Source organism: Siphateles boraxobius, unplaced genomic scaffold (assembly GCF_051911475.1).
Source record: "Siphateles boraxobius isolate OS27281-9 unplaced genomic scaffold, OSU_SipBor_1 7, whole genome shotgun sequence".
In the NCBI taxonomy this organism is placed as follows: domain Eukaryota; kingdom Metazoa; phylum Chordata; class Actinopteri; order Cypriniformes; family Leuciscidae; genus Siphateles; species Siphateles boraxobius.
Window position 1 is genome coordinate 15576492 of NW_027509197.1, and position 66009 is coordinate 15642500.

Here is a 66009-nt window from a genome sequence, read left to right on the forward strand (position 1 = left end):
AAGAGTTTTGTTTGCCTTAAAACAACATACACAAACTGTAATGTTACAAAAAGAGCTTTAACAATATAATTTCTATATTTTTTTGCACAATTTATGCGTTCTGGGAGATTATGCAATTATTTTAAAAATAGCCCAATTTGACAGAAATTATAAAACTAACCACTTTTTTTTTTTACATGAAATAAAAAAATCTAGTTAGTTTTAAATATAGCATCAAAGAAAAACACTTTCTGTTGAGACATCATTAGAAAAAGGCTTTTTTTTATTTGAAACCCATTTTCATATTTCGTCTTGCAACCTAAAAATACACTGATCATGCATTTTACAGAAAATCATTCAATAAAGACACCATACAAAAATTAATGATAACAACACATTTTGATATTCAATTTATTCAAATAGTACTTCCTTCATAATCATGATTCATACGTCATACTTAATTTAAAACGGTACAAAATTTAGCACATTAATCACTGAACCGCAACAGTAAGGGCTGACTAAAACAAACCAGAATTAATAGTAGCAGAATCTACAATTACCTATTTACAATGCTTCACTTTGAGATGAGCTCTCAGGCTACGAGATTCCTTTGGTCATGCATGAAAATCAGCTTCACCAAATAAAATACAAACTGACCCACTAGAGTTTTTAGTGTACCTAAGGTGAACCCACCAGAACACTGATGTACCATATTGACAGGAACAGAAGAAAAGTACTGTTATTAACAGGGTAACTGAAATCTCAACAGGCCAATCTGGATGTAGAGCTTTCACAAAGCAATCTTTCTGACATCACATCTGTTCACACAAGAGGACAAGTTGCTTGTAGTCAAAGCTCAAGAATCTGTAGTGAAGTTTGTTTAATAGCCATAAAAGTGCTTGCGACTGAAAAAAAGAGAGACTCGAGATAAAAGCAAAATGCCGCTCCGTCTGGTGACTGTGCAGACATGGTGATGAAATGAAACTACACAACTCTATAGATGGCAAAATATGAGGCTTTCAAATGATTGGAGGGGACATGAGAAATTAAAATCAGAATTGTTTCTGCTATTTCCAGGCACTGGTATGTGTTTCACATTGGTACAAAATATCAATTTCATGTTTTTTTATGCACGTTTGTCAAATTCAGTCTCTTTATCCACACCACACACACCCATACCTTGTCCAAATTCAGTCTCTTTATCCACACCACACACACACCCATACCTTGTCCAAGAACAGCTTCGGTCAAGCAAGAGGTTCCTTCAATGACATGGTACAAGTCTGTGGCACGTTCAGGAGGTTTCACAGCAGGTTGTGTTTATACAGCATTATTGATCAACGGTCTCTCACTGTCACAGAGAAAATGTAGCAAGTCAGGAATGGCAGAGACGCACTCGATCTTGAGTTCACGTCAAGAGTCGGGTTCATCGGGTTGAGTGTCTGCCCGGTGAAAAGGAGGCTGGTTCAGTCGAACTCCTCATTGCTGGGTTTATCTGACCACCATCACAGGCCTGAGGACTGAGCCGAGTAATAGGGGCTGTTAACCTGGATGAGCAGAGAGGATATTCCTGAGCACAGTCGAATAAAGATAAACAGTAGTAAAGGTTACGTTTGGTCACGGACTGGCTGAGAGGCACTGATGCGCTCCAAAAAGCCAGAAGGCAAATTGGAAAGAGGTTTCTTATTACCACCGCATAAGCTCAAAACACACCTACATCCTAGAGAGCCTATTGACACAAATATGAAGGTTGATTTAAATCTAGCTGCACTGTACATCAAACCCAAGAGGTTGTATTTACCATAGAAATACAAATATCCAGTAGGCAAATATTTATGCAAGTATCTGGTAAGGGTTGTGGATATACTGGAGAAGAATGCATGTAAGGATTCCAATAGCCAAATGAGCACTTGGGGAAAGATGTGCTGGGAATTCATAAGTGTCTGTTGCTACTGTATGACTCACAGCACAGCAGATGATTCACCAACTGAAGCTGTGAGGTCAATCTATCAGAAGTGCTTTAGGCCTTCAGGTCAAATGAATGCAAAAGGAGATTTTGCAAAGAGCATAGGAAATTCATAAAAAAAATGGTGTGATTTTAGCTCAAATGAGGAGGTAGTTGGAGCGTTTGTGTTTTCTCCAGCTCCAGAATCGCTCAGCGCAGGGTATCTCTCACTTTTGAAATCTGATTTTGTACTTTTGACAATTCACACAAATAAAATTATGCAACTTAGTCCTTCACATTATACTTTTTTTAGGAAATTAAATCAGATTTTTTTATTTATTCAAATTCACACACAAGAAAAATCTTCCCATATTTTAATTTGACAAAATGAACATATTCTAAGACAAAGAGCCTCAGAGAAATAAAATTTCATCAGAGTTTCATGAGAACATGCAAAAATTATATTCAAGTGCTTTATGTACCAATTTAAGTTCTTTCATTAAACGTTATTCGTTTTTTGTGGATTTAAGACTATTTTGGAATGTAAGTGCTTTGAGTGCATTACAGATTTTCAAGAAGTTATTTCTGTATGTGGTCAAATGAGGAATGAGACAGGTCTATGCACGTAGCTTTACAACAAAGCAGGGATCATGTCTGTCCGTTCCCACTCTTGCTTTCTTCAGAAATCATGTGCAGGCCTACCGAACATATTTTAGCCTCTGTGCCAACCAGCACATTAACTATCAGCAAAAACTATTGGTAACACTTTACAATATAAAAGTCATTAACTAACATTGACAAATGTATTGCTCATTAAAGCATTTATACATCTTTTTTAATGTTAGTTAATAAAAATGCAACGGTTCATCAAGAAAAACGGTTCATCATGATTCAAAGAAAATAGAGCTCCGCGCACTGAAATTGCTGCTCCAAAGAGTTTATTTGCCAAACAGCGCAACATTCTGACCAGTCAGATCTTCATTTTCACATGCCTGAAGAAGATCTGACTGGTCGAAACGTTGCGCCTTTTAATCTCTTCAGAGCTGCAATTTCAGTGTGTGGGCCTCTATTTTCTTTCTTCATCTATTAAATAATATTAACAGACAAAATTTTTGATTTTCACAATATATTAGTAAATGATGAAATTAAACATTAGAAACATTTTTTCTTGTTAATATTGTTCAAGAATTTATTTATCTTAGTTCATGTTCAACTAGTTAACAAATGGAAACTTACTGTAAAGTGTTACCAAACTATTTTATTGCTGTTGTCTGATTATAATCAATATACAATCATGCTACCCATAAAAATAACTAATACAATTATTTCATGCAATTACAAGACTTTTTGCAATTTGATTTTGTAATCCAGATTACACAGCCCATTACTAGCCAACACCGTAAAGAGGTGAGAGTCCAAAATAAAAACCCTTCAGGGGCTTTTCAATGCTTTATGGAAAGTTGACTGGGTTATTTGAGGTGAATGTGATTGTGGACTTTCCATGGCACTGCATCTATTCATATGGGCCGAGAGAGAAAGCGGAGTGAAATTGGCATTAAAAGCTATTTCCCCTCCTACCCATTAACTTCCTAGGTAATCAAAGAATGACAGGAAACACTTGAGCAAGGTAGTCCAGGAGTGAATCCAAGGCTAAGGCATGGAGACCAAAAACACACGCTATACTGGCATAAAATAAGACGCATTAAGAGAAATTGAGTTTATCCATTATAATGACCCGCATAGTCATTCATAAAATGGCCATGAATATTCCCTAAAAAAAAACACTAGAAAGTCTCCAAAGTCACAGTTTCCAGAAATAAGAAAAACCCCACAGTCTGCAAGTAAAACTGTATTTCAGAGGAAAGCTTTAAAGCCTTTGTTTTCTTTCAACGGAAACATTATGTAGAATATTCCCTATTGGGTTACATATCCAAGGGATCTTGTGTTTAACGATACAGATGATTTCTGTGGAATCATCAGAAGATAATTAAAGCTTGCATTTTCCGCCCTAACAGTCATCGAGTTTGTATTAACATACTAAAGCACAAGTACAAAATGTCTTTCTGACATGCATATCAAGTAGGCCTACACAGCCTGCAGGAATTTTTTTTTTCCCTAATCAAGTCTGTGTCTGCACTCTTGCTGCAGCGAACAGATAAATACAGGGCAACATGCACCTGGCACGAGAAAGGCCATCCATTTAACGCATTAGTGGCATGATCGATTCTTCACAGCTGGCTCACCTTTGTGTCATCCTTCTCGCTTTCATTTACTTTTAATCCACTGCCCTTTAAACCCAGGAACAAAACAAACGGACAAAAACAACATATAAGATTTTTCCATTCTAGATTTTAGATGACCATACAGTGATACATAATTTAGTTTTTCAGATGCCATTTCTACTCTCAGGGTCACAGAGTTTTAAATTAGATATTTGTGTGCCAAAATCAAGTATAAAATAAGATATTAGTGTGGTAAAATCAAATATAAAATAAGATATTAGTGTGGTAAAATCAAATATAAAAGTAGTTTAAACTGCAAAACTAAGAGCTAAGGAATGACTTGATGAAAAATCAACTAAATAATCCAGTCCAGTCCAGATGGATCCAATCAATGCATGGATAATGTCTGCCATTTGCTGTGACAAATATTTGTATTACATTAGTGTGAGCAATTTGCTTGGATTCAACAGTGAGGTAACAAAGGTAAGGCAAAATTTCAAACTGACCACAATGGTCTCCACGTCGAGGGAAAAACATGCTAAGTGACACGTAATAATAGTAATGAGATTCTGCAATGCCAGATGACTACAGACATAATTTGTCTTCTCAATATTCCAGAGTTAACGAACAGATTTTTTGTTTAAACGTTTTCTTAAATATGCCACCCGATCCCACATAAGACGTTGAAGAGTAATCTTAAGAAAAAATGTGATGTGTTCCTTTGAGTCGGAGCGAGCGGCAGCAAAGCAAGCAGACGGCGGAGTTTCTCATGGCTGAGGCCTCTTTCAGTTTGAAGGGAAAGACTTTCCTCCACCCATACTTAGGGACTTATTTTAGCATGTCCTTTCCACAAGCCAAACGCAATCCATTTCAAAACAAAAAGGACCTCATTAAGGCCTTAAAAAAAAAAAAGTAAATATTTTTATATAGCAGCTTGAGCAAAAATAAAACTGTGCTAAAAGCTGCATTTAAAGAACAGGTCACACAGGGAAACTTGTTTAAATCCATCTAAAATGGGTCACAAGTTGTGCATTTCAATTACCTTAAGCACTGAGAAAATCTTTTACATGTTTAAGCTGAATAATTTTCCTAAAGATGTCCACTTCCACTTTTTTGACTTTGAACTGACTTTTATAAGCTTCTGTATTTAGTAGTATTGGATATTGTATTTGATTTGTTTATAGTCTGTGGAAAAGCATCCAAGCTAAAATTTAAATGCAAAAACAGACGGTGCAAACACAGGAACGAAGAAGCCTTCATGAGGTTATACTTGCATTTTCTCAAATAGAAACACATGATCCCTGGATGATTATTGATGGGAGATTGTGGGGAGAATTTGTATTACAGAGAAGAGCCGGTTCTCTGCAAAAGTTGCCAGAGACTTCAATAATTACAAACGGCATTTTATGAAAAGTTGAACCATCTTAAAGGAATAGGTGACCCTAAATAATTTATCCACGATTACACTAGTCCCTCTTCAACAAGCAATGAGTACTGTAAATTTCACTCCAATTCATGAATACATAAATCAGACAGGTTTCATGAACCAGATTAAACGATACTTTAAAAGATATGGTTGGTTGGTAAGTGTTTTAGCACCATGAAAGCTTCCTTGGCTATTTTTCCAGACTCTGGGATGAGGAACGTAGCGGTTATGTGCGATTCTAGAATGTCCTATTTGGCTCAGTGTATGCATGTTGAAAATAAAGACAAACTTTTTTTATGCAAAGTAGAGTTAATTTCATATAGTTTGTTGTTATACACTGATCTCATTACTTTTATAATTGGTTGATTATGTAAGATGTTATGGTATTTATTTTTTTATTTATTTTTTATCTGAGGGAGCCCCCCTCTATCTTTAGGGGATATGGAACATCATTTAATAGGCCAACCTGTGGAATGTGCTTCTTTAGCAGCAGTGTCCACCGGCAGCTTCCAGCTACGACATGCTCAAAATCCTGCCGCGCCACTCACACTCTTTCCATTAAATTACATGATATTTGTCCAACTCGTTATTGTACTTGTGCATCAAAACCACTTTATATTTCACTGATTTTGCCATCTTGAATTGAAGCATGAAAGTACAGAATAACTTTCGCCCAGTGTTCGGTATCCTAGCTGCAACACGGCTCGGCGCCTAGTAATGTGTGCTAACCGGATCTACAGAACTGGACATAAAAAAGCTATTCTTTTAGAAGACGGGGGGGAAAACACCCAAGCCTGCCGCTGATCTGTCAGTTTAGTTTGCGCCAACCCTGGGTTTTACAGTGGTGGAAATAATTATTTGATCCCCTGCTGATTTTGTAAGTTCGCCCACTTACAAAGAAATGAAGAGTCTATAATTTTTATGGTAGGTTTATTTTAATGGATAGAGGCAGAATATCAACCAAAAAATCCAGAAAAAGACATTATATAAAAGGTTATACAATGATTAGCATTTGATCGAGTGAAATTAGTATCTGATCCCCTACCAACCAGCAAGAATTCTGCCTCCCACAGATTGGTCAATAGCCCACGTGGAACACAGATTAGTCATGTCACTTTAAGAATGTACTCCTTATGTCAATTCATTATGGTTATAAAAGAAACCTGTCCACAGAATCTGTATCCTCCATTCCCTCCTCTCCCCCACCATGGGCAAGACCAAGGAGCTGTCAAATGACATCAGGGACAAGATTGTAGAGCTGAACAAGGCTGGAATGGGCTACAAGACCATCAGCAAGCAGCTTGGTGAAGAGGAGACAACTATTGGTGCCATTATTTGGTAATGGAATAAATACAAAATAACCAACAATCGCCCTCAGTCTGGAGCTCCATGCAAGATCTCGCCTCATGGGGTAAGGATGATCATGAGAAAGGTGAGGGATCAGCCTAGAACTACACGGGAGGAGCTTGTTAATGATCTCAAGGCAGTTGGGACCACAATCACCAAGTAAACAATTGGTAATACACTACGTCGCAATGGATTGAAATCCTGCAGTGCCCGCAAGGTCCCCCCGCTCAAGGCGGCACATTTACAGGCCCGTCTGAAGTTTGCCAATAAACATCTAATGATTCAGAGAAGGCTTGGGAGAAAGTGCTTTGGTCAGATGAGATCAAAATTGAGCTCTTTGGCATCAACTCAACTAGTCGTGTTTGGAGGAACAAAAATGCTGACTAGGACCCCAAGAACACCATCCCTACAGTCAAGCACAGAGATGGAAACATTACGCTCTGGGGTTGTTTCTCTGCCAAGGGTACAGGACAACTTCAACGTATTGAGGGGCTTATGGGCGGGGCCATGCACCGTAAAATCTTGGATGTGAGAACCTCCTTTCCTCAGCCAGAACACTGAAGATGGGTCGTGGATGGGACTTCCAGCATGACAATGACCCAAAACATACCGCCCAGGCAACAAAGTAGTGGCTCAAGAAGAAGCACATTAAGGTCCTGGGAGTGGCCTAGCCAGTCACCAAACCTAAACCCTATAGAAAATCTGTGGAGGGAGCTGAAACTTCGAGGTTCAAAGTGACACCCAAGAAACCTTAAGGATTTAGAGAGGATCTGTAAAGAAGAATGGTACAAAATCCCTCCTGAGATGTGTGCAAACCTGGTGACCAACTACAAGAAACGTCTTGCCTCTATGCTTGCCAACAAGGGTTTCTCCACCAAATACTAAATGATGTTTTGCTCGGGGATCAAATACTTATTTCACTCACTGAAATGCAAATCAATTTATAACCTATTTATAATGTGTTTTTTCTGAATTTTTGGGTTGATATTCTGTCTCTATCCATTAAAATAAACCTACCGTAAAAATTATAGACCTTTCATTTCTTAGTAAGTGGGCGAACTTACAAAATCAGCAAGGGATCAAATAATTATTTCCCCCACTGTAGGTACCATGAAAGTGGCTCTGCTTCTAGCGGTGTTCATCACCATAGTAACTCACAGTCCAGGGCTAACTTGCTCCGGGCCAGGTTATGTTCTGGGTAGGAGATCTCAAACTGAAAATGGACCAATCAGCTGTGAGCAAAGTTGCACATCTCTGATGACTTTTTGAGAAGCTGTTTCATATCTATACATGATAACTGCTCTCTCTGAATCAGTGGCAGCGTCAACACAGATTTGAATCATACACAGATTTCGCTGTGATCATATTGCCATTTAGGATTAAGATCGCGTCTGTGTTTGAATCGAGATCCCAATCTTTTAACGATTAATCATGCAGATCTAGTGCTGAGTAATCATTTGTTAGAGATTCAAAAACAGTAAGACGTGATTTAGAATCTGTTATTATTAGACTTGATTGACTTTTAGCCAAAGCCTTCTGGGGATACCGATAAAAATAACTGATTTAATTTTATTATATTACAAAAACCCATATACAACTGTTCCCCTTGTATGGGATGCTAAAGGGTTAATCACTCTTGCCCAAGGAGTAGATCTTAGCACTACGGATGGAAGGAGCATGCCACTGTTCCTTTCATAAGCTACCAACATGCAGATGGGTCTCAAACATAATTAAATTTCAGTCGGTTCCTCACACAAAGCTACTATATAGCTTCAGAAGACTTGGAACATAAATACAGTCGTACAGACCACTTTTACGGTGCTTAATATTCATTGTAGTTACATGGAAGAGTGTAACCAAATTAAAATGTCCCTTAGGTGTTCCAGAGAAGAAAGTAATGAATGTTTTGAATAACATTGTTGTGAATAAATGTTGACAGAATTTAATACAGATTAAATAGAGAAAGAATTAGTAAAGGTCAGATTATGTACACAATTCTTTTTCTAAGTGTAACTGTTCATCCTCAATGGACAATTGTAGTGTGGTTTTGAGGATAAGACTGAATACTCACCCGTGTGTCATACTCCATGACAAAAGGAGGGATGTCGATCTGCTCAGGATGGATGCAGGTGAAGAGCTGCTGCAGGTTCTCTATGTGATGGACTTTCTCTTTAAGACCTGATACACTAAAAGTTGTGAAGAACCACGTAGAGACCTGATGGGAATCACAAATAAAAGTCTTAGATGGACAGAGATGGAACTCTCCATGAAAAGGGTACAAACTTTTTTCCCCTTATTCTTTTGTAACAAATAGGCAATTAAAAGCATTGCTTAACCTGCAGAAAAGGTTAATTGTCAGTCTAAGGAGGTCAAATTATATGAGCATTTATATATATATATATATACACACACACAAACTAAATTGTAAACCCCAATGCACTATATATAGTTTTGCTCACCAAGGCTAAGTAAAATAGTAAAATAAATAAATAAATAAAGCTACAATTTTAAATTCTTTAATTTCTGTATTCCTTGATTCATTGATGAATAGAACGTTCAAAAGAACAGCATTTATTTGAAATGCAAATCTTTTGTAACAAATATAATTAATAATAATTTTTTCACCTCATACATTTTTCCTAAAATGTAACTACAGGAAAATGACAGACAATACACCATTTTAAAATGGACAACTACAAAATTGGTAAAGTTGTGCAAAAAATGACATATTTAATTGCTAAGTGCAAACTCTGCAGCTCCTAAAGCTGTTGCTATAGTCTGTGTTTTCAGCATTTACTCCAATGACTCATCCATAAGGCTTGAACACATTTCACACCTGGGATTGTTATAAGGCTTGAGCATTCTCTGAATGAAATGGATGCATTTTAAATTAAACAATTATTTGACACTTAATTGCCGAGGTTCCTCTACATTTGGAGTGCACAAAGCATAATTGTTGAATAATTTCACAAATGAAAGCAAAGCCTGGCAGAGGCAACGTGCTCTCATAAGCACTTCAATTACCTGAATAGGTTCTGTGAGAACACTATGGAACACTTAGTGCGGACACATCATGAATCTCAATGTGGTCTCAAAAAACGCTTTTCAACATATTCAGTTACACGCAGGCGCATACACAGTCTTTCTTAGTCAATGCGAAACACGCGGAGTTGACCGCCGTGAATCAGACCATAGGCCTGTACAAGCTTGGAAAGAAAAGCTCAGAATGAGATGAACATCTAGTGCCTTTAATGGACTTACATCCAAGTTGATGAATAGATTACATTTACCTTGGAGCGGAACGTCGGGTGAATGAAGTAGAAAGCCCTTAGGTTTTTCTTAAACCTGAAAACAAAGAAAAACCTGGTTTTAAAAACATCAACACATCCAACCAATTACTTATTACACAAACAGTGAATTCCTCGGGTGCACTCGGCTTAGAAAGAGAGCTAAAGTGAATTTTTTAGGAACAAGCAAAAGTTGGTGAATCAAGTCCAGCGGGGCAGCCACACCCAAGCCGCACGCTGTTGTCCAAAACACACAGATGAAGAGATATGGACGGCCAAGAGCTGAGGTTTGTTTTCGAAAAGAGCGAGGGACGTGTCGACGCGGCCCATCCGGTCCGAAACCCATGAGCAGGGGGTCACAGGGAGTGATAGCATCACAGACTAGCTCAGCTATAAATATGGCCGTGATTGCTTACAGAACCATTACAAAACCTCACGACTCTTGCGCATGAATTATGACTGTAAAACACTTTTGTAGACCAATATCTTGTAAAGATAAATAATACAACGATGATCTGCTCTGCTTTGCTGATACCTAATAATAAATGATACGAGTCAAACTGGCCTGGCTCTCCGAGTTATGAGTCACACTGATCTCCACCATGTATGGAAAGTGTGAGGGACTGGAGCTGGAGAGCATTTCTGCTTTTTATTTCAAGACTGTGGTTTGGTTTCTGCCTGCATGCTGTGAGAGTCCCCCCGAATGAATGACGAAAGCCTGACCTACCAATCACCTCCCACGGTTTTGACTTTCAACAAAGACTCGAACTCCTCTGCTACGCCAGGAAAACCGCAATCATGAGGTCTGTTCGACTAAGAGAACAAATCGCAATTCCATGGTGCTACATCCATGCAAGTGTGGGCCTCTGGTGGTAGTTTGCTGATTTTCTCATTCGATGGGTGATAGGAGAACATTGAGACCTCAGATTTACAAGGTGTCAAAGTCATTGCAATCGCTCTCAGTGTTCTAACCTTGACAACCAGAATCCCTATCAAAATTTCCAAAAGTGCTCTGAGCAAAAGGAATATTATTTCACTTTCCTTAGTGAAACCAATCAACTCAGACACATCTGAGCAACAAATTAAAGAGTTATTCAGAGAAACAGCAGGTAAAACAGAGGAAACATGTGGATTCACTTCAAACTTCTTTCCAAGCTGGTAATAACCTACAAAAAAAGGGTTGAGCGACTTTGTATAAATCATGACATTCATCGAACAGGAAGCCTAAGATATAGACATTCCCTCATGATTACCACAACATATGTGGTGTTTTGGGGTTTGAGGAGACAGTAGTGTTTGGCACAAAAAGCTCATAAAAAACCAAGTCACCAAGGCAGAATTTCTATGAAACTGTGATTAGCCTTTCCATGGGAGTCTGTGAGTTATGGTTTGAAAGAATACCCCAGCCAAAAACTGGGTCAAGTCATCTCGAAAACATTGTAAGTTCGTAGAGAGCAGGAAACGTGTGTGGTTTGTAGTATATCTAATGGAACAGAAATAACTCTTACTTATCATCCACAATGTCATAGAGCTTCTTGAGAAAGTCCGTGTCCAGGTGGTTGTGTTCACCGGTGAGTGTGTGGAAATACACCATCACATACTCCTTTACTGTGATATGGTCCATCACGTGGATAAAATACAGCAAAGCCTAACACACAAACACACACGTTAACTTAGCTATGTAAAATTGCTTAGACTTGCATTGTTTTTACATAGTTATAAACACTAGGCAGTAACCTAACCCTAATCTACACTCTTATCTTAATCACAACAGAAATCTTTCTGCATTTTTCTTTTTCAAATTAATCTATTTTTAACACTTTTTTTTCTCGTTTTTACAAATGAGTAAATCCTCAGGAGGTGGTTTTCTTAGATTTAGCTCATTGCTGGCTTTTTGTCAGATTTAGCTCACTTTTGTCTGCAAAATATGGTTATGCATGTAGTGTCCATGGTATAAACAGAGCATATCAACGCAGAGAAAGTGCCACAATATAATTTGGAATGCCAAATGTAAAAAATTTTTTTACAATAATTATGTCAGATTTAACAACATAAATTTAATTTTCACAAAATTTACTTTAAGTAATAGTTCACTCGAAAATGCAATCAACATTTACTAACTACATGCAATTTAAATTTCTCCTTTTGTTTTTCACAGAAAAAGAAAAAAAAAAGAATCATACAGGTCTGATATAAGTGTGAGTAAAAAAATTACAGGATTTAAAAATATATTTTTGAACAAATACGTTAAATAAACATTTTAAAATGTGCAGTCTAATTTTTCACATTTGCATTTATAGTGTAGTAAATATTTAATTAGACATCATTTAATTAGAATGGCATCTTTAAACCGGGAAAAAATAAGTCTTAAATTAAAATCAAAGTTTTCAGTCTAAATGCAGATCTCAAATAGAAATCTTATAAATCGAAATAAATATCTAGACCCAAACATTCTTTTAAACCCTTATGTAGGTTGACCTTTCACCTGGTTAGGCAGCATTTGTTGTTAAATCTGACAATTAAATATGGTGTACTGTAAGATATCCTCAATACAAGGCAATTGGTCAACTGGATTTTCTCCTGCCATACACAGAACATAACAAATGGGAGTATGAGAATTTTCTCTTTTACCTTCTCCATATCAATAAGTGTAACTGGAATATTCCTGCCGACAATAACCATGACCGTTCTACCACACATATCAACACCTGAAAATGAGAAAAATGCATCATGATTCATGACAGAGCTATATTATAAAAGGATTTTTCCTCACAGCCATTGTAAAAGGTGTCTTAGTCCCTAATGAGCCTCAAAGGCTGGGCAGATGGTCAGGAGGAACACAGCTCTCTAATTTGTTCCCTCTGCTGACAGCATTCTCATATGCACCATAACTGAAGAAATGCGTTAGACATTTCAGCCTCACCCTGTTTAACGAGCTCATCCTGCAGAACTGAAAGAGTTTGTATATATTTTGAAATCAATGTTTAGCATTTTATTATGAGAAACATCTGGATGCGCATAGCCAGATGTTTTGATATAGTCCATCCTCACATGGCAGTGATGCATGTTTAGGTGTACAGCTAGAGAAAGTCTGCCCCCCTTTGGGCAAGTAAGTCAGTGTGATTATATAAGAAGTATTGCTCTGCGGTTTAAAAGAAGAAACTAAAGATTTAATTTAGCAAGACAAACCGAATGCGTACAGTCTGTGGTAAATTCACATGAGGTTTTGAACTCAGAAAGTCAGCTTTGACACTATCTGTCTGAGGTAAGCAAACAAATATATATATAGAAGACGATGAATATTTATCAACACAGAAACCGTTACTTTGGTGGTTATTTTTTATCGTGAAATTGTGAAACGAGAGAAATGGATTACAGAGCCCCTGATGTTGAGCTCAATGAGGCAGAACAAAGGTTTCCTGCCCAGAGTGCAAACACACAGATGGAGAGAACACAAAGTCCACATGTGCATAAAGATATACAGAGATACAGCAACACAAAGATAACATGTGATCAAACAAAGACCATATCATACTACCACAATAACACCGACATACATGAACTAGGCCTGTGAAACTATTAAATATTTTAAATAAATTAACTGATGCCATTTATCTAAATTTTTAATTTTAAGAAACTCAAAAATGCACTTTAAAACCTTGCGTGAATTACAAAATAATAATAATAAAAAACATGCTTTGCTTTTGAGAAAATCCCTTATTTTGAAATGTACGTATGGGTCAGAGGGCATGATTAAATTAGTTAATTTATCAATGCTATTTATTTAATTGACTGTACTAAAGTTAATGTGTTAAATTGACAGCTTTACAACTAAAACACACATTATTAAAATACAAGACAGATACTCAAAGAGAGAAAGACTGACCGGTCTGATATAGTGCCTTTAATGCTGCTATGTCTGAGAGGTCCTCTGCACGAGCTCTGCAAAGCCAGCGGTTATAGCTGTAAAGACACCAAAAACTAAGACGTCACACCTTGGTAATTTGCAGTGGTGTACAAATAACAAACATAAGAGTACATAGTTCTCTAAAATAAATATGTCTGTAATGAAACAAATGATTCCTTAGTTTGTATATATATAGCTAAACATGGCTGGCAGTTTTTAGGATGCTGTTGGTTCTACTAAGATTCCAGTGTCTCAAACATTTGCCATGATAACCAAAGTTTCACCGTTGGTAGTACAGCAAAACTGTGGTGACTCATTAAAAAATCAATTAAACATGATGACAGTAAGACTTTTAAAAGCATCTTACTAGGGGTGGGTAGTATGACCAATCACATTTTGAATAATTTTATATCAGGGTTATCAGGGTTTTTTTCATTCAAAAAAATGTATCTTAAATGTTTAACACGCCATACCGCACAGCCCTTTTTCTGTACAGTACTGTTAATAACTACAGTATTTTTATTGAACCTAATAGTACATATTTGTAAGGGGTTTCGTTAAATATGGTAGTTGTAAAAGGCAACATTATAAAGCAACAACAAGACATCTTACTTCCTTTGGTGCTGTTTCTGCTGAGCTGCTTCCGAAATTTGGCCCTGAAGGATGAGTTTACGCTGCTTATCCACATCCCCTTCCATACGAGCAAATGCATGACTTCCTACAAGCCCCAGGTCGGATTCTAGTGAATCATCCCCGGGGCCATCTGCAGAAATTAGATTAAAATCAGTATTATGAACTTAATACCATGTATTCGTGCACAACACAAAGTTCTGGATATTAAAAGGAAAGCAAAACCAATGCGCCATAAAAGTGTACAGAAGCACAAATGCATTTGCTGTGATAAAAAAAAAATCTCACACACTTGGAATGAACATTACCAGGTTCAATGAGCACATTCCATCAGTCGTGGCCTCCCACCCTCAATTAGAACTGTGTGTGTGATGCACAGCCAGGCAAAACATAAAAATAATCCTCATCTGTTATTCTTGTTTACATGTGTATGCCAAATCTCCAACACGGGCCAATCTTAGACATATCTGAACAGACTTGAAAAGAAAGTCCAGTCTGAACAACAAACTAAACTTTTCTTATTTGCTCAGCTCAACCACACGGTCATATGTCAGTCTTTATTTCTTTAGCCAGAAATGAAAGAAATATATTTGACAGAATGGTAGAGACAATAACAGGTAAATAAGAGGATCACAGCCAAACAGTCAGCTGCTAGCAAACCTACAGTGATACATCATCAGGACTTTTTTTTGACACAGCTGTCTGCTGAAGATTATCTTTGGCCAGAATCATTACAGTAAGTTGAAGGAAAGAATAAGATTCTGTTTTTGTAATGCAACATATGGTCATTTTATCATCTGCCTCACTGAACCAGAGAGCACCAATGCTGGCTTCGAGCTGAAATTTATTTGGATTTCAGGAGCACGTCACCGCAATGTGACATAAAACTTTGTGACAGACAATCATCTAATCAAAAAAGGAAATTGCAAACAATTAAAAAGAAATATATCCATAGCACAGCAAAAGAAGGAAAGGAAGATGAAAGTTGAAAGAAAATTGGACTATATATGAAGAAAACAATGAATATCATGGCATTCCCATCTGAAACCATCACTGCTCCATGGTATACAGCACAGCTTTTTGCGAGGGTAATGAGAACATGAATAACAGAGAGCATAAAGACAGAAAAAATTAAATGGGCATTAAGGGAACTGGGCAGAAAAAGAAAAACTGGAGAAGGCAGATTAGGGAAGTGTGTGGTGGTTTTAGGCATGCTTTGAGACCTCTACATGGCTTCATAGACTTATCCATAAGAGCTGGGCTGCATTAGTGAAGGCCAAGTCACCTGCTGTCTTTAATATTACTCTAAGAATGACAAGCAGACCTGCATCACAATGATGAAAGGGCAAGTATGGGGACAAGAGTTTGAAGAGATCAGCCAGATCAGTGACAGGGTGCGGCAAAGCCGGGTTATGAACATTAAAAATGTGTCCTTTAATGTCTTTCAGAAAGACTGTATAAGAACAAACACTTCTTATCCTCAAAAAATACCTCCTAGTGGCCTAACCCAAGATAGCAATAAGTAACAGGACATTTATAAAATAAATCATGATAAAACAGATGTGACAAAGTTTAGTAGCATACTAAACTTTCTGTACTGCACATAATCTGCTTTAGAAAGGGCCCAACATCGAACCTTGTGGTATTCCATTCCCAAGTCTGTTGAGTAAGGGGCTTAATGTTTGGGTCAGGTTCCTAATCACCATGTGGGATTTATTTTGCTCTAATGACCAGCTAACTAAGCATTATACCCTTTTTATAGGTATAATAAGGCTACTTACCTAAAATATAAATACATTTTTAAAATTGTTGTGCGCAAATAAGAGAATAAGGAGGGATGCAAGAGACATTAAACTAACAGCTTTGTAGTCATCATTCAAAAATTTGAATACAGAAGATAAATTAATCAGGATTTTGTAAACACTGTGGACCTTTAAAAACATTGTTCTGTTTCAGTTTGTTTGAGCAACCCAAAAAGCCAGAAACAGTGGCTCAACCAATGGTGCGAGTTTAGCGTTGGACTTAAGCCCAATTTATACTTCTATGTCGAACTCACGCCGTAGCTATGTCGTAGGCTGTGTGTAGCACGCATACCCTTCGACGAACACTGATGTGCACCTCTCCAAAAATGTAACAACGCGCCAATTCTAGGGGGACCACAAGCACTGTGATTGGTCTGTTAGAACCCCTCCCTCGGGTTTCACATGCTCCCTCTGTATATGTAATTGCGCGTCAACGCAGACAACGATGCAGAAGTATAAATGAAAACCAACGCATGGCCTACAGTGTACAGGCTCTGAAGTAGGTCCGACACGGAAGTATAAATCAGCCTTTAATTTCTAGCTGAACAATAGCACTTTGAAACTTTTCATCAAGTTGGCACTTGTGATGGCACAGAAGTTACACAATTCACCCTAAACTTCATATTAACAAGGAAGTCTGGAAGCTGTTGTGCCACTTCTGTATGCAGAGGTAAGTTAGATTAAGCGATCATGTTTGTTCAGATTAGAACTTCTTGTCATTCTGAGTAGCTCAAGCAAACATATAGAAGCGAGACTGATAAAGCAGAATATTAAATGAAATTAACTTAGAAAAAGCTAACAGACCTTTGGCTGCCTTTCCATGTCCTGGTTTAAAGCATTCTAAGACAGGCAGGAAAATGCAGTGTTTGTTGACATGGGACCTGGCTTATGGGGCCTGTTTGAGTTGGATCAACAGCTCTAGTGAGACTTGCTCACCTTAACACAACTGGCTCACATTCCCCATGATATAGCCTTGAAATAATGGCAAGCCAACAAATATTCAAGTTTAATCTCCCACTAAATATACACTTGTGTTCGGAGTGATATGGCAACCAAGTAAGCCAAACATACACTCATTCTCATATAGGCATGTTAACATTGGTGCCTATACATGCACACACTTGACTGTAGCTGTATCCACACTGGGCCTGTCAGAAAGCTGAAGATTCTGCTGTAGTCAGAGCACCTGTTGTGGGACAAAGAAGCTGTTCCAGCTGATCTGAACTCATGAAACACCCACAATAGAACAAGATGAATAGCCAGGAAGAAAAAAAATTTGTCATTCAACAGCTCTAGATATGCTGCATGCTGCTCATAATCATTAATCTATCACACTATTGGGAAACAATTGTTTTTCCATGCTGTAAATTAAATATATCATTGCAGAATATATTCTTTGCAACAGCCAAAATAAAAATCTCGTACATGATCTCGTAAAAAAAATACATGTCGTCAGGATGAATGTTCTCCAAACTTTGTGGCAAACATGTATTCCTACTGGTTGATTGGTAATCTGAAGAAATATACACAACCATTTAAAAGTTTGGGTCAGTAAGATATATATTTAAATAAAAAATACTTTTTATTAAGGATGCAATATAATACTGGAAGTGACAGTATTATAGAGACATTTACATTACAGACATTTAAAGAAATTTATAATATTACAAAATATTTCTATTTCAAACAAATGCTGTTCTTTTAAACTTTCCATTCAAAGAATCCTGAAAAAATGTAACACTGTTTCCACAAAAATATTACATGTTAATGTTAAGTTGATAATAAGAAATGTTTCTTGAGCCCCAAATCATCATATTAGAATTATGTCTGAAAGATCATGTGACACTAAAGACTCGAGTAAAGCCACGATCACATAAATTCAACATAACAAATAATAATAAATCAAAAAAATGCAAAAATATACATTCTACTGTACTTTACTGCAAAAATGTGTGTTTTTTAATTCAGCCGAGATGAGCCTTGGCTTAATCGATATTTTATTGGTCACGTGATCTGAATTCGAAGGTCAAAGTTCACCAAACTTTGTAATTGGCATGCGTATGAATGGAAGTCAAAGGAATGGAAAGTGTAGTGTGACCACCCCTTAATGGTTGCTGAAAATTTAGATTTTCCATTAGAGGAATAAATTACATTTTAAAATATGTTAAACCTGAAAAGCTATTTTAAATAGTAAAATCACAATATTACTTTAACTTTACTTTAGATCAGATAAATACAGCCTTGGTGAGCAGAAGAGACTTCTTTCATAAAATTAAAAAGATTTTATCTGAAAGATATAAAAATATGTTACATCGAACAATTATTTGAGCTCACCCTCTAGATTTCCTGGCTTTTCAGCAATGCGGATCTGTCTCTCTGGGACCACGGGCTCCCCCTCAGAATTGCCGATGTCGGCAGGGAGGAGAGGCAGACCGATTCTCTCCTCTTTCTTTGAGCGTGGGTAATACAACGGCATTAACTTCCTGTACACTGGCTGGAAAACAGAATCAATTCCAGAGTCAATCAATCATACAAACACATACTAAACAAGCAGGAACTTGATACAACTCAAAGTTTTCATTTAGCAGCTGTTGAAAAGGGACATGAATCTCTACTGCATTATGCTGTAGTTCACACTCAGCTTACAGCAGTTTCACCCACAAAAAACAAAAGTTGGTCTTGAAATAAAAATTTCATAATAATATGAGAGAGCACAGTTGAGAATTAAAGAATGGAGTCTGTTGCGTAACAGTGAAAATGAAACGGCACACACCTCCTCAACATCTGAAACAGCAAACACTACTGTCTCAATGTTTTCACCATGGTTCTCTAGAAATCTACGAACAGTCCCTGGAAACATAAATTGTGGGGAAAACACATTTCTTCTGAATTTCTTTAGAAAGGACTCACATGTGATACTTTATAAAATACAAGACAAGTAAAAGTAAATTACTTAAAGCTATATGTGTGGCGTCCTCCAGTGGATATGCCCTTTTGACTGTGCTGACCACACACAAACCCACAGACACCATGGCATGTTCCCTGCGACAGAAACACAATCAACATACACAAAAATATGTTCTATTGACTAAAATTTTTAGTTGGTAAAAAAAGGTTTTTGCATATAGCAGCAGACAGCAGTGTCTTTGATTACATGTTGTTTGCATAATCAAGCATTACATCAACACCTTCTGTTAAACATGACACACACTTTCATTCCCAAACAATAGATGAGTGGCGTTTATCTTTAGCTAAGGCCTAAGGGTGAGGTCAAAATCCCAAAATTTTAGGTACTCAGAGCTGGAATCTAAATCTTAGATCATTTCCTTTCCTCCCACAGGAGGTTTATTCTTTTAATCATCAGGTATTGATTATAAAAGTAATTTTAATAAAGACCTTGTTGCCATGGGAACTGTTACACTACTCAAGATGAGTTTATCCTAAAATTACTGTATTTTAACCGTTTTAGTGTCTGATCTTAGAGAGTGACTGACAGAAAACTAAGCATATTTACTTATTATAATTAAGTCAGAATATCCATATCCAAATATAACATTTGACTCAAAAAAGTTTGTGTTGCAATGATCCAGCTTACTTTGCAAACTGCATGACGTTTCTGTAACAGCTGTATAGAGAACTCTCTGCAGCTGTCCGGTATTTGGCTTTATATTTGGGTCCAACTGTGTGAACGATAAAGCGTGCAGCCAAGTTGAAACCCTCTGTCATTTTTGCCTCACCAGTCCGACATCCTGGAAAAAAAAACATTTGCACAGCCATATTATTTACACTCCAACAAAATGATGAGATAAGATCTGTGCCAAAACTGTATAACAAACAGCACTTAATAATAGTATAAGTTTAAGATCATAGTTAGATACATGACATGTAACAGTTCTTCATCTGCTAGCCAATGAGTGCCCTCTACCTTTCAGTTTGAGTAATTCATCCCGCAGTTCAGGCCCGGCATATCTGTGGACACTGTCTGACACGGGGTTCTTGTCCGTTAGGGTCTCATTGCTGGTATTGACGATTGCAGTGCAGTTTAAAAATGCCACATCTCCATTACTGTAAAATGAGGGGATGATATAACCCAATATATAAGAACATTCAGAAAGTCATATAAGGTAAGAAAAATATATGAGTACAAATATAGCATATAAACAGTATTGTTGTGTGTTGTAAACTAAAACCATTAAAAATCATTTTTGGTTACTGAAATAAAGCTGAAATTTAATGAGAAACTTAGAGACTTAAACTTAGAAAAAAAATGAAATTAAAGGCCCGGTTACAAAAACAGATCTTAGATTAAGCTAGGATTAGTCCTTAGTTTAATTAATTAGGACATTTAAGTAGCTTTTATAAACGTGCCTTAGAAAAACATTACTGGTCTGCATCTGCATCAAGATTTTCAGTGCAAGTTGCTTTCAGTTAGAAATGAATTCTTTAAGTAGAAATGTTACCTTGGAAACTAACTGAAATAAGTTCATGTTTAAGTACTAAAGTTATTAAAACTGAACTACTAAAAATGGCAAATGATCAAAAAAAATTACTAATACTTTCAAATTAAAATTAAAACTGAAATTATAAAAGCTCATAATATTAATATTAAAAGGGTATATAAATAATACTAACAACAGTGATAAATAAAGTTTTTATAATGCTATTAAGTACTAATATTATTGTGCCATGTCATCAAAAGAAAAATTATTACAAACAACAAAAATGTTTTGCAGCTGCATGCGAATCTGATGAATAAATGGATAAAGTCACTATGAACAAATCCTGTAAGCACAAAACAATGTGCACTGCTGAATTATTTTCCTGTGAACTTCAAGAAGGACTGGTTTTCTGAAGTGGACTTCATAGAATAGTTGCATGCAAAAAAATGTCCCCTTTTAAAAAAAGAGAAACTATGAATTTGATCCTGACCTAACACAGCTACATCGGTCAGAAAGTACAGCAAGAAGGACTTCTCAGATGGTTGCATGTGACTGAGCTATAAGGGGGATTTGTGCACACGCGGCAGTAAAGATCTGGTGCAAACAACAAATACAAAGAGCACAGTGGGAATAAAAGGAATAAAAAAATTTTTAGGTCTAAATTGTTCAATTATTAAACGATTAAATATCAAAAGTAAAGAGATTGATGCTTAGGCTTTTTGGGCTAAGGCTGAAATTACAGTTTAAAAACTATTTAGCAATTTGAGCTTAAATAAATGCAGAGGTTTGTGGAGAATCGAGGAAAAACAGAGGGTTCGGGGAATATCAGTAGCAGCATAACCAACACTCACAATAGTACAATCTTGCTGTTGATGTCTTGTCTGAAGGGGAAAGGGGAAGTTAAGGAGTTGACATGATTTGTCAGCTTGTCTTCCTCCTCCCTTAAGTGGTTTTCTCCATCCACCTCATCTTGGACTCCCTGAGGCTGGTCCCATGTGTAGAGGCTCTGGACCTCCACAAACTGGGAACGAGCTCCCAAGGGATCCATGATGTTGCTTCACTGACAAATTTGGAACTGAAAGACACAGAGAAGCATTTACACACAAATAGACTGTAGCGTGAGCTGGGCCATTTTAGCAATAATACATACAGATGTCAGCATCAGTTTAAACATGTAAGTGGGTGGTTACAATGACTGACTTAAATTTAAGGCACAGCAAAGCTGTGAAATCACTTGTGAACTAAAATTTACTTTAGGTTAAGTTAAAGGCTCATTAAAGGTTATGTAGAATTTGTAAGCATTTCGTTCTAGTTTGGCCATTTTAAAACAACCCATTTAAATCATATCAGAAGTTTGCTGAGGCCCCCTAGTGGGCCCTGGCCTCCTGAGAACCACTACAGTGAAAGTGTTGTGTTTTTCAAAACTAGATAAACATACCAGTTTTTTAACACTCAATAACTCAGCATTATAAAGAACTTAAGATATTGCAATTAGATTTGATTAGTGTGTTTTTTCCCCCTTCCAAATTACAGAGTCACGGTGTTTGAAAGAAATGCCCTTTCAATCTTCCGAAATGTGACAAAAGTTGGAAAAGTAGTCAGCACTTATTTCTGTGGCTGGTGTAGCAGCTGCAGTGAGATAAGTGTAGTGTTTATCAATGTTTCAAGCACAACAGAGAGGCTCTATCACCGAAGACAGACAGGACTCCAGGAACAGATAAGATATTCAACAGAAATGAGCTGCATGTGTAAAGGTAGAGTCCCCAAATAAGATTCCATCGACAACAACAAAGCTAGGATTTTGTTTACATATGTAAAACTCTCAACTCGATTGCAATAAGCACATACAAACCACGCAGCACAATATTGCTTTAAGGAGGATAGAAAGGGGGAACAAACACCTCAAACTAATTCTAACCATATCGACTTGATGAAAAATCAACAAACTACAACCACCATCAATCACAATGACCAGCTACCTACCAGATGTCCACTGGTGAAGCTATTCAGTCCGTGCCTACTGCAAAAAAAAAAAAAAAAATACGTTAGCTCAAATTAATCCGTTAAAGACTGTGATGGTGATCACTGTCATCCTCACGTGCTTCCGCTTTTAAAAAGACCATTGTTAAAATGTGATTTTAGCTGCTTGTGGTTAACACATCATGTTTGCAACATTCAGCGAGTTTCCTGATCAGCTGATTCACGAGGAGAAAATGCATCACTTCCGCGATTGCAGCAGGGGCAGTCGTCATGTTATCGATCCGTATAGAAAACGCACAGACCTGTCCAATACTGTATCATAGATTTTAATCGACGTTCTTCGTCATCGCGAAATTAAAATAAGCATAATAAAGTATAATGAATAAACACATTTAATAAATGTTTTAATTATTAGCACATTGGAACGCCTCATGGACAGCAACATGACTTCACAGACCGACGTAATCGATAGTGTGCAGATAATTCATTAGAAGAACAGATAAATAAAACACATAAGGAGTGGAAATAGTGATGAAGAATCAAATCATATATTTTAGTATGACATAAATGTCAATAAAAACATAAATTCCGGAAACATTTTGTGAAGTGACGTCGTAGTTCTGCTCGGTAATCTACTACTTTTGTCTTTACTGGATGTCACACTTGCGACTGGAAGCATGTTGTTCATATCCACAGAAGTCATATTTTCATAAAGGACATCTAATTGATAAAGCAAGTAAGTACATTTTATATACACAGTGGCTTATTTTGTAACTTTATAATATCTGCATATATATATATTAATATCTGCATATATTGAACTAACTGCATGTGGTTCACTTTGTCGATGTTCGTCGTCGCATGGACCTGAAAACGTGGTGTTGCAGTAATAGTTGCTCACTTTTTAGGTTAAGCTTTCTTCAGTTTATAGATTGTTCGTTTAATTAATTTACTTAATAACTGGCTATCCCAGATTTTTGAAGTTGCGGATGGGCCTCATTTGGTGCAGCCGAATAACGTTAACCCAAATATCATTGAATGAACAATGTCACAACCACAGCTCTGTTGATATGAGGTCAAATGCTGCCATCGAGATGAAAACTATGATTTAAAGTAGTGAAGTGGCACATACACGTGTCCCATGTTATGTGTAAGCCTTTTCATTGAACATTTAAATTTCATATTTATAACTGTTAATTATTTGTATAGCGCTTTTTACAATACACATGATTTCAAATCCGCTTTACAGAAAATGCATGTTTCTACATTACAATTTAGTGTGATCTGTTATCAGAGGTGACCGTATCCGAGTAATTTCCATATTTCAGAAATTTACTGTTCAAAGAAAATATAAATCATGCAGTTAGCTAACATGAGTTAATTTTAGACATAAACAATGAGCTCACTCAGCAATTATTACAAGTTGATCATAATGATTACAATATATGGAAATCTTAAACATTTATTTCGGCCAAGTTCAATATAAAAATATAATTTTTCAACAAGCTTAATATAGTAGTATTTGGTATTTGGAGGAGAAGCATCAGATACACATACTACCATTTTGGGGGGGAAATTCATGGCTATTATTGAGACAAATAATGTAAATGTTTATATGTTACAGATTTATTACATTTATACATTACTGATTCATACATTAGCAAACAATAATGAAATGTATTTGCTTTGATATAAAACAAATTTATCGTGCCATGTAGAAATTTGAATTTGATATGCAGTATGATGGACCTTTTCTAAATATGTGTTCCATGACAAATTGTGCACAGTTTGCTAGATTAAGGTAGTGACATATCACACATCTCACCCGAATCCCCTACTGTTATTTTGTGTCTACAGCCTCTGGTTTGCCATGGGTTTAACCAAGCAGTACTTGCGCTATGTGGCGAGTGCTGTATTCGGGGTGATTGGCAGTCAGAAAGCCAACATCACGTTTGTGACCCTCAAGGGGGGTGAGAAAGGTCGATATGTCGCTGTGGGAGCCTGTGAACATGTCTTCATATGGGATGTCCGCAAAGCTGAGAAGGTATGTTTTAAAATATCACTTAGTACATTGAGTTTTCAGTTTATATAAACTTCTGAATGTTGTACTCACCTTCTCTCCCCTTTAATTTCTCAGGTTCTTATACTTGAAGGTAAAAAGCATGAGGTGACGTACTTGTGTCCCTCTCCTGATGGTGTCCACATAGCGGTGGGTTATGAGGATGGAGGTGTGCGTATCTTTAGTCTGCTGAACGGTGAAAGCAACATCTCCTTCAGTGGACACAAATCAGCTGTCTCAGTCATTAGATATGATGCACTGGGTGCTCGTCTTGTCACCGGCTCAAGAGTAAGACTACAATTTTTGGTTGTTGACCATATAAATTCTTGCATGAACTTAAGTCATTTTCTATATTGTTGTGTTGCAGGACACAGATGTGATTGTGTGGGATATCATCAATGAGTGCGGTCTGTACAGACTCAAAGGACACAAAGATGCAGTCACACAAGTTTTGTTCTTGGAGAACAAAAACCTGCTGATTACAAGGTAAATCAGCCTTTACATTTCATTTGAATGAATTCAACACTTGAAAATACTTGCAACTTTAAATTATTGTGTGATGAACATGAATGTTATATATATTATCATATCAATTAACCTTGACCTGCAAAACAGAGGTATAGCACATTTACCAATTCACACACACCTGTAGTTTCAGATTTGCTTTAAGTAGGCCTAAATGTAATGCTTTGCATCTATAATAAAAGTTGTTTGTAATGAATATAAATCTATATGTCGCTAAATACAAAATTTCTGAATAAATACTGTTAGATTTAAAAGATTTGTTGTAGAGTGAGGGGAACTAAACCATTTATAGTGTTAATAATATTTGTAAATGTTTTGTTTTATTTACCAATATTTTACATTATTCTTAAATGTAATAATAAAATATGGCTTATAAAACGGTTAGTTCCAGTCCTTGATTCTGATTGGTCAATAGCTATGTTTTATTCACGATAAAACGCGGCTATGACCGCTTCACCCAACGTTTCTATGTATCACGACACAACACCCCTAGCAACCACTCTTAGCAACGTAAACATATGTTCTCATTGATATTGTTCATTGAAGCTTATAGAGTAGAGTATTGTGAGAGATCGAGTAAACAAGTGTACCTGTATTTACAGTAGATATAACATTTTATCTACTCTACCTTATCTAATGGTTCCTTATTGCTTACTTTTATGTTGATGCAACTTGCCTTTTCCCCCCCCCCTCTCAACAATTTTGACCCGGTGCAACTATTTTCTGGAAAATAAACATTTTAATAGCCTACTGCTTTTTTTCTGAGACAACTTCATGCTGAATGAATAATTGTAACTAAAGTGTCTGGATCGGTCTCAGGGCAGAGACGCAGTAATGAGCTGGTGTAGCTCCTGATCTGATTCTGTGTGGGTCATGTTTCCTCAGCTCCAAGGACAGTTTTGTAAAGTGGTGGGACTTGGACACACAGCATTGTTTCAAGACCATGGTGGGACATCGCAGTGAGGTAATTAAGATCACTGTACAGTACACTGTTGAGACTTTCTCGATCTTTCTGAAATAATTAACAGAACACACTAAATGACCTCTTTAGCTGCTTTGGAATCCTAGAAGGGACATAAAGCCGGTGTAATTGCTCATAAGGTGTTTTTTCTTACTTCACTTTAGGAGAATAAATCTCCAACACTGTCTGTTAGTGTTTTAATACAGTGCAACCTTGTCCAATCTCTGTAGGTTTGGGGAATGGTCCTGTTGAATCAGGAGAGTAGGTTGCTTACAGGGTCTGCTGACAGTGAGCTCAGAGCCTGGGACATTCAGTACATCGAGGAGGTAAAGAGATATCACTCATGCTGAATTACATTCCAGCACAGTCTTGAATGTGATCTTTGGTCTTGTGGAGAGAATTGACACTGATCTCATTTTAATGTGTTCCAAATAACATCAAAAGTGTCTTCACAGTGTAAAGAAGTGGGGGAACCACAGGAAAAGAAAGTCAGAACTCTTCTTATGGATGAGGAGCAAGATGAGGAAGGACTTGATGAAGAGCCAGAAGAAGTAATATTACTTCTATCCAGTTCACCCTATTCAGTTCATGTATTCAGTGGATGCCAGTGACTTGACATGACATAGTTTAAAAGGGTTTCCTTCATGTTTACCAAAGATCTGCTTTTTGTCTACAGCGGATAGTCAGCTGTAAGAAAGTCGGTTCTGTTCTGAGGGAAGCCAGAGACAGGGTTGTATCCTTGGTCACAGATGCCAAGGCTAATGTACTAGCATGCCATGTAAGTATATTTCATAGTAAATTTTACAGCTGCGCAATAATTAGGCAAAAATGTATTCAAACTTATTCAAACTCAATAATTCAAACTCTCACATGAATCAGTTCATTTGAAACGGAAGACATTCACAGATTCATATGTAGTGATGGGATGTCTTGATTATTTTAGTGAATATGATTGTTCGGATTGTCTAATATATATATATTTATAGTGTAAATTAACCTATTTAAGTTGTTGCTATCACCCTAATTGGAGTTCCTTGTTATTTATGTGCCAGATAATAACAGCTATTCGTAAAATTAAATTAACATCTTGTAGTGTTATATTTATAGAAGATATTATCAAGATAGATAGATATGAAGATATAGTTTGCTGTTTTGTTAGCAGCTTGCAATGTAGCTTTACTTCTTCGGAGTATGAGTACTTTATAGGCAGGAAAGCTTTACAGATATCTAGCGATGAGGAATTGAGGCTACGTTTACATTAATCCGGATACATTTGAAAACGGCGTTTTCCTTCCAAAATACTCTTTCCAATCTAGCGTTTTCAAGCGATTTCCAAAAGTTTCTCATCCACACTGAAACGTCGGAAAACGTTTGTTTTACCTTTCAGCGCATGCGGAAACCCTCATAAAAGCTCACTGAGATGATACAGACATAAACACACTATTTTTCAGGCAGGATCATTTTATTTAGCAAATATCTCACCATTCACCATTATATGTTTGGTCTAAAACGCAAAAAAGATTTTTCAAATGAAAATGTATTATTGTGGACAAGGCCTGAGTCTGTATCATATGATAACTTTTTTTTTTAAATCTCCACAGGGCCTGGATGCTACACTTGAAGTCTTTACTGTACTATCAGAGGAGCAGGTCAAGAAAAAAATGGAGAGAAAACTAAAGAAAGCCAAAAAAAAAGCAAAGTATGTGAGACCTCTGTTTTGAAATGTGAAGCAGTCACTGAGTTCTTCTTCAGTTGTGCCCTAATACATTACCAATAATTAAAGAATAGTATTTTGATTAACTGTTATGTTTTGCAGCTCTCAAGAAGAAGAAGAGGATGTACCTAAGCCTGTAGTGGAGAGAAAGTTGAGTGATGAAATCCAAAAACTGGCAAACATCAAAGCGTCTTCCAAGATCAGGTCAGAGAGTACTCCTAGATGCAAGCATAGCCCCCCTTTTACGTCTTCTAAAGAAATAATAGTAATGTTTTTTTCATCTCCAGATCAATGGACTGCCTTATGGTTCCTAGTGGAGAGATGAAGGTTGCTCTTCTTCTGCAGAATAACACAGTGGAGACATATACCCTGAAGACCAAAGAGAAGAGTCCTACTGGCACAAAAACCTCTCGGCTCACACTGAGTGGTCATCGTACAGATGTCAGAACGCTGGCCTTCAGCTCAGATAACATAGCCGTCCTCTCCGCCTCTGGAGAGACTGTCAAAGTCTGGAACAGGTGATGAAGTCAAATATTTTACATTTTTGCATAGGTTTATAGATTTTGACAAAAATCTTAACCAGAAGTATCTTCTTCTCTCAGGTCCACCTTACAGGTCATTCGTACCATGGGATGTGAATATGCTCTCTGCTCGTTATTTGTTCCTGGAGACAGACAGATTATCTTAGGAACGAAGGTATATAACTGTTCACTACTCTAACGCCAATCAATGAAAGTTTAAAGAGATCCAAAAGTTACAATTCTGTCATTACATTTAAACTTCAGTACAAACCTGCATGACAGAACTTCTGTGGAACACAAAAGGAGATGTTTTGCAGACTACCTGAGCTGCTATTTTTCTTACAAAAAAGTATACGGACTGTGCTGTCAAGTAAAAAAAAAAAAAAGCAAAAAACCCTGTAAAGTATTTCATACGATTTCATAAGTCTTCAGAAGCCTAGCTTTGTTTTGTGAGGAACAGACTGATATTAAACTAGTTTTTTAATTGTATATCTTTACACACTTATTCAACAGTGTTATTTGGGCAATTTTCTGGTATATATTAATATTTAGTTAAGTAAATTTTGTTTTATTTGTTTGTTTAATATTAGTTTTTCCATCCAATGTTTATATTTTGTTTTATTATCTTAATTTAGTTATTTTATTTGATCAGTAACAAACTTGGTATGTAAAAACATGTGCCAGGTCGGAAGTCATTGTCACTGACAAGTAGTGATCGACCGATATTGATTTTTTATAACCGATACCGATACAGATTATTTGCATGTGTGTGTGCCCGATAACCGATATGCAGAACCGATATTTATTTACTGTTATACTTCTGTTTTTGGCACAATTATTACAACACAAATGAACTGAACAAACCATTTTATTTATAACAATCACTCCCTCCTTGCATACAAAAAAAACCCTTTATATTTATACACAAATAAATAGAGGGGTCTGAGTCCAAAAAATAAAGTGCACTGTTACTAAGTGTCTTTGTTTAAAAATAAAAGCTTTGATGAGGTAAAAAATAAAGCACAAAAACTATTCTAACATATTTGGATATGTTTATTTGTTTTCATAAATGGTAAACTAATCAAATTACAATAAAAACATTTATATTATTACATTATATAATTTATATCTAAATTATACATATCATTTATAAGCATCAGCAGCAACAATGTTAACAATAGGCAAAATAAATGTTAAAAGCATAATGTTTTCATATGGAAAAAATAATTGACAGGGGAGTCATATCACTTTTGCAGAAATGTAATTCATTTTAAACAGTTTTAGAAGGTTTATGTGCCGTTTAATAGGTTTAAACTAAGAGTGAGGAATAATTCACTGGGTAATATTAATTCACTGCATAATATTAGCTGGAATAGCCTATAACATCAGGAAAGTAACAAACAAAACAGCATATACATCATTGCATTTTCCAACTAGTATGTTATTAATTATTATTAATATTTTTGTCGGTCTAGATCATGAAATGCTTTATGACAAAGTGCTGTTTATCTATGCATTTACACATAACTATAACATTAGGCTATACGTTACTCAACCGCGATCGCGCGTGCAGATAATAAATAATTAATTTCCACAAAGCGGTATATTTAGATGTGTATTAGCGAAATAATTGCTATGTAGTAAATGATAATATAATCTAGGGTGTTTAAACAAGATAATCTTGTCAAAAGTTTCATTCAGTGGCCGTGCTTGAGCATTCCTGATCATCAACCCAGTGAGTGCTCAGCAATATGAACGAACTTTTTTTTCGAGACTAATGGTGAGCAAATACAACAGATAGAGAATTAAATTCAGCGCTTTTATTTTCAACATGCACTCATTCATGTCTGTTTTATTTAATTCATGTAAAGTTACATCTTTATTGGGGAAGGACATGACGGATTACGCTACGTGGCTCAATGAGTTCGTCCCAATTTCTCAGAACCAAGCTGCATAAATAAACTATATCAGGCATTTATGTCTCAAATCTCATTTCTGCATGTCTGTTATGTTAAATAAAGTTGAATAATTAAAGCAAAGCAAGTAGAACATATACTTTACCTGTGCACAGAGTTGTTATTGACTGATCTCCTCAGACGCGGGCTGCAATGGCGGAATTCTCAAAACCGATTCCCGATTATGGGAAAATGCTTAAATATCGGGAAAAATATCGGTAAACCGATACATCGGTCGATCACTACTGACAAGTGAACGCACGCATGAAAGTTGGTCGGAAGCGATGTTTTATAGTTTAAAATATTCGTTTTTTTCTATTCCTTTAAGACAAGATCCTGAATTGTCTGCTGCAAAACATTTAGTCAGTATATACTGGCCTTTTGTAATTGTAGTTTTTAATTTTTCTTGTGGAACTTATTCCTTATTTCATTCCTTATTTGTCTTCTGTCAGAGCGGGAAGATTCAGATTTTCGACCTGGCTTCAGGAAGCCTTCTAGAGACGACTGATGCACATGCTGGAGCTCTTTGGTCCATGTGTCTCTCTCCAGACCAGGTATAATATCAATCTCTCAATGGACTAACTTATCATCCCTATAAAACACCACAGTGACTTCCTGAGGATTTCAGCTTTATGTGAACATATTCTGCTTTTTTCAATTGATTTGTGTGTGTTTATCCAGAGAGGGATTGTAACTGGGGGTGCTGACAAGACTGTGAAATTCTGGGACTTTGAGCTCATAAAGGATCAGGACTCTGGAATGAGCAAGTGAGATTATTAGCTGTGATCACAAATCACGGTTCTCGTCCAGGTTTCTCTTCTTGGCTTTAATGTATTATTGCTTTGTGTAATCCACAGGAAACTGACGGTAAAGCATACGCGCACCCTGCAGTTAGATGAGGACGTGTTGTGTGTGCGCTACAGTCCTGACCAGAGACTGCTGGCTGTCTCTCTTCTCGACTGTACGGTCAAGATCTTTTACACAGACACACTAAAGGTAAACCACAAGAACACCGTTACAGCATTACAATACTTCACAGCAAAACGTGGCATCTCTTGTGATAAATTCGTACGATTGAACTCTATAGGCTATCGAACTCTATCAGCTTTTATAGGCCTGATGGATAGTTGGATGGATAGATTGATAGATGGACGAATAGATAAATTGACAGATGGATAGATACAATTGTATTTATTTTATATTTGAATTATTATTATAATTATATTACAGACTTCTATAAAATAATAATTAATATAGCAATTATTTTTAAAAAACTTTTCTGTATTGTTTTTTCAAAGTAAACTATTTCTTTATACCCATTACCTCATTCATCTATGCTCAAACTCCTGGCAAAAGATGTTTAAAATGTCTTTTCATTTTAATTTATATCTCATAAATAAAATATTGAATAAAATGATTTTAATTTTGTGGACCATAGAGTCGGGACATGTCATTGTCATTACCTGTGAAATTGCAATTCGGTAAATTCCACTTCCTGTCAATTCAACTTAAAGGTAAAGGCAATTGACTTATGGCTAAGCCACGCCCCCAAACACGATGAGCCAATCACATTGCGCATTGCTATCCCATACACTCGGACATTCTCTGCTTCCTCGTCCATTGAAATGCATTGCAGTTAGTCAGAGGTGGAAAGTAACAAATTAAATTTACTCGCGTTACGTAATTGAGTCGTTTTTTTGTGTACTTCTACTTTTAGAAGTAGTTTTTAAAATCTGTAATTTACTTTAGTACGTTTTGTTTGAAGTATTGTACTTCGCTACATTTGAGATCATATCCGTTACTAAGTAAAAAATAATAATATTAGGGAGAAAAAAAAAATCACACTCCGGAAACTACTGCATTGATTGAAGGGCGGGAGAAAAAACACGCAAAAAAGGTGACGCAGATCCAGCTGAAGCTGAAAGCAACGCGCCCTCAAATTTTTATGAAGCGAATTATGGCCATTATGGAAATACTTTGGATGTAGAAAAAAGTGTGGTTGTCCTCGAGGATAGATATCCAATTTGCAAAAAATGTGGACACAAAGTGGCTGCAAAAGGAGGATACATAGGACCGTCCCTCCTGCAGATAAAGGTATGTCCCGAGTATAACGTAAGGCCGAATGATTTACGTGATGCAGAGGGAATCCAAGAATCCAGTCATCAAAATGGAATTTACATAACGCAGAAGATGTCACGTAAAACACGCAAAATGATGGATGGATGAATACATGGAAAGTAGAACTGTCCAATAAATCCAATCGCGACATGGTCTGTGAATATTTAAGTGCAAAAATACAGCTATGTAAATATATAACCTGCTTGTTCTGCGTTTCTGTGAATCGGTGTGAATGAGCTGCTCCACTTTGCCTACTACATACTCAAGTACGCGTGGTGTTTTCAGCGTCTCACAAACAATTTGAATACATGATGAATACATGAACATTTCCAGAGCTGCTCTGAAAGAACGCATAATGAGCATTTTCATCATTTTATTTAAGAAAAACCATTGTCAAATAGGCTTACACTTTGAAAAAGGTCTTCACTACAACCCGTCAAAATAAAAGTTTTGTTTAACTAGCAGAAATTATGACAGAAATATATTACTATTGTAGGCATACAATAGAACATACTTCTCAAAATAATAATAATAACAACAACAATAATAATACAATTTATTTAAACATTAATTAAGGCATATATTTTTTGTCCATGGTTTAATTTAGTAAATCTGTTTTTTGCAGCCCTTCCCCAAAAAATAAAAGGACACAAGTTTAAATTTTCATTTGATTGCCACCGTTTTTGATCATATATTTGGATTAAATCATAAAATGAAACATTAATTTTATGAATAAAATACATTTCATAGAACTATATTATGCTTTAAAAATTTAATAAATTATTAATGTTAAAAATGAGTTGTTAATCTAATTCATTATCAATTATTGAATTTAATTGATTAGACAGTTCTTCTAATGATTTTGTAGTTCTATTGAAATTTTAATAAACAAAACAAACAAATGGTTTCAAGTTTGTTATAATAAAAGCATTTGTTCAACCCCCCCAAAACTACTGTTTTCTTTAATTTAACTGTCATTTTAACTGATGATAATAATAACCATAATTTAATAACACCGTTTATTTAATAATTGATTAACACTGTAAACCGTGATATTTTCTGAGACGTTATCATACTGTAAAAATCTCATACCATTACAACCGTACACAGGAGAGTCCCCCCACCCCACACACTGTTCACCCACCCCCCACTGTTAAAAAAGTAACTCAGTAACTTTTACTTGAGTAAATTTTAAATGAGCTACTTTTTACTTTTACTTGAGTAGATTTTTAGACCGGTAATGTTGCTTGTACTTAAGTCAAATTTCATTGTAGTAGTACTTTTACTTGAGTAGAATATTTTATTACCCTTTCCACCTCTGCAGTTAGTCAGGTTTCATTCGATTTTATATGTTTTTTCTTGTCCTTTTAAGTTTAAAATGGTCAAACAGTGCATGGAGAACATGCAACTCCGACACTAGGTATCCCGAGAGGCTGGGCGACGTTGTGAATTTTTTACCATTTCCCAAGCCACATCTCAACTGAGATAATTGTCTGGATTAAGTTATGGTAGACCACAACACCAACTAAACGTGGATAAATTAAACAAGGATGTCTACATCTGTTCAAAGATAAGTCAACAACTTATTTGAACGTTATCTTTAACATCTCTAACGTAACGTTAGCCTAACATTAGAAAACGTTAACGTTAGCTTCTAGCTGCGTTGTACATAATGTCACTTATCTTCATTAACGTATCTGTAAATAACCGAGATAACAAATATTAGCAGTGTTGTGCTGAATGATTCATGTAAATAATGTAGAACCAAACTAACGGAGAGTACTCTTGGTAAAGATGGTAAAAAGGCTTGTCCTGGAAACGTATGCAACTTAGACCTGTACATATTTAATTTGATCATGAACCATTTATTGCATATTAAAGCACAATATTTTAGACAACTTTTTACCAAAATATACATCTATATAATCTTTCTGTCTCCAAAAATCATCAATTGCCTCCTGTGAAATGTCTCCTACTGTGACAGCTGCCATATCGCCTATCACCGAATGTTGACTGTTTGTCCGAGTGAGTGGAGGGGGCGTGGCTTAGCCACAGGTCAAATGAATTCTACACACATAATAACAGCTGTAAATGGGGCCACAGTGTCTTAGAAATGTCAGCACAATATAAACTAACCAAAGGTCACTTAATGTCATATGATGTCATTATGCATACTGTTCAGCAAGTCTAACTGAAACAACAGGACAGTGAGAGGATGTGAGCTGTGCTTAATAAGATATTTGCCCTCTGTCTCAACTTCTTCTAGTTCTTCCTGTCGCTGTATGGACACAAGCTGCCTGTTCTGTGCCTGGACATTTCTCATGTGAGTGCACAGACTAACACTACACATCCCGCAAGTCATTTTAACGGATGGCGTAATTGTGTTCAAATGTTGTTTGTGGCTTGCTGTGCGTGTTTTGCAGGACAGCGCTTTAATAGCCACTGGTTCAGCAGACAGAAACGTGAAGATCTGGGGTTTGGATTTCGGAGACTGTCATCGCTCTATGTTTGCACATGACGACAGGTAATAAAAACTCTGCAGCTCGTATAGTGACACATTGCTGGCACAGTCTGTTCCCTTTCACATTACCTATATGGTTTTCAGTTATATTAGTGAAAGTTATGATACCGGTTGATGACAAGTAACAGTGATTTCAGTGTTCAGTCAGGTACCTATGCTGTTGACAACTCTCCAGCGTTTGTGAGCTGTAGTCGCTGGATGACATCAGCCCATATGGTCATTATTTGTCATCCACTGTTTTTTCCCTGTTGTTTTTTCTTCTTTAGTGTCATGTTTCTTCAGTTTGTCCCTAAAACCCATCTGTTCTTCACCGCGGGAAAGGACAAAAGGATCAAGCAGTGGGACGCTGACAAGTTTGAGCACATCCAGACATTGGAGGTGACCTTCTCTGATAGTTGGACAGCGTTCAATAGGCATTTTTCCATAGCCGAAATGAGTTTTCCAAAGGTCGCTGAAGTGGAAGTAGCTGTTATATTGAAAGGATTAGAGTTATAATAAGAGTCCGGTCAATATGCAGCAGAGGCTGATTGCATTACTTAAGCCGCAGTCTGCTTTTGCTTAAGCCCTAATCAATGTAATCACAGACAAAGATGTATTGGAACTGTTGTGTTATTACAGAGCCTCTCATACCCTTGACCCCCTGTATATGTTCCTCAGGGTCATCATCGTGAAGTTTGGTGCTTGGCCATCAGCCCCAATGGAGACCACATTGTCTCCTCGTCTCATGATAAGTCCATCAGGCTGTGGGAGAGAACTAGGGAGCCCATCATCCTGGAGGAGGAGAAGGAAATGGTGAGTGCTTGGTTTTTCAGCAAAAGGCCACACAGCAGAAAACAGATTTGATGCAATTAAATAATGATCTTAAGATCTATCTTTGCAGCTCTGGTAGACTTCTGTCAGCTTCAAGTGCATTAATATAGAATGCTTCTGATATTCAGTGGCTTTTCCTAAGTGTGCAAGATATTTTCAGCTATTTTACAAAAACTTCAAACAATGCTACATTATTTTTAATGTTTTACTGATTTTAATCTTGTTTATAACTTTAGGGTTACATCATTTGATTCCAGATGTATTATTAATTTGTTAAGAATAATATTATCTTTTGACTTGGGTCCATCAAGACCTAAAAATCGAATTAGCTGAAGTCCGCTTCATTTTTAAATGAGTCAGTAAGATTTTTCGGACAGAATTTAAAAAAAAAATTTAATCAGCAAGGATGATCAAAAAATTACAGTAAAGATGTTCATAATTTTACAAAATATTTCTATTTCAAATAAACTTTGTCCTTTTGAACTTTCTATTCATCAAAAACATCCTGAAAAAAATTCCAAGAATATTAAGCAATTGTTTTCAACATAATAAGAAAGGTCTCTTGAGCAGTAATGGCTACTGAAAATTCAGCTTTGCATCACAGGAATAAATTACATTTTAAAATATATGAAAATACAAAGTTATTTTAAACTAATAATATTTTATAATATTACTGTTTGTACTGTATTTTTTAATATATTTTTGATCAAATAAATTCAGCTTTGGTGAGGATAAGAGATTTAAGACCGATCACAAACTTGGTGTAGATCACTCGATTTTTAAAAATTAGATATTTGACTTAGACTACATGCTAATTTATAGAGATATGTAGTACACAAAATATAATTTGTAGCCGTTCTCACAGAGGGGGTGCACCTATAATGCTGTAAAATGCTCACTGGTTCTTCTAAAACAATTGTATGGTTACTGCAAACCAAGTATATCAAACCAAGTATACACATTGGTATAATGTGTAGACCAATTTATATACATTATACTGTATATAAATACAGTATATTTTAAATGTAAATTTAAAAGTACATCCGATAAAAGTACATCTGTAAAAAATAAATAAATAAAAAACTCTGTACATAACATTACAATATATTAGCTGACTTGTCTACTATTTTTCTCCTCAGGAGAGGGAAGCAGAATATGAGGAGTCGTTGGCTAAAGGTGGTGAGCCCTTGGTAAGTGGTTCTCCTAGAGATCAGTTATGTCTCCTACTGTAAGTTTCTGCCAGGTCTCAGTGTTTCCTTGTGTATCTCGCAGGTTCCTGGAGAGACTATAGGAGAAGCAGAGCCTGCTGGGAAGAAGACCATTGAGACAGTGAAAGCTGTGAGTCTGCAGAACTGTACAGATAAAGAGCTCCTCTCCTTTAAATACAGTAATGGAGAAATGACACTCGTGTTCTGTTTCTATAGGCTGAGCGAATAATGGAGGCCATTGAGCTCTATAGAGAGGAAAGTAAAAAGATGGAGGAGCACAGAGCCGCTTGTGAAGCAGCAGGGAAGGAGGTATGATGTTTTCTAGAGAAAAGCACACTCAAATTACATTAGGAGATTAAACTAAATATTATATTTAAGTTCTTTTTTATCCTGCACAGCATTAGGACTGAAACTTGAAAAGAATCATAAAATATGGATTTTATTCTAATGATACAGGTGAATTACTTGTTTTATTTTTGCTTTTTTGCAGTTACCACCCCCTAAAATGAACCCCATCCTTTTGGCTTTTGGAAATATCTCTGTGAGTGTGCGTTTTGTTTGGTCATCATATTTGGTTAATAATAAGAGGTACACAATATATATGCATCATTTTTGATAATAGTCGATATTATTGTTTTTAAAGGTATATATCGGATAACTTGATAACACTGTTGAATGTTGTGATGTCTGAATTCACTTGCAGCAAATAAAATAAGATTTTTTTTCATGTATTTTTTTTAACATAAAAGATCATTTTAATATTATATATTTATCGGTTATTGACCATAACATAATTTTAACAACATTGTTTGGATATCAGTGGATTCTTTTTAATAATACATCACAGGAAAGAGCTGAATTTATTTTTAAATTGAAAATGTTCTTAAAATGCAAGATTCATCACTCATATTTCATATTTTCCTTGATTTCCATTTATATCTGCAGCCCTCTCGATATGTTCTGGAAGTGATGAAGAAGGTTCGGTCCAGGTAAGAGCTCTCCATCAGCCCAGTCAAAAGCACTCTAACACAAAACACGTGCATTTTCCCATCAGTCTGTTATTCTCTTGATCTCTCTCTGTGTTGAAAGTGAGCTGGAGTTGTCTCTGCTGGTGCTGCCGTTTCCCTATGTCCCGGATCTGCTGCAGCTCTTCAACGGTTATGTACAGCAGGGCCTGGAGGTGGAGCTAGTGTGCCGCTGCCTCTTCTTCCTGCTCAGGTACATTAACACATTACTGTTTATTTAAATTTCATTTACATTTATTCATTTTGATTTGTCTTCTCAATTAACATAGGTTTTTTTCCCTAGGCCCATGTGATTTTGCTCCTGACTAACAGTTCTCTCATTTACCATTTTCCTAGAGTAAATTTTGGTCAGATCACCAGTAATCAGATGCTGCTGTCAGTCATTGACGAGTTACGGGCCAACACGATCTCTAAAGTGCGAGAGATCAGGGTGAGTCCCGCTTTCAGTGCCAGTGAACAGGATGGTTTTAGCTACCCTGACAAACCTCTCAGATTGTGTAAGCATGTGTGTTCTTGCTTGTCCGTGTTTTCAGGATGTCCTGGGTTTCAACAGCGCCGGTCTTCAGTTCCTGCAGCGTGAGATGGAGAGCAAAGAGGACGTGATGTTCTTTGCTGATGCCACAGAGCGTTTTATTGAGAAGAGAAGAAAGAGGAGGAAACGTGAAAGAGCCGTTCTTACAATCACATGAAACCATGACAAAACTGATGTTTTTCAACTGTTATCACAGACTCCATTGCTTTGTGCTTTTACAATCCTGAAGAAACATCATGCTAATGTTTTTATAAGTTAATGTATCATTTGTACCTGCCTAACTAAAGTCCATAAAGTTGAATTTCTCCGCAAATTAATTTGCAGAGGCTGTTGTGTTCTTTAAAATAAATCCAAATAAAAAAATCTTATTTTTGTTAAATTAGCTATGAAATGCTTAAAACAAGAAAAACGTACATGTAAATGTAACAACAACATTGCAAATGTAACCTGGTTAAAGGATTTTGGATGTTTTTACAGCATAATAAAAAAAAACAAGATTAAATTAAAACCTGATAACATTTATTTTACAGTGTCCCTATTGCACGTTACATGTAGTTATTATAGAAAATACTATAAAATAAGCATAGTTAAATGCAACTAACTTTAAACCACACCTTAACCACACCCATGAATAGTAAGTTCATGTATTTAATTTTATTATTGCTTTACTTAAATATATGATTACAACGTAACATGGACACTTTAAATAAAGTGTGACCAAAAAGCTCAATCCCTTTTTTTTTTTTCAATGTAAGGATTAAAGTGAGGTTTCTCACTGGCAGGTCAATGCAAGTGCTGCAACTCAAAAGTGAAGCAGCGCCACCAAGGAGAAGCTACAGAACAATGGGAGGCGTTTCACAGCTGTTGTGAAATCTTTTATTGTCAATATCATGCACATGATATGATTCACTGGCATTCAGTTCATTTCGTAAAGGACGTGTTTCAAAGGCAAGGACCGCATATGAATCATGGTAGTTCCTTATAAGAATGCAATTGTTGAGGTCAAGATTAAATTAGGGTTTTCTGGGACATTTTTGGTAAACTTTTTGTATTGTGATGGGTATATAGTCTTAGGTGCACAGATTCTCACTCTCACTGATCACTGCAAGCCTATAAAAACACAAGAGCTGGCAATAGTGAAGAAATAATTAAATTAGTTCAATCGTTCTGTATTGGCTAGGCTGTGGTGTTTGTTTGTTTTTTTAGCTGGTGGGAGATCCACACTGACTTTACTGAGCTCATAACCTGGCTTGAATTTACAGTTACAAGCTCGTACGTATATGGGATTCATAATTCACCACCTGGAAACTGAAGGTGCTGGTTTCAGCAACAAATTTCTCTCTTATTTAGTGCTCCTTGGTCTTAACAGCGATTTTCACCTACCCCTCACACCTCGCGTTCCTGCTGTGTGTTAACATCCTAATCATTGGTGTCTTGGAAATAATGAAACAAATCCCACGAGACACCATTTTTCAGACTTGTTCAATCTAACAGTAATGAAAAAAAGCAAATTAAGTGTATATTTATAAAGCCGTAAAAAGGCTTGAAGCAATTTATGGGACTGGTCTGGGTCTCAAAGCTATAAATGTCACACCTACCAATATTAAAAATTCCTCAGAAAAAGTTTAAAGTTAAGTGCCTGAGAACACGTTCTGTGTTAATACTCATCGGAGAGGACATGCTAATCAAACACAGCCGTGTTTTTATGGAAAAGCACATTAATTTAAACATAGCCATCACTGATAATGACTCTATATTTAGCATGTTGGAGACATCAGGCCCTCTCTCAGATGTCTGACCTCATAACCTTTTAACCTCCTGCTTTAGTTGTAAGCACAACAGAATAATAGTGGTCTAGGCCTGAACCAATTTCTATACAGTTGCGTCCAAAAATAATTTTGTTTTATATTGTGGTTGATATTTTTCATGGCAATGACAGAGTGCTCATAACATCCAGAGTATGGAAAGAGTGTGTATGAAATGTTCCTGACATCTCCACAATTCCCCAATCCTTGAGTCATCTGGCTGATTTAAAGCATCTACTGCCCCCTTTTTCACCTCATAACATATTTTTCCTCTTTATTAGGCTACTTTGACTGGAGATCAGTGATTGTATCACTCCTTAATAAAAAATAATGACTGTAATTGTAACTCAGTTTTAAAATAAAATGAGTGCCTGACTGTTTTGAGTTATTCGGATGTACCGGTATATCTCTGGATTTACAGTATCTCTTTATATGTAAACATTACTAACAGTACAACACATAAATAAACAATAACTGTAAATGTAAATGTACAAAACATTAGCAACAACCATGACATTTGATATTGGACAACAGAGCAGGGCAACATAGTGAGATTTATGGTTTAGGGAAAAAACATCCACAGTAGGATCAGTAATTGCTGAGTGTGAAGAGAGAGGGAAAGAAGGAAAATAAGTACAAGATGTGTATATGTGTTTGGCTGCTAACCTTTCAGTAATCAGTGCTTCAAGGAAAAAAGGTTGAGGGCCACTGGGCTAATGCTAGCATTAAAATGTTTTATGTTTTATTAATTACTATAACTTGAATGACCACTGGGTGGCAGCATTGCTTTTCCAAAAACGCTTTTCTGACAAAAATATTCAGTGACTGTCCTGTCCATCTCAATGTTTTCTCAGAAATCTCAAGATAAGAGATATTGATTTACTGAGTGGGAAGATGGAAGTGTTTTTTTGTTTTTTACATCCACACAAAAATTGTATGTTACATCACTGAGCAATACTTGGTGTTATAATGTTTGTGCTCAATTTTGTTTGGCTTCTTAGAAACGTGTTAAATAGTTAGCAAAATTAACTGGTTTATCACTTTTAATTAATTGCAAAATGTGTGTGATATTGAAAGAAAAACAAAATACGTAGATACATCACCATGAATCTGATTATCAACCTCCATTTTGCCAGAGCAAACTGGTGCTAACAGAACAGTTCAGTGAATTGCATACACATATTTTCTCTGTCTGTCTACCTTGCTCACATTTTATTCACCCTCTCACCTTCCTCTCCCCCACCCCTCCTTTTTCCCCCATATCAGTCCCAGCTGGCATGCACATTTCAATGTTGAAAGTCAATTCAAGCAGTCACCACTGAATTCACTCTAATGAAAATTATTTCAAGCGATAAACGTTGACCTGTGGTCCAGTGATTTTAATTTTAAATTGAGATAAAACAACTAAGGTCCAGTTTCAGAATGTAATGTGTGTGTCAGATGGTCCTGTCTGTTCTCCTTTCTGAGCCACTATTGATTCGCCAAAGGTGTGAAGACCGATTGAGCTTTTGAAAGCGCCCCATTGCTATGCTGTGTGAACCCCATTACAACCATGAACCCACAGAGCGAGAGACAGTTTTAAGAGCTCTCCCCAGAAATCCACACAGCTGATGTAATTAGTCATTTCAGAGTCATGCACTTCATAATACTCCCTATAAACAGACATTCAATCCTTTCCTCAGTGTTCACTGTTTATCCTAGTCTTTTACAATCCGTTCTGGACCACCGTCTGTTTATCCTTCCCCAACAATAATGCTCCTATACTGTGGCAGAGGAATGCAGTTAATTTGTCCAATTAAACAAGGAAAATAAATACAAATCAATAATGGACACAATGTCAAGATTTGTTCCCAAAACACTTTTAATGGCACACAACATTTAGATTTACGATGCACATATAGTAGGGGTGATGGATGAAAAACGTCCTTTTTCATGTTTTTCAAATGTTTGATCTACATTATTATGTAAATATATCGAGCCATAAATCTGCATTACACAAGCAAAGTGACCTTCCGTTTGACGGTAAAAGTTTTACGTCCCATAGGCTACACTAACACATTGACATGATCACTGCTTTACTAAAAAAATTGATTGGTTCATAGTGATTATGTGCTTTCGAAACGAAAAATATACAGATAGTAACTTTGAAAAGTAGTGGTCTTACTCATGGTAATATCTTATTCTATATCTGTTCTAATTCAGGTACACACACTATGAATGTCAATCCAAATATTCAGCTAGAGCTAGTCAGAGGAAGCTGAAGTGATCTGGATGAGAATAAATGTTGTTTCAGTTGTAAATGTAACTTCAGTCATAGATGCACACACACATGCACAAACCGACACGTGGTGAAAAAGGACCCGACTTTCTTCCCACGTTCCAACTAATATAAAATAGTTGAATGCAAAAGAGGCTGTCACACCCATGTGCTATTCACCCGTTGTGCCTGCTTTGTTTTTTAAGATATGTCTACCAAAAATGTATAGTCTACATCCTGCATTTTTGAGGTATAACAAAAAGAAGCTCGGGGCTAGTTGTCACACATTTTTTATTTATTTTAGCAGTGAGATTTATATGGTTGTTTCTATTTCAAAACCATTTTGATCAAATTTGTTTTAATATTATTAATTGGCCAAAAATTAATTTCCCTTAATTCTATTTGTTGTTTCATGAATAGCCTATAATACAGATGTTCTCAGAGGGCCTCAGCAAACTTCCAATGGGTCCTCATTATGACTTAAAAGTGTTTAAAATAAGACAAAATAAGTTAAAAACCAAGATATTTCTAATTTTTTGGCATTTTTGCTGTTATCGAAATAGGCATGCTGTAAAAAGTGAGTAAACCCGTTGCATTAAAATGATAAATAAACCATGCATAATTGAAAAAAAAAATTTGTTAGGTGGAATTGTCAAGTTCACCTAACTTCATTTTTTCAATTACGCATAAAGTTTATAATTTTTATTTCTAAAAATTAATTTATTATAATAATTTAAGGCAATGGGCTTCCTCACTTTTTTTAAAAGTTAAGTCAACTGACCTAAAGGATCACGATCCGGGATTCTATCTCGGGTCGCCCTAATCATATCAAAGTCTATCGGATCTGACATCTCTTTCTTATGTTAACTCACCTCCTCAAAAAACAAAATATTTTTGAAAATCCTTATCCTTAATACTTGTCCAGAAAAGTCACGGGTCCTTCGAATATTGTTGTGGACAATGTAGGGCCTTGGAGACAAAAAGGTTGAGAACCTCTATGATAAAATATGATAGGTTAGTTTAATGGCAGTTGACAATTAGGACAACTTTCCCAGTATACAAAAGGTAAATTTGTATTGCCAAGCCTTTAAGTTTTGTGTCTATACAGAAACTGCCCCTCAGAAACAAACCTACCATGAGAAACACTGACTGGAGTAAAGAGTGTGACAACTAGCCCCGGCCTTCCCTGCATTTCATTGGGTTCAGTCTGGCAACAGGTGTGGGAAGGAAAATCCAACATCCGTGATTTCGAGCAGAGGATCAGTGGGGATGATGGGATCTCCTGTCCTAGGGATCTCTTTGTTTTGTCCACTGCTCTGCTTAGGTTTTGTATGCTGTTTCTCTCTTTTGGAAACAGATGTGATTATCTCCAATTAATGGATGTTTGTAAAGGTCACCAGGGTCTGAAATGTAAACATCCCTTCGCGATGGACGTCTAAGACCACCAGACGGTGTGTGTGCGAGGACAACAGTGATCACAGCTAAGAATCTGTATTTAGATTGTTGTATTTGTGAGGTTCACATCAGTTGGACTTTGAGAGCCTTTTAAAGTACGCCTGTGAAGTTCCTCTGGCATCGAGACTTGATATATTTCTTCAGTCTGTGAAGAATTGAAAGTAAACCAAGTCAAAAATGAGCCGTAAAAAGAAAATTATACACAAAAAAAGTTAGTGAAAGGTTGTATTCATTAGAGACTATATGGTTTTTCTTTTTACTGGGAACATGTGGACTCGGAGCCCCACATGTCAGAAATGCCTTCGGGGATGCGATATTCATGCCTGACATGGGTATGGTCAATCCCTTTTTACGTTTTTTTTAAAAGGAGGACAAAATAAAAATGTCTTGAAGGCATGCAAGCTGTCATAACCATCCCTCCCCCCACACTAGCTCCGCAAAGACCACCCAGACCGCAGAGTGACCTGTCAATCATCAAACATATGCCTTCATTTTTATAGACTAAGCAATAAAACTTTCTCAAATTAGCACTAAAGATCCCACATTTCTGATGTGAAAGTATACCAAGAGATATAAACACATTGGCTCGCCTAAAATGTTTAATTTTTCTCAAATTTCATTCACCACAGCACAAAAAATAAGTCAAAGAGCGTTGCCACCATCCTATACCAGAGAGTCTTCAAGGTTCCACACCGCTTCCCTTCCATCTGTCAGCACAACAGGATTGAAATGTAGATCTCGCTCTAATCTTTTGGCCAGTGATCACACCTCAACCGGTCCCACATCACAGGACCCCCTCCACCACCATCTCCCTTCTGAGAGCCCGGGGGTTTGGTGTAATCCTGCACTAATAACTTCTCAGCAGCTTCAGCACACACTAAGAGGCCCAGATCCGTCCCAACACCCCCGTACAACAAAGGCAGACGCACTGACTGCTTCATATTAGCATTTAATTAAGTTAAAGAGTGGCCCCCGCTCTCTGTGTGCGGAGCAACAAGCCATTCCGATGGGCTGCCATCACCGAGACGGGCAGGACGCCGGGCCTCCTGCAGCCTCTGGCCAAGCTTGGTCTCCCACTCATGTGATTAATTCAATAAAACCATTAAGAGTGATCCCCATCTGAAGTTCTGCACAAACAAGCAGAACACACACACATACAGACGCTCCCCGAGGCGTGCTCGCACTGAAAGATCTCTGCTTAGCACCTTCGTACGCTACAGATAACCTTTTAACCGCGGGCTAAACAGAGCCAGACCTGATCTCCAGAGATCTTCTCCAGAATTGGTTGAGAAGAAGAAAATCTTTTCGGTTCGACAAAAGCGAGCGAAGTCTGAAAAAAAATTTTTTTGGTGTTTTGAGTTACATTTTATCTGGCCAAAGTGCCACAGGGCCATAAATTTCTCTAGGCAATAAAATATTATGTGCGCTTCAGTTACATCACCATGGCCGTTATTACAATGCCCCACAAAACAGAAAATGGTTTAAATCTATCATTGAACATTTTACAGTGTGGAGTCTTGTATTTATTGTGGCACCTAGTATTTAATTTCAAATGCATTTTGAATCGTAGTATTACACCAGCATACAGTGTAATATTTATACAACGAGATCCCTCTTTCCACACTGAAGGGGAAGGGGGATTTAACGGCCCCTCTCTTATAATACTTCATGCTCATAGGGATGTAAGATCACACTTACTGAGGTCCTGATAGCTGATAGGGAGGAAGCCATGGCTTTGTTTCCCTTGAATCCCTTAATGCCAGTATGGAGTTTATACAGTTGTTAGATCCCTCTGATTTGCCATCCTGAGACTGTTGATATTTATTATAACAGCTCTTCTTCTTTGTGTTCATGGTGATGCAGACCTGAGTACACCACTGTTCAACAGTTTGGGGTCTGTAAGATTTGTTTTTTTTTTTTTAATGAAATTAATATTTTTGTATTTAGTAAAGACACATTAAATTAATCAAAAGTCTCAGTAAAGGCATTATAATGTTACAAAGGTTTTCATTTCAAATAAATACTGATATTTGAACTTCCTATTCATCAAAGAATTCTGAGAAAAAAAAGTTTCCACAAAAGTATTAAGCAGCACAATTGTTTTCAACATTCATAATAATAATAAATGTTTGTTGAGCAGCAAATCAGCTTATTAGAATGATGATCATGTGACAGTTGTATGATATTGCAAGTTTTTTGAAGGTCAGTGTCTGTTTTCCAGAGCAGTGTTTCTCTCAGTATAGCGAGCAAAGAATTTAAACATACTGCACTAGGATCTATAAATTGTTATAAACCCCGTCCTGTGTTTTATTCTTTTCAGAGCCTGGTGTGAGTTATGACCTCAGACATTTTGAATCACCCTGACCCTCTTTTTTTAAGAAGTGTAGACTGCTTCATTACTGTGACAGATCCTTCTTCCCTCTCTCTTTCGCTCAGTCTGCTGTATTCCGATAGGCCCAGATCTTCTTCCCATGTTTCAACATCTCAGTAAATCCAAGCTGCTTAGATCTAGGGTGAGCAGGCATTAAAGGTCTCCTGTAACCCTGGTCCCTGCCTGACATTTGGTCCCTGCCTTCAGTATGGCACACTAACTCTCCAGACTGTTGCTATAGTGTTCCAAAGGGTGTGTGTTACACCGCAGGTGTTTATGTATCATTTGTTTTAGCCATGACTGAAAATATGTCTGCTGGGTCGCCATATATGGTCATTTTCAATTCTGCATCATCATAGAGAAACACACCAAATACTCAAGCTTATCATTCAAAGATATCTTTTCTGAAAATAAAACAAGGATTAGCTGTTGTTATGATGATGTCAGCGCTGAACTTGAGTTTTCTCTGGCAGTCTTGTGTTTGTGGTAACTGTGCTGTACTGGGGACACGCTTGGCTCTCATTCTGACTATAGGTCTCTCTGGACCTCTAAAACACAAGACAGCCCCTGTAACCTGATTCTCAACACACATGTTCAGCCTAAAGCCTGTAAAACACAAATATTAAGCACCTGATAATTTGATGGGAAGGAAGCAACAGAAAAAGTGCAGAGTTAAACTGGACACATTCAGTATACATCCTAATTTATATACTGACCCAATTTCAAAAGGTTTTGAAGCTACTGTAAGAGGTTTATGGCTATGTTTTACATACAAGAATTTGGCCTCAATTTTATGTTCTTCAGATTTTGACAGAGTAAAAGAGTAAAAAAAAGAGATATAAATATATAATATAAAATATACTTTATATATTTATATTATATCAAATGTATTATTTTTTAAAAAGGAAACACAATGGCCATTACAAAATGGGCATTACAAAATATTATCATATTGGTGGAGATGATCGTGGAGTAGTATCTTGTTTAATTATTGCTTGCCTTGAATCTATTGCTGAATACGGGAATAGTTGTGATGATGATGATGATGATGATGATGATGATGATGATGATGATGATGATGATGATGATTGGATGCTTTCAAGTTGGTCAAAATGACTGATGAAGATTGGATGAATGCACATTGTTGTAAATTGAGAACTTGTCTGAAAACAAGTGCGCCCCTACCTTTCATTTTCAGGCAGGAAATGCAGAGTCCGCTACCGTCTGAATGTGAGCTACGGACAGGGCCTGCGCCAAAGAACTTTACCATCCAATATTTTGCTTTCAATTTTCTGGTCTATTAAATAATAAATGCCATTGTGATATTATCCCACCTTCCGGGTCTTTCTGGTAGAAATATATTTAAGTAAGATAATTCATAAATTTATCTTAAAATTATCTCAACTAATATTTTTAGTAGTGGAAACTTGCCTAGCTTTAACTAGCTAATTCAAAAAATGCTAAACTGCTAATAGGTAGTGGTTTGATAGCATCAGCACAGCAATTGCTGAATGAGTGCCGTGGCAGCATGTTGGGAAATACAAATCATAGCCCAGCTTCAGTTGAATTTAGTAAAAACAATACTAAATAAAATCAAAACAATGAAACAATTCGGATTACTTAAAATGTGTCAGTTTTGTGAACTCAAAAGAAATAGAAAGTTCTAAATACTCATAAAACTTAATTTGATTGAACTAACGTTTAATTTAGGTTTGCTCTAATCAGACCAATAATTTTATTTTGAGCATTAGGGTTTACAGTAGTGATTACTTTCTAGTAGGAGTATTCAGTCAGATCATGGTTGTGGCCGTTGCTTCAGTCAAAAAAAGAGCTCTCAGCAGGATTGAGAGGTTTCTCTTCACTGGAGGTCCTTGTGACATTCTATGATGGCTACATGTCACCAAAGAACCCTGTATATTTATCCCTGTGGGAGTATAGAGGACATGTATATGGACAGGAAAGGAAAGAAGCAGAGAAACTGGAGGAGAACAGGAGCGAGGCTGAGGCGAGTGAGGAGGTGAGGAGAGGGCCATAAATTCATCAGAAGCTTGAGCTGGGAGAGGTGTGGATGCAAGGGAAGAAAGACCTTAAGAAATTTGCTGACAAGATTAATATGCAGTTGATGGGAAGGTTTTCACGACAGGGTGCCAACAAATAAACACAATTCAGGGATGCCAGATCTCCTGTGGTGTGGCTCCACAGAATGAACACCACCATTCCCAGGATTCCATGGGGGTGATCCAGTGTCAGGTGGTCCCAGCCGCTCTCACTCTGCCTCTTGGGACAGAAAAGTTATTTCATTCTCTGACAAACCAGAATATTGAAGTGCGATAAGGTTCACTAGGACAGCTGGAAACTAATCTCACATCCATGGCGACCAAAAAGAGAAACACCAAAGGAACTGAGTCCAGTCATACGATACTAGTGAGAAAAGATCTACTCTAGATATCAAAATCATGCCATTAATGTATTTTCATCTCTTTCATTCTATTCTTAACTTAATATGTCACACTTTGTTTACTATACCAGTTTTTTGTTCTATCTATTATTTTGTCCTATCATATTAAAAAATATGCAGTTCATACATCGACTTGAATACACCTCTTCTACAATCAGCATGTTTGTAATTTGAGAATTAAAAATCATTTTGATATTTCTGGGGTGCAAGTCAAAAAATGTCAAGGTGAGTTGGAGTGTTCTGATATTATAACAAATCAACAAAAAAGAAAACCTTAAGTTTGACTTTATCTTTTATTACTATTATATTTTATTAAATTTTTTTTTTTACAGATATGTTTCACTGCTAATTAATGTTTGAAAAATGTCTGCCGGATCAAAGTCATGTGGTCCAACCAACAAGCAAAAAATTTAAACTGTTCCTGAAAATTGTATAAACATTTTCCAAATTCATATTGTTAGGAATTTTTTTAATTAATCATAACTAACATTTCTTTTTGCACAATGTTGTAATATGAAACCATAATAAAAACAAAGAATAACAAAAAAACATATTTTTAAAAAAAAATTAAGAATACTCAAATATGCCACTAAAACAATTAATTTTGCCAAATGAAAAGCCGTAGCAAACAACTTTATTGCAAATTGCCAATAAACTTATTTCCAAGTGCAAAACCCTTTTAGCTGGTATTAGCATGCGATGTACAGATCCCAGTTTAATGTTTATTAGCTGGCAGGCAAAGTCTCGCTGATAACTTGTCAGGTCAAAGATGCTAAAACTAAGATGCCATGGCCAGGATCACACTTGAGCCAATTTTATTACTAGAAGCCTCCAGTGTGTTGTCATTCTGTCACGTTTTGGATCAGAGGTGAGCCATTTTTATGACCTAGTAGCCAGGACCAAGGCTTAACCGAGTCATTGAGCTTGATCTCTAAATACGTTTTAAAACCTCCATCCATTTCAGGACAATGATGACTTCACATAAAAACTGAACCCACAGCTGATAACTATGGATCTGAAGCACTGGTTTTCCTCAAACCATTCATTCATTCAACCATCATTGGCAACATACTCTTTTGGATAGAGGCCTGAATCAGTTAAAACATGTTGTGTCATTTGAGGGACGGGAACAGCAGCAAGGTGCCATGTTTAAAACATGTTCTCATAATGACTTTAATTCTAGAAGCACATCTTGTACCACACTATTCAGATGTTAAGCCTCTCTGCCAGCTTGTTTTTGAACCATGTGGTGTAGTCTTACCTTCAAGAGGAACACCATGGCAAAAATGTTAATGGAGCAACACACGATAGTATTTTTTGTCTCAGAAAAATGCCAGATACATGGCGACTACCCACACTTGTTCACCTTCATTCAAACACTCACTTTGCATGCCAGGCCCCCAATGCACCTAATTTGTGTGGCAGTTTGTATCGGAGCAGAACCACAGGCCTCTGAAAGCTGGAGATGCTTGCTGAGGGAAGACATGAGATGAAGGAGACTTGTGCGCTAAGGTGCCAACAGACAAGTGATGGACAGACGTACTAGGGTTTAGAAAGATCCAACAAGTGGAAAGCTCATCACTTTCTCCTACTGCCTCAGCTCATGTCTCCAAGAGCACATCCAATCGTTCCATATATTTTACTCAAGGTCTTGAGGACTGTGAGAGCCTGGCCTGTCAGACCTGTCACCGTGCTCAACTCTTTTCACCAATACTTCTCATGAGCCGCTGACTTCACACATTCTCACTCTTTCTAGACTTTTTCAATGATACGCCTGTAGAAACTTATCAACAGGTACACTTTTTCCAGTAACATGTTTTTAGATTTGTAGAGTAAAACAATATTGTTTTTATTTTGAAGTAAAAAGTAAAATTAGCCCCCAACCAACAAAATTGGCACAGAAGGCCCAGAGTGGCATGTTACTAGTGTTATTATTATGTTATTATTTTTTACAATTAATACTTATTGTAATTCATGGGGTTATTATTCACTAAATCCATGAGTTAGATCACTTAATTCAAGACCTATAGGATAACTGAGTAAAATCATTCCATTTGAATTCATTGAGTTGCTAAGATATCTCTTAAATTAAAATATGGAACATTAAAAATGTACAGTACATATTCAAATGTCCGTATATAAGTCATAAAATAAATTTACCTTTCAGATAGCTGATTTTGTATTTTATATTAATGACTCTTTAAAATATATATTATATATTAATAAGAATGGTATTAAAAGGCTGTTTTTTTCTTAAAATCACTATGACTGTCACACATATGTTCTGTTTTTGGTTTAGTTCTAGTTCCTGTACCTTTTTCCTTTGTTCCCTTTAGCCCACCCCTAGTTAGTTTCCATAGTTTCTCATTGGATTACCTCCACCTGTTGTTCATTTAGTTACCTACAATTCTTGTTTTTGATAGTTTGCAATATAAAGCTGTTTTTGTACAGCTAAAAAACTTGAAGCGTCTGACACCGGAAGCCCCATGCCCATTAGGTACAATGAATGGGCATGGCTTTAGTGTGCACAATTACTTAAGGTGGATAAAGTTAAATTGTGAGATACGAAATCAAGGTTACGCGAAGGTGCAAACAGACTTCTGCACACTACATCAAAATAAATCACATTTACCTGAGTTTTGAAAGCGAGTTCTGCCTGAAGTGAATGTTTTGAGAGAAGATGTGTTTTTCTATTGAGTCGTTCTGTCCTCTCGAGCTGAAGGCACAGACAAACATGCAGCGCGAGATGAGTGTTCGCATCCTTTGGAATTCTGTGGAATTCATGTCTGCCCATAACCTCTTGACCCTTTCAGGAAAGGAGTAGACCATGGATCTCATACTAACCCTGGCCAATGGGTCTTTTTGCATTGCAGTTGCAATGCATTATCATTTATCACAATAAAAAATGAGATCTCCCTGAATCTCCACATGGGGCTTTAAACTAAAGGACACAAAGCTGCTTTGTTGAGTAGCAAAATTAACACTCTCCTTGACTTCTCAGGGTCTCTCACTGACATCACATATTCACACTCAGCATATGACTCATTGTTGCATTATCACATTATATGGAGTTTAAGGGGTCAAAGCAGAAAACTTGTCCATTCTCCTGAACAAGAACTTGTGTTATCATGACATAAAGAGTTCAAGCACTGGATAGTCATGCTCACATTAGATCCAAATACACATTCAGAAACATATGTCCACAAGCGAATTCTAAAAGTAATGTGTATTTGGGTGGCAGGCAGAAAATAATGTTCAGTTGGTTCCAAGGTCACTGGCCCTGCTCCCCTTCCCTTGGCAGAAAGGATTGTAATAGCTGTGCTGACAGACGTGTCTGACCAGCTGGGACTGTCCCCACTAATATGTTAACCCTTTAAGACCAGAGAGGGCTTATATTCCATACAGCAGTCAAAACCTCATGGGTACACTTTCAAGGGTACACAATTTTTGTCATATCACTTTTATGCTACTCTTTTCTGGTGCTTTTTCCTGCATGTCCTTAACCATTTTGTGCGACATTATCCTTATAGCCTATATCTTTTCATCTGTTTTTATTATTAACACTGAAAAATATAATTTTATTAATTCATATTTTGTCTAGTTTACCATTCTTAAAACAAGATACAGAATATTCAAAAGTTTGGAGTCAGTAATATTTTTTGAAAGAAGTCTCTTGTGCTTACTATTAAAGATAAAAACAAAATATTATTACAATTTAAAATAAGTTTTTATTTGAATATGTTTTAAAACATTTATTCATGTGATGCAAAGCTGAATTTTCATTATAATTACTTTAGTATTCAGTATCACATGATCCTTCATAAATCATTATTTTATGCTAATGCAGATGACACTGACACTGTGATACATTTTTTCCATCTTAGATTAATAGAAAGTTCAAAAGAACATAATTTATTTGTAATACACATTTACTGTCTCATATGACCAATTTTGTGTGTCATTGCAAAAAAATGTTTTACCTCAAACTGTGGGTATAACGTTTGTTTTGAAAAAAAAATTGTTTAACCTATTTTTCTAATAAATAAGACAAAATGCTTATTAAGAAAATAGTTGTCAACAGTGCCAATAAAACAAAACTTTTTCTCCTTCCTTCAGGAAATCTTTGTGTAAATCATCAGATCCTGCGACAAAAATCGAGGAGAATGTGAGTTTAAATATCAGAGAAACAAACTGAGTCATGTGAGAGACAGCCTTTTATCAAGGTCCTGCTCTGGTCCCAGCTGAGGCGGCTGATCTGAGAACAGCTGGAGAAACACAGGTCACATGGGACTGGGCTTTCCCTCCTAACAGCTGGGAAAACAAACCACCTCAGGACTCAGTACATAACCGTACATACACACTCCCATAATGCACTGCTAACTCAGGTCAAGCCTACACAGACATTAAACCTCTGCTTTAAACCAATAACATCAAACATCACACTTAAACCATCTTCAGTTTTCCCAAGAAACATTACATTAAAGCAAAAACAGATTAAACAGCAAACACTAAACCTGTTTAATACACATTTACACAAAAAAGAGTTTATTGCCAGCATTAACTGCTTTTAGTTGTTTCATGACTCTAAAAGAACAACCAAATTTAATAACTCTTATTGCAATGAACCACTCTCATCTGTGTTCTGCTTGTCCACACATCAGTGTGTGTGAGTTATTAGCCAGGCTGCTGTCTCTTTCAGAGAAGGAGAAGAGAGAAAACACTATCATTACACTATCATTTGGGGTCAGATTTTCCTAGGCTACCAAAAAATCGTACCAAACTTTTTCTATTATTTATTTTTCCCCCATAAGGCCTACTTATAATGCCAATATATTTTGACCCTTCACTCTTAAATGATCAAGGAAAATGTGATTCCTCATTTGAACCCCTTTTAATGATAGTAAAACAAGATGAGACCCATGGTTTATCAGGGTGAGAGAGGTTGAGGGGTTGGACGCTTATCCATCATCTTTCTGCAGCATCAATCATTAACGTGTAACAACATTTTTCACAGCTTATCAGAAAGTTTACCTCACACCCAAGGATGTCTACAGGCACAGGAGCCTGACAGGCCGACAAAGACAAATGAAATCAGAATGTGGGGGGGGGGGGGGGGGGGGGGGGGGGGGGCTGCGTCCAGAGTGGCGGTGGAAGAGACCTGGAGCTAAATATAGTAAAGGTGGACTATAAAGTAGGTGATGGCAAGGGTGACAATGTTCAAAAACAGCAGGTATTGTTCACACTAAAAGAGCTCTATGTCTCAGATTAGAGGAGATCAGAGCAGATTCAGAACTAAACATCACCATTCTGCTCAAAAGGGAAACTTATTGTGTGGCAATGTCAATTTATAACTTAAATTTATTAATTCAAGAGAGTTTATCCTTCATCAAGGTGCCAACAACATTCATTATACACGATGCCAGGTTTACCTGACAACTTGATTAGAAAGCAAGCTAGAGAAGAGAAATACAGAGAAGAATCTTTTTTTTAAATGTAACTTACCAGTTCAGTTCAAACACTAATACTCAACCCTTGCTGTCCCCCCATAGTCTTCATCAACAAATTTCCCCTCTCCAATTTGCCACCTACAGCTTGTTTGCCAAATCTCCATTTCTAAATTCACTAGCCAAGTGTAATCAAATTCTGTCCTAATAATGCATACACACGCAGACGGAACAGTGTAGCCTGGTGGCTGTATGTGAGTTAATCAACAGATGAGTCTTAGTTCCCATGAAACACAGTGGTTCTTCATATTTGCAGGTTGTAAAATTGTCAATCCACCGTGAAATAGTTTTATTCTGCTCATTTTAAATAAAGATTAAATCATATTCTAAGAGTTCCATTCTAAGAGTGCTGATATTTAATAGCACATGCACTTTTCACTGTTTGTAACTCTGTATCCATTGTCAGTGTTTGTTATAGAGCCTGTGCATTAGTGGTGCGGATTTTTCAGGGTCAGTGTTTACATCCATACGCAGTAGGTGGCGACAACTGACTGAGTGAGTCATTGAAATATTCAGTCAATCGATTTGATCAAAACATTGATTAAGGAATGAAACGAGTGACTGGCTACATCCGAAATAGCATACTTTCCTACAATAAAGTAAGTGAAAAACAGTAAGTGATGAGTAGAATAACTCAATTCACAATACACATCAAAGAGTAGGCAAAAAGTATTTGGATGACTTACTACTTCTGGCGAGATTCTGAAGCGTGAATACAATGGACACTTTACTATGAGGCCACGGGAGAGGATTTATGAATGGAAGTGAAGCGACACAACCGATGCTAGTAGGTCACATGATAATGATAAAATGATGAATGTGGTTCGTCATTCATACTACACACTTTCACAATAGACCATACTTTTTAGAAGAGAGTATGTGATTTCGGATGCAGCCACAGGCTTAATGAGTAATTAAATCAGTCAATCGATTTGTTTCAAATTCTGATTCATTCAATTCTGACTGTCTTTATGAGTGAGTCATTGAATTGGTCACTAAACCAATTAGTTCATAAACACTAATTCATTCAGTAATGAATCTACTTGTGTGTTGCTCTGATATTTTTGTTTGGCAATTTTGTTTGTGTGATCTTGCGTAATGTGTAATTTCCTTCTCTTCATTCGTAAGAAGTCTAAGAACATTCCAAACCTTTCAGTAGCAAAAGCACACAGCTTTCATCAGCTTTAAATGATTTACATGTTTCCTGTCAGTCTCAGCATTCAAACACACCCTGAAGTGAGCCCATGTTTTAGAGGTCATAGGTCAAACAAGTTTAAACCCATTACATGGTGAAACAAAGTAGACCTTTTCCCTCTAATTAGGATCTATTTACAATATATGTAGGATCTATTTAAAAGTCCACATAATTATATATACATATATTATAATCATTCCCAACAACAACTCCTCAGATACACATTCTCCTATAGGCCTGGGGAAATTTCATAAGTCAAAACACATTCAAACTATTTGTATGACAAATACACACTTAACCTCTGTCCCAAGTAAAACATGACATTCTCTAAATACGTAATGAATTAAAATGTTTTCAAAACATGCTGTCTGATCATGCATGTGTGTGTAGAAGGGACTTTGGTAGGCTTCTCCTGCTGGCCAGATGTGCTGGTGAGAGACGTCTTCACCCCTGGACAGACACGTGGCACTAAAGGATGTGGAGTGATATGAATCCTGACAGAAACCTGGCTGTCATGAACACACAAAATTTTACCCGTCTCTGCAAATGTTTCAACATGTGTAGGACGTGCCACACACAGCTTTAACATAACTGCCATATATATTTAAAGTGTATCTGTGGAGGTGTGTATGGTGCATATTAGAGTATTTTTACTTCCTGTAAATGGACAAATGTATTTTTAAAATGACAAGTATTAAAAGTGATTTCTCAATTAATTAACCTGCATGCATATTAATGATAAAAGAACAAGCAAAATACTGGTTTAAAATAGTTAAGAGTATGTGACATGCAGCAGAGCAGTAATCTGCAGATTAATGTACGTATTTGCAGATTTTACCTTTGGATCCTGAGGACATTGGTGTCAATTTGATGCCATTTTTGTACAATTAATGTCCAGATAAATTAATTATAAAATATATTATACAGTAAATGTTTAAAACATGAGTTATACTCTCAAAGAGAGAAACGCTTCCTTTCATATAATCATACTACAAATGTTTCTCAAACTATTACTGAAAATGTTTCTATTTTTAAGTTAATTTAAGTGTTACAAATTAATTATCTGCAGTTCTATTATATTTAAAAATGCCACAGTATTTGGTGGTGGAAGCACAAGAAGCAAGGAAATCTAACCTTTTGTACAGAAAGTTTCACATTCTCAATGTCACTAATTTGCTTACATTTAATTATGCAGAAAATATTTCTTATTCATTTTATGTAGCAACTTTTGTGTATTTTTTTCTTTCCATTTAAATTAAAGGTTCACATAAAAAAGACAGAACTGAAACAGAACATGTGAGGTTGACAAAGCAAGCAGAAGAATTACATAGAGACACACTCTTGTAAAACTTACACTGGGTCCTTTCCTGTGCGGTAACTGACAGTCAAGTCCACTTCCTTCGGCTCCAGGGCCTTGATGAAGTGCTCTCAGGGACCCGCACTCACAGAGCTCTTTAAATTGCCATTCTTGCTCAGGACCACAGCAACTCATGTAACCCAAAGCCGTGACTTTCCCCACTGCTGCTGTAACGCTGCCTATCTAGAGAAGACCGAGAATGAGGCAGTGATGGCTTTAACAGAGTTCTGTATTTTTGGGATCACATCCATTGTAATACATACAGTATCATTTTAAAAAGAGGAATACACCAAGGAATAATTTGTATCATACTCTTGACCTACCTCAGTTTTCACGTGAAATACTGCCAGTCAAATCAATCTGACTCAACAGATGAAGGTGTGAAAACTCACACAGGGCCATAATTACAGGAGGTCAGACATGTGGCCTTCTTTTAGGGTTTAATTATATTCAAACACTACTATGAGCTGGGTTAGCAGCCTGTGTGCATTTCTGCAAAGGCCACTGGGATATTTACAGCATTTGGACATGTGAAGGTCACAGGCGTAAAGCAGGATGATGGCTTTCACAAATGGAGCTCCCCACCGGATCCCAGAGTGTTCATTGGATGCCGACAGGCTGAGCCTTCATACCTGTGACTGGGGCTCAATACATCAGTGAGAAGCCCGCAGTAAATCGGAGACCTAAAATGGATCCGCTGACATTGCTGTGCAATAATTAAACTATCGAGAGGGCTGCGGGGGTAAGAAGGACTGGGGTGCAGACAGTTCCTTGATGTAGGAAAAATGGAGCGGAAACTCATTCTGAGAGCAGGGGACTGAGAGCCGTAAAGGGACGTCTGGGGCCCAGAAGTTGTGTCCAGTGAATATTTCAACTTGAAAAGTTTTTTCCTCCTTAATTTTCTGTCTGGCAGCCCTTTCCTTTCATATAATTTAAAGGCTGTTCCTAAGGAGCCCTCGGTACAAGTATGAATCGGCCCCCAGGTCCTGACTTTTTATATTACTGTGCAAATACATGGAGCCGCCACAAGAAATGCTGTTCACTTCTGAAATAGTCTGTTATCATTATTTTCAAATGCAGAAATACCAACTATAATTCAAATATTTATTCCTTCAATTGTGCAGCCAAATGACCGGGATTGTAAAAAAATTTCATAATTTTAAAAGAAAAAACTGTAAAAAAGCAACGGAAAAGAGATGTAAATTGCTTAACAGTCTGTCCCCTTACTATATGTGAAAGACTGTAATAGCTCTCATGGGACATTTCATGTCATTTTACAATAAAATACTGTTAAATGTACGGATTTTGGAAGTACACTGTAAAAAAAAACCTTACCGTTGCATTTACCGTACCTTACCGTAAAAAATACGGTAGCAATTTTTATGTTTTACATCATTGAGCTAAAATTTAGGGTAAAAATCTGGCAGCTGTGGTTGCCAGTACTTTACCGTAAAAAAATATGGTAGAAATATTTATGGTTTACGGCATTGAACTAAAGTTTAAAGGTAAAAAACTGGCAGCTGGTTGCAAGCGATTTACCGTAAGAAATATGTTAGTAATATTTTAGGTTTCATAGCATTGAACTTCAGTTCCCTTTCGTAGTCACTCCGAGTTACGTCGGATGACGACGAATGGGGGGTTTCGCTTAGAACACCTATCGACTTTGAGTATTACAAAACGAGCCAATGGCGATGAAATGCCATGGGTCTGCGGAATTTGAATAGCGTATCTCCGCCCCACCGCGTGGGTATAAAAGGAGGACGCCGGCAACATGCAGATATGTTTTCGCTTCGGAGCCAAGAGTATTCTTCACTCCACAATTATCTCTGACTTCGCTCTACGAGACGAGCTTCTCTCTCCGGTGTTGGTGTGACGGCGATCTGCAGCGAGCTCACAGTGCCTGCTGATCTGTGCAGTGATCTGCCAGTGTGTGTGTCTCCTTGTGCGCTTCAACATCGCAGAGTTTTTTTTCCTCTCATAAAAGAGCTCGCACGCGGCACGTCTTTTTAAAGCCCGTGCATTTCTGGTTATAGCGGACTGGTATCGGACTCTGATGGGCACGAGCGCTGTCTAGTGTGTTTGGGCTTTGATCATGCTTGAACAGCGCTCGTGGATGACTCATGTTCTCTCTGGGAACGTGATCATCGCGTCATATATAGGTTCGGTGAGATTCGGTGAACTCGCAAGAGTGAGAGTCCCCTCATCCACCACCCGATCTTCGGCTGGTGGCCAGGGTGACCTGAGGGTGTTGGTCTGTAACAAGGCGCAGACTCTGTGTCCAAGTCCAAGCCCCCCCTCTTTAATGACGGTGCCCGCTAGCGAACTAATGATTCAACGAGTCTACCCTCGGTTGGTCCGTGTGTTTTCATTTGAAGCTACAGAGGACGATTCTGTGTCTGTAGCAGCATCACTAGGTGGGCTTGATTCTTCTGGAAATGACGACTCGTCACAGCTGCCACCCTCTGGTGTGCATACGGCTGTGCCTGAGTCTGATCCGGAGATGACGGCCATGCTTTCCCGGGACGATTAGTTTTGGGTAAACTAATTTCGGGACTGACGTGAGGCTCTTCAGTGAGCTGCGCGCCGCCACTGACCTTGCTCCCCGAGCGAAGAAAGTGGCCGCACGCTCTCGGAGTCAGGTGATGTTCACCAGTCTGGGGCTGACCAGTCTGATGTGCACGATGTCGGGCGGACCCGTCTGCTCGACACCCCCATCTCCCAGGTCGGCCTCTTCGGCGGTGCGGTTGAGTGCTTCTGCCCAACAGTTCTAAACCGCCCGTGAGCAGATTGAGGTTATTCTGCCCGACGGCCCCGCCGTCCGTTCAGATCCCTCAGTCTGCCCACCGCCGAAGGCTCCCTCCCACGGTTCCAACCCCGCCCGTTCACCCGGGCCTGGCTCTGGAAGACCGTAGGGGGGATGCCACAGCCCTCTCCAGCCCCGCCCCCCGCTAAACGCCGGTTAAGCGGCACTTTTGAGATGGGCTGCCCAGAGATGAGACTCAGTTCTTTCCAGGAGTTGGTAGCAGGGCCACTCCGTTCCCCGGTGAGGGCTGGGGAAGAATCCTTATTCACAAAAAAGAACTAAGTCTCTCGTCTCTGAGCATACAGAGTTCTCGGACGACACAGAGCGCCGCCCACAAGCCGTGCTCTCCTCGTCCCCCTCTGTCCCAGAGGCGGTTGACACGGCGTGCCGTCCACGGACCGCTTCGCCCTTGTCCCCCTCTGTCGCCAGACCCCTGACAGAGCAGGCCTCCGTGGAACGCTGGTCCTTCCCTGGCCTCCTCTGTCAGGGTGCGGTTATGACCTTGCCCCCAACCCAGGCCGCTATGCCGTCCACGTCTGGGCCGGTCATTCCGCTCCGCTGCGCCACCGGGGGGACGTCTGTGGTTCTTGACACCGCTGGCACAGTTGGGAGCCTGCCTAGAGCTTCCCTATCTGTTCCGCTGGGTCGCGCGAACCATCGGCTCGGCTATGCGATTCAGTTCGCACGGTCTCCTCCTCCGCTTCAGGGGAGTCCGCTCCACTTTGGTCGGTGGCTATGCCCCTATCATGAGAGCGGAGGTTGCTACCCTACTGGTGAAGGGTGCGATTGAGACTGTCCCTCCAGCCGAAATGAGGTCCGGGTTTACAGCCCCTACCTCATTGTCCCGGAGAAGTCTGGTGGGTTACGGCCAATCCTGGACCTACGCATCTGAACCGCTCCCTTCACAGGTTGCCGTTCAAGATGCTCCTGGCCAAACGCATTTCTGGATGTGTGCGGCCACAGGATTGGTTTGCAGCGATCGACCTGAAGGACGCCTACTTTTATGTCTCCGTTCTCCTTCGACTCAGACCATACCTACGGTTTGCTGTCAGGGCGCGCGCATATCAGTACGCTGTTCTCCCATTCGGGGCTAGCCCTTTCTCCTTGCGCCTTCACAAAGGTTCTTGAGGCAGCCCTTGTTCCTCCATGGGAACACGGGGTTCGCATCCTGAACTATCTCGGTGACTGGCTGTCTTAAGCTCACTCCTGAGACCAGGTTTGCGAATACAGGGCACAGTTGGGAGCCTGCCTAGAGCTTCCCTATCTGTTCCACTGGGTCGCGCGAACCATCGGCTCGGCTATGCGATTCAGTTCGCACGGTCTCCTCCCCGCTTCAGGGGAGTCCGCTCCACTTTGGTCGGTGGCTATGCCCCTATCATGAGAGCGGAGGTTGCTACCCTACTGGTGAAGGGTGCGATTGAGACTGTCCCTGCAGCCGAAATGAGGTCCGGGTTTACAGCCCCTACCTCATTGTCCCGGAGAAGTCTGGTGGGTTACGGCCAATCCTGGACCTACGCATCTGAACCGCTCCCTTCACAGGTTGCCGTTCAAGATGCTCCTGGCCAAACCCATTTTGGATGTGTGCGGCCACAGGATTGGTTTGCAGCGATCGACCTGAAGGACGCCTACTTTTATGTCTCCGTTCTCCTTCGACTCAGACCATACCTACGGTTTGCTGTCAGGGCGCGCGCATATCAGTACGCTGTTCTCCCATTCGGGGCTAGCCCTTTCTCCTCGCGCCTTCACAAAGGTTCTTGAGGCAGCCCTTGTTCCTCCATGGGAACACGGGGTTCGCATCCTGAACTATCTCGGTGACTGGCTGTCTTAAGCTCACTCCTGAGACCAGGTTTGCGAATACAGGGACCCAGTGCTCCGGCACCTAGCTCGTCTGGGCCTTCGGGTCAACTGGGAAAGGAGTAAACTTTGCCCCGTGCAGAGGAGCTCTTTTCTCGGTATGGACTTGGACTCGCCTTCTCCACTCAGCCATTGCTGACTTTCCTGAGACTATCAAGCGCAAAAGTGCGGTTCCACTGAAGTTTTTTTTTTCAGAGGCTCCTGGGGCATATGGCATCTGCAGCCGCGGTACGTCGCTCAGATTGCTTCATATGAGACCGCTCCAGCTTTGGCTTCGCGACCGAGTCCCGAAGTGGGCATGGCAACACGGCACCCTCCGAGTACCAGTTACTCCGACCTGCCGTCAGTCCTCACCCCGTGTTCGAACCTCAGTTTTACGCCCCTACGGGCCCGAGTGCCCCCTGTAACAAGCTTCCCGGCATGCTGTTGTCTCAACAGATGCCTCCACGGGCTGGGGCGCCATGCGCAATGGACATGCTGTCACACTCTCATGTTGAGCAGAGATGCTCCTGAAAAATTCAGTGAGATTTATCACACCCAGGTGTTGAGCAGAAATGCTCCTGAGGTTCAGTGAATTTCTTCACACTTAGGTGTTGAGCAAGGTTGCTCCTGAAGCTCAGTGATTCTCGCATGTAGTGTTGAGCAGTATGGCATGTCTATTGCCTCGAGTTGCTGGCAGTACGCCTTGCCCTGCACCGCTTCCGGGCGTTGCTCTGGGGTCAACACGTACTAGTCCGATCAGTCAATACCACAGTAGCGTACATCAACGGTCAGGGTGGTCTACGCTCCCGCCATATGTCGCAACTCGCAACCTACACTTATGGAGTGAGAAGCACCTGAGGTCCCTTCGTGATATCTACATTCCGGGAGATCGGAACTTTGCAGCCGACGAGCTGTCACGGTTTCGGCCCATCTCCGGCGAATGGCGACTCCATCCCCAGTCGGTCCAGCTGATTCGGGACCAGTTCGGGGACGCACAGATAGACCTGTTTGCCTCCCACGACTCATCCCATTGCGCCCTGTATTACTCCCTGTCCGAGGGCACCCTCGGCACGGATGCACTGGCACACAGATACGCAAATATGCGTTTCTCCCAGTGAGCCTTCTCGCACGGACCTTGTGCAAGATCAAGGAGGACGAGGAGCAGGTCATTCTGGTTGCGCCGTACTGGCCCACCCGGACCTGGTTCTCCGAACTGATACTCCTCGCGACAGCACCTCCTTGGCCAATTCCTCTGAGGAAGGATCTCCTTTCTCAGAGACGGGGCACCCTCTGGCACCCTCGACCCGATCTTTGGAGGCTCCACGTGTGGCTCCTGGAAGGGACGACGCAGGTTTGAGTACCATCACTTCCGCTAGAGCATCGTCCATGAGAAATGTCTATGCGTTGAAGTGGAACCTCTTCGTCAACTGGTGCTATTATCAGAGAGAAATTGGGATCAGGTGTTGTTGGCTATTTATTGATGAAGACATAATCAATGTAGTGTGTAGTCATGTAGTGGCCGGATTCACTGATCTCATAATGAATCTTATCTTCTATTGTATGAGGAATGTTTAATACTAATATATTTCATGTTTTTCGCATGTGAGCTAGTAGTGACAAACAGATAATCTGAAAAACTTAAAAAAACACATGGTGTGCAAAAAAGGGTTTGAACCACTGTACGAGACCAACACATACATCAAGAATCAGCGGAATAATCTCCACACCGGTGACAATCAACAAAATAATCAGATAAAACTCTGAACATCACAAAACAAGCTACTAAAATGTTGCTACAAAAACAACAGCAAAAATAAAAGCAGATAATAATAATAATAAAAGAAAATACTAAGGCAATTCCACATAATTGATTCATGCTGCAATGCATGCTGAGAGATATTGATGAGTTTTGATGTATGGCTCCCATCATGCACTGCACTTTTATCATCACCGTGGTTGAGATACATATGATGATTCTTGATGTCTGTATATGTCAGAAAGATGCAGTAGTTAAAACCTTTATTGTGTACAATGTTTTTAAAATTCTTCAGATTATCAAAACACTGATGGATCAAATGCTGTAGAATCATAGGACTACTACGATCAATCATGTAAAATTAATGACCCCTATAAACAAAGATAAAACTATGAGCTCAGTGCATCAGGCCACTACAAGATTAATATGTCATCATCAACACATAACCAATATCACTTAATTAATTTTCTTGCCACAACCAACATGTCTTTTACCACAGAGTTACAGCAGCCGTAAACTGATGTTAGAGAGTCAAGGGGCAAGAGCCCAACTAAAGCAGTCACTGATCACCATCATGGTAACTTCAAATGAAATAAATCATCAACATCTAAACCTCTATTAATTCTCAAACAGAACTGCAGATGTGTGAAAGAAATAAGGTCAATCTGGTTAGTTATAAGTGAAGCTGGTAATGCTGTTTGTGGAGTTGTTTAATCCTCTGATGAGATTTTGAGAGATTTAATGTTTTTTTTTAATCTTCAGGTGATTTCATAATGCTGTGGCCGAAGTCAGTTGTAGTTCTGTTTCTGCTCGCCGCTTCTCTTTTTTCTGTTCTTGTTGTTTCTCTAAATTGACCTTGCCAGAATTCCCTTCGTAACACTTCACATTTTATGTTATTTCATTTAAACAATTGTATTTCTTCTTAGTTTTTGTTGTTATGTACATTTGGGGTTTATATTACATCATATATTGTTTAATGAGTGTTTATGGCATTATTTGGAGTCATGTGTGTGTCACCATGATGGTGTTTTGTATTTGTCTGTATGACACTGCACCTTTTTTATATCAATATGTGCCTCAGTTAGTTAGTTAGGAAACTAATGGTGGTGAACTTTGAATCATCATGTGGTTTTGTTTTTTACTGCCTGTATCATTATAGTGGTTATCAGTACATTAAGATACAAAGCAAGAATTAATACTTTAGCGAAATCGAACGATAATGTTTATTGGTTAATGAGATATAAGGTTGGGCCTGTGAAAACTAAAAGGTTACTACTGTATTTTTTTTATAGTAAAGTACTAGGAACCACAGCTGGTGTTTTTTTTTACCAGACATTTAAATCCTGCTGATGTTTTTTTTTTTTTTTGCCTAAATTTAAGTCCAATGCAAGGTTGCTACCATATATTTTACGGTTAAATACTGGCAACCAAGCTGAGGGTTTTTAATTACCATAAATTTCACAGGTTTTTTTACATTGTGTTTTTTTTTTTGCCCGTAAATTTAAGTCCCGTTAAACAGGGGGGTCGCGGCCCACAAGGGGGCCTCTGAGCTCTTTGGGGAGTCGTGTCATATTTTGAAAAGTGTAGAACAGTGAGCATTAAAGCAGCAGTCCGTACCAAATTTTTTCACAGTGTTTTTTTCTTATCCTGAGTCACTCTGGTACACCTATAATACGTGTTTATATTGGGACTATTTTACACTGGTTCGGGTCCTACCGCTGCGGTGTAGCCCAGTGCCTGCGTGACTCGTCATAGACATAAACATAGAGAAGTAGCTCCGGCTACAATGTTCTTCCCCAAGACGCATTATTCTGTTAATAAACGCATGTTTATTAATCGCTAGAGCACCAAACCATCATATTACATTAGCTAATTTTATTCACGATCCCCTGGCTGACCAAAAAAATGGGTTTTCAACGAGGTCCCAGAGACCAGTCATTTTGTTATAAAAAAAAATTGACATTTTAAAATATATCACAGTCATTTTAAATTGTAATAATTTTTCACAATATTTACTGTATTTTCGATCAAATAAATTCAGCCTTGGTGAGCAGAAGATACTTATTTCAAATGTTAACTGAACACTACACACTATAATCGTCATTAGAATTGGAAAGAATATACATCAATTATTTTTAAGGGATTTAAAAACAAGCAACCGTACTTTAAATTCAACACACTGGCAACCAACTGAGAGACAATCAAAGTAGGAGTAATATGTTCATGCTTACAGACCCCATTAAAAATCTGGCTGCAGTATTTTTAACTATTTGAAGCTGTGACAGAGGACTGGAAAATT

The 66009-nt window shown here is 37.9% G+C and overlaps 2 protein-coding genes across 2 annotated transcripts; one reads left to right on the forward strand and one right to left on the reverse strand.

Annotated features, from left to right (window-relative positions):
* Positions 1-244: 244 nt before the first annotated feature.
* Positions 245-23586, reverse strand: gdap2 (ganglioside induced differentiation associated protein 2). The gene is made up of 14 exons (XM_077215767.1): positions 22968-23586; positions 21836-22059; positions 20471-20610; positions 20141-20294; positions 19499-19587; positions 19319-19395; positions 18880-19039; positions 14726-14876; positions 14093-14169; positions 12838-12914; positions 11715-11854; positions 10210-10264; positions 8991-9134; positions 245-1526 (listed from the first exon to the last, which is right to left on the reverse strand). The coding sequence occupies exons 2-14, from the start codon at positions 22030-22032 to the stop codon at positions 1485-1487; spliced, it is 1503 nt and encodes a 500-aa protein (XP_077071882.1). The 5' UTR covers positions 22033-22059; positions 22968-23586; the 3' UTR covers positions 245-1484.
* Positions 23178-39421, forward strand: wdr3 (WD repeat domain 3). Its single transcript, XM_077215766.1, has 27 exons — positions 23178-23700; positions 24822-25008; positions 25102-25311; positions 25391-25509; positions 26434-26512; positions 26740-26835; positions 26965-27060; positions 27186-27287; positions 28111-28208; positions 28326-28427; positions 28511-28741; positions 28826-28919; positions 31152-31253; positions 31381-31466; positions 31557-31695; positions 35084-35140; positions 35241-35341; positions 35605-35716; positions 35996-36130; positions 37288-37338; positions 37421-37486; positions 37573-37665; positions 37847-37897; positions 38302-38345; positions 38446-38574; positions 38718-38811; positions 38915-39421. Exons 2-27 carry the CDS (start codon positions 24835-24837, stop codon positions 39068-39070), a joined length of 2817 nt encoding a protein of 938 aa, XP_077071881.1. The 5' UTR covers positions 23178-23700; positions 24822-24834; the 3' UTR covers positions 39071-39421.
* Positions 39422-66009: the final 26588 nt, after the last annotated feature.

Bases quoted from the DNA above. Each gene is read 5' to 3' on its own strand.
- gdap2 (XM_077215767.1), bottom strand. From the start codon at position 22,032: ATGGATCCCTTGGGAGCTCGTTCCCAGTTTGTGGAGGTCCAGAGCCTC. The intron at 20,295-20,470 runs GTAGAGGGCACT...TTTTTTTTCCAG, and splicing joins TGAATTACTCAAACTGAAAG to GATGTCGGACTGGTGAGGCA. The intron at 19,396-19,498 runs GTAATTTACTTT...TTATGTTTCCAG, and splicing joins CGCCACACATATAGCTTTAA to GGACTGTTCGTAGATTTCTA.
- wdr3 (XM_077215766.1), top strand. From the start codon at position 24,835: ATGGGTTTAACCAAGCAGTACTTGCGCTATGTGGCGAGTGCTGTATTC. The intron at 31,467-31,556 runs GTGAGATTATTA...TGTAATCCACAG, and splicing joins CAGGACTCTGGAATGAGCAA to GAAACTGACGGTAAAGCATA. The intron at 37,898-38,301 runs GTGAGTGTGCGT...TTATATCTGCAG, and splicing joins TGGCTTTTGGAAATATCTCT to CCCTCTCGATATGTTCTGGA.